Source organism: Oncorhynchus nerka, linkage group LG22 (genome assembly GCF_034236695.1).
Source record: "Oncorhynchus nerka isolate Pitt River linkage group LG22, Oner_Uvic_2.0, whole genome shotgun sequence".
Lineage (NCBI taxonomy): Eukaryota > Metazoa > Chordata > Actinopteri > Salmoniformes > Salmonidae > Oncorhynchus > Oncorhynchus nerka.
In genome coordinates this window covers 1,075,029-1,135,976 of record NC_088417.1, presented here as the reverse complement: position 1 = coordinate 1,135,976, position 60,948 = coordinate 1,075,029, and the positions used below count along the sequence as shown (strand labels likewise).

The 60,948-nt window shown below is 48.1% G+C and overlaps 1 protein-coding gene across 1 annotated transcript; it reads left to right on the top strand.

Annotated features, from left to right (window-relative positions):
• The first annotated feature begins 11,410 nt into the window (after positions 1 to 11,410).
• Positions 11,411 to 45,065, top strand: gars1 (glycyl-tRNA synthetase 1). The gene is made up of 16 exons (XM_065006862.1): positions 11,411 to 11,707; positions 18,639 to 18,740; positions 18,967 to 19,069; positions 22,916 to 23,057; positions 24,301 to 24,389; positions 33,869 to 33,945; positions 34,088 to 34,233; positions 34,408 to 34,557; positions 36,728 to 36,890; positions 36,968 to 37,132; positions 38,656 to 38,909; positions 39,036 to 39,121; positions 39,407 to 39,516; positions 39,601 to 39,694; positions 44,216 to 44,406; positions 44,516 to 45,065. The coding sequence occupies exons 1-16, from the start codon at positions 11,459 to 11,461 to the stop codon at positions 44,639 to 44,641; spliced, it is 2,247 nt and encodes a 748-aa protein (XP_064862934.1). The 5' UTR covers positions 11,411 to 11,458; the 3' UTR covers positions 44,642 to 45,065.
• Positions 45,066 to 60,948: the final 15,883 nt, after the last annotated feature.

The following is a 60,948-nucleotide window of genomic DNA, read 5'->3' as shown; positions in this document are numbered from 1 at the left end:
TTCTGAATCACAGAGGGGAAGTGAGGGGTGTTCTGAATCACACAGAGGGGAAGTGAGAGGTGTTCTGAATCACACACAGGGGAAGTGAGGGGTGTTCTGAATCACACAGAGGGGAAGAATGGGTGTTCTGAATCACACAGAGGGGAAGGGTGTTCTGAATCACACAGAGGGGAAGTGAGAGGTGTTCTGAATCACACAGAGGGGAAGTGAGGGGTGTTCTGAATCACACAGAGGGGAAGTGAGAGGTGTTCTGAATCACACAGAGGGGAAGTGAGGGGTGTTCTGAATCACACAGAGGGGAAGTGAGGGGTGTTCTGAATCACACAGGGAAGTGAGGGGTGTTCTGAATCACACAGAGAGGGGAAGTGAGGGTGTTCTGAATCACACAGAGGGGAAGTGGAATCACACAGAGGGGAAGTGAGGGGTGTTCTGAATCACACAGAGGGGAAGTGAGGGTGTTCTGAATCACACAGAGGGGAAGTGAGGGTGTTCTGAATCACACAGAGGGGAAGGGGAATCACACAGAGGGGAAGAGGGGTGTTCTGAATCACACAGAGGGGAAGTGAGGGGTGTTCTGAATCACACAGAGGGGAAGAATCACACAGAGGGGAAGTGGGTGTTCTGAATCACACAGAGGGGAAGTGAGAATCACACAGAGGGGAAGTGAGGGGTGTTCTGAATCACACAGAGGGGAAGTGAGGGGTGTTCTGAATCACACAGAGGGGAAGTGAGGGGTGTTCTGAATCACACAGAGGGGAAGTGAGGGGTGTTCTGAATCACACAGAGGGAAGTGAGGGTGTTCTGAATCACACAGAGGGGAAGTGAGGGGTGTTCTGAATCACACAGAGGGGAATCACAAGGGGAGGGGTGTTCTGAATCACACAGAGGGGAAGTGAGGGGTGTTCTGAATCACACAGAGGGGAAGTGAGGGGTGTTCTGAATCACACAGAGGGGGGAGGTGTTCTGAATCACACAGAGGGGAAGTGAGAGGTGTGAATCACACAGAGGGGAGAATCACACAGAGGAAGTGGGTGTTCTGAATCACACAGAGGGGAAGTGAGGGGTGTTCTGAATCACACAGGGGAAGTGAGAGGTGTTCTGAATCACACAGAGGGGAAGTGAGAGGTGTTCTGAATCACACAGAGGGGAAGTGAGGGGTGTTCTGAATCACACAGAGGGAAGTGAGGGGTGTTCTGAATCACACAGAGGGAAGTGAGGGTGTTCTGAATCACACAGAGGGGAAGTGAGGGGTGTTCTGAATCACACAGAGGGGAAGTGAGGGTGTTCTGAATCACACAGAGGGTGAAGAATCACACAGAGGGGAAGTGAGGGTGTTCTGAATCACACAGAGGGGAAGTGAGAGGTGTTCTGAATCACACAGAGGGGAAGTGAGGGTGTTCTGAATCACACAGAGGGGAAGTGAGGGTGTTCTGAATCACACAGAGGGGAAGTGAGGGGTGTTCTGAATCACACAGAGGGGAAGTGAGGGGTGTTCTGAATCACACAGAGGGGGAAGTGAGAGGTGTTCTGAATCACACAGAGGGGAAGTGAGGGGTGTTCTGAATCACACAGAGGGGAAGTGAGGGTGTTCTGAATCACACAGAGGGGAAGTGAGGGGTGTTCTGAATCACACAGAGGGGAAGTGAGGGTGTTCTGAATCACACAGAGGGGAAGTGAGGGGTGTTCTGAATCACACAGAGGGGAAGTGAGGGGTGTTCTGAATCACACAGAGGGGAAGTGAGGGGTGTTCTGAATCACACAGAGGGGAAGTGAGGGGTGTTCTGAATCACACAGAGGGAAGTGAGGGTGTTCTGAATCACACAGAGGGGAAGTGTTCTGAATCACACAGAGGGGAAGTGAGGGGTGTTCTGAATCACACAGAGGGGAAGTGAGGGGTGTTCTGAATCACACAGAGGGGAAGTGAGGGGTGTTCTGAATCACACAGAGGGGAAGTGAGGGGTGTTCTGAATCACACAGAGGGGAAGTGAGGGGTGTTCTGAATCACACAGAGGGGAAGTGAGGGGTGTCATTGTGTCACCAGAGGGGAAGTGAGGGGTGTTTTGAATCACACAGAGGGGAAGTGAGAGGTGTTCTGAATCACACAGAGGGGAAGTGAGGGGTGTTCTGAATCACACAGAGGGGAAGTGAGGGGTGTTCTGAATCACACAGAGGGGAAGTGAGGGGTGTTCTGAATCACACAGAGGGGAAGTGAGGGGTGTTTTGAATCTGGGTTGTATTGTGTCACACCAGAGGGGAAGTGAGGGGTGTTTTGAATCTGGGTTGTAATTGTGTCACACCAGAGGGGAAGTGAGGGGTGTTTTGAATCACACAGAGGGGAAGTGAGGGGTGTTCTGAATCACACAGAGGGGAAGTGAGAGGTGTTTTGAATCTGGGTTGTAATTGTGTCACACCAGAGGGGAAGTGAGAGGTGTTTTGAATCTGGGTTGTAATTGTGTCACACCAGAGGGGAAGTGAGGGGTGTTTTGAATCTGGGTTGTAATTGTGTCACACCAGAGGGGAAGTGAGAGGTGTTTTGAATCTGGGTTGTAATTGTGTCACACCAGAGGGGAAGTGAGGGGTGTTTTGAATCTGGGTTGTATTGTGTCACACCAGAGGGGAAGTGAGAGGTGTTTTGAATCTGGGTTGTATTGTGTCACACCAGAGGGGAAGTGAGGGGTGTTTTGAATCTGGGTTGTAATTGTGTCACACCAGAGGGGAAGTGAGAGGTGTTTTGAATCTGGGTTGTAATTGTGTCACACCAGAGGGGAAGTGAGAGGTGTTTTGAATCTGGGTTGTAATTGTGTCACACCAGAGGGGAAGTGAGGGGTGTTTTGAATCTGGGTTGTAATTGTGTCACACCAGAGGGGAAGTGAGGGGTGTTTTGAATCTGGGTTGTAATTGTGTCACACCAGAGGGGAAGTGAGGGGTGTTTTGAATCTGGGTTGTATTGTGTCACACCAGAGGGGAAGTGAGGGGTGTTTTGATTCTGGGTTGTAATTGTGTCACACCAGAGGGGAAGTGAGGGGTGTTTTGAATCTGGGTTGTAATTGTGTCACACCAGAGGGGAAGTGAGGGGTGTTTTGAATCTGGGTTGTATTGTGTCACACCAGAGGGGAAGTGAGAGGTGTTTTGAATCTGGGTTGTATTGTGTCACACCAGAGGGGAAGTGAGGGGTGTTTTGAATCTGGGTTGTAATTGTGTCACACCAGAGGGGAAGTGAGGGGTGTTTTGAATCTGGGTTGTAATTGTGTCACACCAGAGGGGAAGTGAGGGGTGTTTTGAATCTGGGTTGTAATTGTGTCACACCAGAGGGGAAGTGAGGGGTGTTTTGAATCTGGGTTGTAATTGTGTCACACCAGAGGGGAAGTGAGGGGTGTTTTGAATCTGGGTTGTATTGTGTCACACCAGAGGGGAAGTGAGAGGTGTTTTGAATCTGGGTTGTATTGTGTCACACCAGAGGGGAAGTGAGGGGTGTTTTGAATCTGGGTTGTATTGTGTCACACCAGAGGGGAAGTGAGGGGTGTTTTGAATCTGGGTTATATTGTGTCACACCAGAGGGGAAGTGAGGGGTGTTTTGAATCTGGGTTGTAATTGTGTCACACCAGAGGGGAAGTGAGGGGTGTTTTGAATCTGGGTTGTAATTGTGTCACACCAGAGGGGAAGTGAGGGGTGTTTTGAATCTGGGTTGTAATTGTGTCACACCAGAGGGGAAGTGAGGGGTGTTTTGAATCTGGGTTGTAATTGTGTCACACCAGAGGGGAAGTGAGGGGTGTTTTGAATCTGGGTTGTATTGTGTCACACCAGAGGGGAAGTGAGGGGTGTTTTGAATCTGGGTTATATTGTGTCACACCAGAGGGGAAGTGAGGGGTGTTTTGAATCTGGGGTTTACCAGGCAATATGAAACTAGAGGCAAATAACTAGTGGAAAAGTTTAAATAACATAAGAATCACCATTGTTATCGCAACAGCAGAGGACAGGATCCAGGATTTACATGTTATTTTTCATTAATTTCAAGTCATAACCCTCTGATAGCTAGCCAAGGGGAAGGGGTAGGGAGTGCATTGGGACCTGGTGAGGGAATCCAATAGCCAAGGGAAGGGGTAGGGAGTGCATTGGGACCTGGTGAGGGAATCCAATAGCCAAGGGGAAGGGGTAGGGAGTGCATTGGGACCTGGTGAGGGAATCCAATAGCCAAGGGGAAGGGGTAGGGAGTGCATTGGGACCTGGTGAGGGAATCCAATAGCCAAGGGGAAGGGGTAGGGAGGGCATTGGGACCTGGTGAGGGAATCCAATAGCCAAGGGGAAGGGGTAGGGAGTGCATTGGGACCAGGTGAGGGAATCCAATAGCCAATGGGAAGGGGTAGGGAGTGCACTGGGACCTAGTGAGGGAATCCAATAGCCCGACAACAATGAATGAATGAATACTTCACTGAAATACAACATAAATATCACAGGATATACTCCACAAGACAAGGTCAGACAGACAAATAGATAGAGGTACTGTATACTGTAGGTGGTGAGTTACAGTTTAGTCTAGGATTTAGGAACCTGATGCTGGTTGATATGAATGACTTGTGTGCCCTGTTTGTTCTACAGAGTGTGGATTTGAACCTTTGACCTGACAGCAGCAGTTGGTACTGGTCGTATAATGGGTGTGTCTTCGTACAATTGTCTGGATTCATGGATGGTTCTTGATTTGTAGAGTGATGGGATGCTTTGAGACTTGGCCCTGCCGAACCATACCACCCAGGAAAGCAGAAGGTTAGGATGTTTTGAGACTTGGCCCTGCCGAACCATACCACCCAGGAAAGCAGAAGTAGTCCAAAGCCACATTTTTGCCGAGAACCCAGGGAGACATTACAAAAAGACAAAACCCTTTACGTTCACAGAATACAAAACATGAATGACCCTCACCTCCACCACACTCTCTGACAGCCCAGTTCTGGTGGCTGCCTCAGCCAGAAGAGGCCGACCCTCTCCTGGTCATTCCCTTTTCAAATAAGGCTTTCAAAACCTCTCTTTGATCAGATCGTTTATTACAATCTTCTTTCTCTTAAGAACAGAATGACACTTGTTGAGACATCCTAACCCAGCATTATATATGGATCAGTACAGTTATCCCAGACTTCATATGAGAAGTGGGCCATAATCAGCTAAGAAATCACTAAGGCATAATACAAGATTATACATACAAGGCAAGCCCCATGGCTGATGATATTGACTTCAAATAAAATAAAACGTTACTGGTCACGTACACATATTTAGCAGATGTTATTGCTGGTGTAGCAAAATGCTTGTGTTCCTAGCTCCAACAGTACAGTAGTATCTAACTAAATGCTTGTGTTCCTAGCTCCAACAGTGCAGTAGCATCTAACTAAATGCTTGTGTTCCTATCTCCAACAGTGCAGTAGTATCTAACTAAATGCTTGTGTTCCTAGCTCCAACAGTAGTATCTAACTAAATGCTTGTGTTTCTAGCTCCAACAGTGCAGTAGTATCTAACTAAATGCTTGTGTTCCTAGCTCCAACAGTGCAGTAGTATCTAACTAAATGCTTGTGTTTCTAGCTCCAACAGTGCAGTAGTATCTAACTAAATGCTTGTGTTCCTAGCTCCAACAGTGCAGTAGTATCTAACTAAATGCTTGTGTTCCTAGCTCCAACAGTGCAGTAGTATCTAACTAAATGCTTGTGTTCCTAGCTCCAACAGTGCAGTAGTATCTAACTAAATGCTTGTCTTCCTAGCTCCAACAGTGCAGTAGCATCTAACGAAATGCTTGTGTTCCTGGCTCCAACAGTGCAGTAGTATCTAACAATTCACAACAATACACACAAATCTAAAAGTAAAAGAATGGAATTAAGAAATATTTAAATATTAGGTTGAGCAATGTCGGAGTGGCATTGACTATAATACAGTATATACATATGAAATGAGTAAAACAGTATGTAAACATTATTAAAGTGACCAGTGATTCCATGTCTATGTATACAGGGAAGCAGCCTCTAAGGTACAGGGTTGAGTAACCAGTGATTCCATGTCTATGTATATAGGGCAGCAGCCTCTAAGGTGCAGGGTTGAGTAACCAGTGATTCCATGTCTATGTATATAGGGAAGCAGCCTCTAAGGTGCAGGGTTGAGTAACCAGTGATTCCATGTCTATGTATATATGAACCAGTAAGTTCAGGCATGGTACTGGGTGTAATGCTGGCTAGTGAAAGTGACTAAGTTCAGGCATGGTACTGGGTGTAATGCTGGCTAGTGAAAGTGACTAAGTTCAGGCATGGTACTGGGTGTATGCTGGCTAGTGATGGCTAATTAACAGTTCGGTGGTCTTGAGATAGAAGCTGTTATCCAGTCTCTCAGGTCCCAGCTTTGATGCACCTGTACCGACCTCGCCTTCTGGATGATAGCGGGGTGAACAGGCCGTAGCTCGAGTGGTTGATGTGCTTGACAATCTTTTTGGTCTTCCTGTGTCATCCGGTGCCTTAGGTGTCCTGGAGGGCAGGTAGTTTGCCCCCGGTGATGCGTTTGGCAAACCACGCCACCCTCTGGAGAGCTCTGCGTCTGAGGGCAGTGCAGTTGCCGTGGTGATACAGCCTGACAGGATGCTCTCAATGGTGCATCTGTAGAAGTTTGTGAGGGTCTTAAGAGGCCAAGCCAAATTTCTTGAGCCTCCTGAGGTTGAAGAGGCGCTGTTGCGCATTCTTCACCACACTCTGTGAGGGTGGACCATTTCAGATTGTCAGTGATGTGTGTTGTCGTGGAAATTTCCTCTATTTACCAAATCATGAGAGCAAACCACACACACAAGTCAGAGTTACTTATCACAAAGTCCATCTTTAATTATATGAGCTCCATCACAACCCTGTGACTCTCAGATCAATTCAGTGTCTATAAATGAATTCTCTGAGAGTTCCTTACACATTTCAACTGAGATCCTTTATAGCAAAGACACACATAGTGAGACAGCATTGGCATAATTTATCGTTCAGCTTTGTCTCCTAAACTATGTACTTTTCTCAAACTCAGAACCATAAACCAATCCTCCATATATCAAATCCATCCTATCTTGACAAGATCACAGAGACACACTGACTGGCACACAGACATTGTGGAGCCAAGAGATACACGCTTTCACCTCTCCCCTCTCTCCGGCCCAAGCAACTTAGTCTTGACATAGAACAGATACTGCAACCCCGGCCACAGTATTATACAAAAATAAACATTCTGATGAGAAGTAATTTACAAACATATGATGAATATAAAACATCTTACCTATGTTACCAACTAATTCTGATTGTTCCCCAACAGTACGCTGAGGAACTTGAAGCTTTTCACCTTCTCTACTGCTGTCCCGTCGATGTGCTCCTTGCTGTTTCCTGAAGTCCACGATCAGCTCATTGGTTTTGTTGACGTTGAGGGAGAGTTCATTTATATTAATCTATATTGTTTTGTCTCTTGCAATTCGGGAGTCAATGCAATTCACACTGTGCCTTAAAATGTTCTACTTGTCTACTAATAAATTCAAACTAAAACCTTGTGAGAGTTTTTGCCTATCCTACTGTACCAAAAGCAATTTCCACCAACTCTGATTGTGTGGCAAAAAAAAGTCTTGCTGCGACCATTCTAACAGACCAATCTAAAGACACTACACATAGATGAGATGGGAGATTACGACCAGATGGGAGACCACGACCAGATGGGAGATTACACCACGACCAGATGGGAGACCACGACCAGATGGGAGACCACGACCAGATGGGAGATCACGACCAGATGGGAGACCACGACCAGATGGGAGATCACGACCAGATGGGAGATCACGACCAGTCCATCACATCATTCCATTTCATCTTTCCCGTGAGCAGTGGCAGTCTTTCTGAATTCATAAAGTAGAATTTGGGTCGGCCATCACTCAACGACCAATGTGTGAGACTGCTCTCTGCACAAAAACAAAACTGAAACTATAGATCTGCAAATGAGCCGTCGTGGGGCAGTACAGGGTCGTATTAAATGCCCACAAAAGCCTGGGACTTGGTTGGAGGCAGCACAGGGTCGTATTAAATAGGAACCAAACAGAATGAAACTGGACTAAAACTGCAAGGAACTACCTGAACTTGTCCAATAAGAAAGGCTTGTTTTTAGTTTTCCATTCAAAAGGGGAATTCTGCTAAGATCTGCACCAATAAATATAACCTAGTACTCACATAGGTTACAACAGATCTACCTAACTCTCTTCCTGGAGATCTACCATCATGTGGGTATTCAGTCCAACCCTAACATAACATACCTGATTCAGCTAGTTGAGGATCATGTTCCAGACCCTGACCACATGGCAGATAATGTATTGCATCAACCAATAGTTGTATGGCATGTTATCTGCATGCCATGTCATCGACTGCGCAGTCGAGCATTTGATTGCTATACCGCTACATCATATGGGTTGCATTCCTGCCTGACAACATTGCAGACCCCTGCCAGATCTCGCTTGGATAGATGTTTAACATATCAGCTAACCACATACGATACAGCCATATAATGCCCGACAGTCTATGACGTGGCGCACAAACATTGGATGATGCAATGCAACGTCTTCAAGGTCATCAGGCAGGAACACCACAACAATGTGGTTAGGTGATATGTTCAGCGCTAGCCTTGTGTAGCCATCATTCCCAATATGTTTAACACTAGCATCACGTGGCCATCCATCCAATATGTTCAACACTAGTCTCCCGTGGCCATCCTTCTAATATGTTCAACACTAGTCTCCCGTGGCCATCCTTCTAATATGTTCAACACTAGCCTCCTGTGGCCATCCTTCCAATATGTTCACCACTAGCCTCGCGTGGCCATCCTTCCAATATGTTCACCACTAGCCTCCTGTGGCCATCCTTCCAATATGTTCAGCACTAGCCTCGTGTGGCCATCCTTCCAATATGTTCAACACTAGCCTCCTGTGGCCATCCTTCCAATATGTTCAGCACTAGCCTCGCGTGGCCATCCTTCCAATATGTTCAGCACTAGCCTCGCGTGGCCATCCATCCAATATGTTCAGCACTAGCCTCGCGTGGCCATCCATCCAATATGTTCAGCACTAGCCTCGCCATCCTTCCAATATGTTCACCACTAGCCTCGCGTGGCCATCCTTCCAATATGTTCAGCACTAGCCTCGCGTGGCCATCCATCCAATATGTTCAGCACTAGCCTCGCGTGGCCATCCATCCAATATGTTCACCACTAGCCTCGCGTGGCCATCCATCCAATATGTTCACCACTAGCCTCGCGTGGCCATCCATCCAATATGTTCACCACTAGCCTCGCGTGGCCATCCATCCAATATGTTCAGCACTAGCCTCGCCATCCTTCCAATATGTTCACCACTAGCCTCGCGTGGCCATCCATCCAATATGTTCACCACTAGCCTCGCGTGGCCATCCATCCAATATGTTCACCACTAGCCTCAATATGTTCACCACTAGTGGCCATCCATCCAATATGTTCAGCACTAGCCTCGTGGCCATCCTTCCCAATATGTTGTTCATCCATCCAATATGTTCAGCACTAGCCTCGCGTGGCCATCCATCCAATATGTTCAATATGTTCAGCACTAGCCTCGCGTGGCCATCCTTCCCAATATGTTCAGCACTAGCCTAGCCTCCTGTGGCCATCCTTCCAATATGTTCACCACTAGCCTCGCGTGGCCATCCTTCCAATATGTTCAGCACTAGCCTCGCGTGGCCATCCTTCCAATATGTTCACCACTAGCCTCGCGTGGCCATCCATCCAATATGTTCAGCACTAGCCTCGCGTGGCCATCCTTCCCAATATGTTCAGCACTAGCCTCGCGTGGCCATCCATCCAATATGTTCAGCACTAGCCTCGCGTGGCCATCCATCCAATATGTTCAGCACTAGCCTCGCGTGGCCATCCTTCCCAATATGTTCAGCACTAGCCTCGCGTGGCCATCCATCCAATATGTTCAACACTAGCCTCCTGTGGCCATCCTTCCAATATGTTCACCACTAGCCTCGCGTGGCCATCCTTCCAAAATGTTCAACACTAGCCTCGCGTGGCCATCCTTCCAAAATGTTCAACACTAGCCTCGCGTGGCCATCCTTCCAGCATAAGATTCTGGGTTTTAATGGCAGTGTAGGTTTTTGTTCCAACCCTTATGTAGTGCACCTAACTAACTGGTTGATAAATTGAATCATGTTCGTCACTACTGGGTTTGAAGCGAAAACCTACAGGATGGTAGCTCTCCAGGAACAGAGTTGGTCAGCCCTGCAATAGTGATTTGGGAGAGGCAAATAAATCATCTGAACCAATTATGCTAATCTGTGATGTTAACTTTCCGTTGTAATACCCCCTTTAAATTAAGAAGCAATGAAGTCCACCTGGAACGCACCCGTGTCGACCTGTGACACGCCCGCGGGTTAGCAACGCAACCACAGCCTTGCAACGAACTCACCCGTGTCAACCTGCATCCTGGAACTCGCCTGCAGGTTCTCAGTAAAGCTAGTCAGCTGCGTCACGAGTTTCCGGAGTTCATTCAGTGGTGACGTTTAAAACTGCGTTTTAAATGTTTTATTCATTTAGGAGCTGCAAATGCAATGCTCACTTATTATTTATTAATGACCAGTTTGCTTCTTATGGCGGACAAGGGAGGTCTGGTTTGGCGGCCATGCTGGAAATGTGATCTTGCGTTATTGTCAATACAGTACATCTACAACACGATATGAAATATTGATTTAAACCTTCTGGCCAACTAGTGTCTGATTCATATCGCTTGATTTCTGATGATAGTTCTCGATTATATCGACTGATTGCATTTGTATTGGATGAGTAAATAGACAGAGTGAATTTACTAACGCACCCTTAGTCAGTTAATCAGACCTTCACCATGGTAACCAGATACTCATTCTGCCATACATGCCTTTTTTTTTTTTCTACTGTGTTATTGACTTGTTAATTGTTTACTCCATGTGTAACTCTGTGTTGTTGTCTGTTCACACTGCTATGCTTTATCTTGGCCAGGTCGCAGTTGCAAATGAGAACTTGTTCTCTACTAGCCTACCTGGTTAAATAAAGGTGACATAAAAAACTACCTTAAAGCCCCTTAAGTATCCCCTACCTAAGGAAATATTTGACGGGCTCTATGCAACGCCATTAAACAATTCATTTAGGTAAGAGAGAATAATGTAAACACTTAAGATGTTTATGCAACCGGGCCATGCATGAGTTTATGAAAGCTTCAATTAACCATTATGCTCTTCCTCAGAGCAACAGCGCCATATGCTGGTGAAAAGCTGGAATACTTTGTCGAATCTGCACCAAGTGTATTTATCCATTTTCTAGGGAATAACATGTTGAAACTGCCACTTGATAACTGAAGCATTCATTTACTTGGTTTCTGAGATTTCATCATTCTGATCCATCCACATTGTCGCTCCGCCCGCGGTCCATGCTTCGTAGCGCAACATCAGCACTGCTGAGGACCAGCATTGAGATTCGCACTCTTCGCTCGGTGCCGAGGGTCTGCCGGTTTCTACAGTCGCTGCTGCGCTGTCCGACCCAAAACAGGTCGTTTTCTCTGTCGGTCTGCTTGTGTAAGAAAAATAAAAGTCTTTGGCTGGAGCTTTCCGAAGGACACAAAATGAGTGGCAATATTGAAGAAATCCTCGCCCCACTGAGGCTGGCAGTGAAAGAACAGGTAAATTGACATTTAAAGCCACGGGAATGAAGCTAAACCCTTATTTTATTCACTCCAAAGATCCCCACATCATCATCCATGCATTCATTAGTAATCGCCCAGAAATGACAGCTCAAACAAAGCTGCTGTAGCTGGTTATTTTGCTAGCTAACATTTACATACAACGTTAGCAGAGGTCTTTGAATGTAGCATAGCCATGTAGCTAGCTAACTAACCGGTAGCCAGCATGCTAACTGATTTATATATATTTTTTGCCTGTTAGTTGGAGATCTGTAGAGCAGATTTGTGGAAGCAGTAAATAACTGATTTAATACAGCTATATTCTGTTGACCGTTATACCAGCTAGCTTGGATATGATTTCATAAATAATTGTATTAACATCCATGCCTGCGACTTATTTATTTCCCCCCCATGCCACGTTTCAGCCCAGAGCTGATTCACAGTGATATGTGGGTGGCAGTGTTTCCCCTAGTATTTTTTTTGCGGCTGTCAAAGTTAGCTTTGAGAGGGGCGAGGTAGTGGCTAGCCAATTGTGAGGTCTTCGACCAAAGCTTTTAAAGGCCCTCCTCTTGGCCACAAATATACAATTGTGCTGTTTTAATGCAAATTTCCTGCAATTCTGCACATTTTGTCATGGAACCGAGAGAAAATGTGCCGTTTCAAAGCTATTTCCTGTAATTAGACATTTTGCCTTGGCTGATGCAGAGTTCTTACTCTGAGTGACTTAAACATAACAAAATCAATGGGGTCCCCATGACATTTTCGGAAATAAACTGTCTAGTTTTTATTGGTGATTGTGAGTTTGTTTTTATGCCAAGGCAGCAGCTACTCTTCCTTGTTTTTAAAAACATTACAATACATTCACAACACCCTGTGTGCCCTCCGGCTCCTACTCTACTACTACATATCTACAACACAAAATCCATGTGTACTTGTGTGTATGTTATTGTGTGTTTGTATGCATGTGTCTGCACTTATGTTGTGTTGCTTCCATAGTCCCTGCTGTTTCATAATGTATTTTTATGTAAAAAAAAAAAAAAAATCTGATTCTACTGTTTGCATCAGTTACCTGATGTGGAATACAGTTCCATGTAGTCATGGCTCTACATAGTCTGTTCTGGACTTGGGGACTGTGAAGAGGTTACTCCAAGTAGTTCTTGCTCACTTACCACATTATTGATTACAATGTATAGTGAATGATTTGCCCCCAAAACAATGCTTTTAGCTTTAGAAATATTGAGGACTAACTTATTCCTTGCCACCCATTCTGAAACTAACTGCAGCTCTTTGTTAAGCTCTCTGTTAAGTCTTTGTTAAGTCTTGCAGTCATTTCAGTCGCTGTAGTAGCTGATGTGTCTGTGCACGCCCAAATTTTCAGTTTTTGATTTGTTAAAAAAGTTTGAAATATCCAATAAATGTCGTTCCACTTAATGATTGTGTCCCACTAGTTGTTGATTCTTCACAAAAAAATACAGTTTTATATCTTTATGTTTGAAGCCTGAAATGTGGCAAAAGGTCGCAAAGTTCAAGGGGGCCGAATACTTTCGCAAGGCACTGTATGTTTCCTGGCTGATGTTTTGGTCACTTTAGAGTGAAAGCACCGCCAGCATTCAAGTGGTAGCATGAGACGGAGTCTACAACCCACACAAGTGGCTCAGGTAGTGCAGCTCATCCAGGATGGCACATCAATGCGAGCTGTGGCAAGAAGGTTTGCTGTGTCTGTCAGCGTAGAGTCCAGAGCATGGAGGCGCTACCAGGAAACAGGCCAGTACATCAGGAGACGTGGAAGAGGCCGTAGGAGGGCAACAACCCAGCAGCAGGACCGCTACCTCCGCCTTTGTGCAAGGAGGAGCAGGAGGAGCACTGCCAGAGCCCTGCAAAAATGACCTCCAGCAGGCCACAAATGTGCATGTGTCTGCTCAAACGGTCAGAAACAGACTCCATGAGGGTAGTATGAGGGCCCGACGTCCACAGGTGGGGGTTGTGCTTACAGCCCAACACCGTGCAGGATGTTTGGCATTTGCCAGAGAACACCAAGGTTGGCAAATTCGCCACTGGCACCCTGTGCTCTTCACATAGGAAAGCAGGTTCACACTGAGCACGTGGCACTGAGTCTGGAGACGCCGTGGAGAACGTTCTGCTGCCTGCAACAACCTCCAGCATGACCGGTTTGGCGGTGGGTCAGTCATGGTGTGGGGTGGCATTTCTTTGGGGGGCCACACAGACCTCCATGTGCTCGCCAGAGGTAGCCTGACTGCCATTAGGTACCGATATGAGATCGTCAGACCCCTTGTGAGACCATATGCTGGTGCGGTTGGCCCTGGGTTCCTCCTAATGCAAGACAATGCTAGACCTCATGTGGCTGGAGTGTGTCAGCAGTTCCTGCAAGAGGAAGGCATTGATGCTATGGACTGGCCCGCCCGTTCCCCAAACCTGACTCCAATTGAGCACATCTGGGACATCATGTCTCACTCCATCCACCAACGCCACGTTGCACCACAGACTGTCCAGGAGTTGGCGGATGCTTTAGTCCAGGTCTGGGTGGAGATTCCTCAGGAGACCATCCGCCACCTCATCAGGAGCATGCCCAGGCATTGTAAGGGAGGTCATACAGGCACGTGGAGGCCACACACACTACTGAGCCTCATTTTGACTTGTTTTAAGGACATTACATCAAAGTTGGATCAGCCTGTAGTGTGGTTTTCCACTTTAATTTTGAGTGTGACTCCAAATCCAGACCTCCATGAGTTGATCAATTTGATTTCCATTGATAATTATTGTGTGATTTTTGTTGTCAGCACATTCAACTATGTAAAGAAAACCAGTATTTAATATGAATGTTTCATTCATTCAGATCTAGGATGTGATATTTTAGTGTTCCCTTTATTTTTTTGAGCAGTGTATAATTTCAGTGAAATACGGAACCGTTCTGTATTTTATCTAACTGGTGGCATCCCTAAGTCTAAATATTCTTGTTACATTGCACAACCTTCAATGTTATGTCATAATTACGTAAAATTCTGGCAAATTAGTTTGCAATGAGCCAGGCTGCCCAAACTGTTGCATATACCCTGACTCTGCGTGCAATGAACGCAAGAGAAGTGACACAATTTCACCTGGTTAATATTGCCTCCTAACCTGGATTTCTTTTAGCTAAATATCCAGGTTTAAAAATATATACTTCTGTGTATTGATTTTAAGGCATTGGTGTTTATGGTTAGGTACAGTCGTGCAACGATTGTGCTTTTTTCGCAAATGCGCTTTTGTTATATCATCCCCCAGTGTTGCATCGATTTATATGCAACGCAGGACACGCTTGATAAACTAGTAATATCATCAACCATGAGTAGTTATAACTAGTGATTATGATTGTTTTTTTATAAGATAAGTTTAATGCTAGCTAGCAACTTACCTTGGCTTCTACTGCATTCGCGTGACAGGCACTCTCCTCGTGGAGTGCAATGGTGTTTAGAGCGTTGTACTAGTTAACCGTAGGGTTGCAAATTCAAATCCCCGAGCTGACAAGATACAAAATCTGTTGTTCTGCCCCTGAACAGGCAGTTAACCCACTGTTCCTAGGCCGTCATTGAAAATAAGAATTTGTTCTTAACTGACTTGCCTCGTTAAATAAAGGTGTAAAAAAAAAAGATGGGGGGCAAAATCGGCGTCCAAAAACACCGATTTCCGATTGTTATGAAAACTTGAAATCGGTCCTGATTAATCGGCCGACCTCTAATCATATGTATATACTGTACTCTATACCAGACATGTCTTCCTTCTAGCTCCTCTGAAAGGAACACCCATGTTCTGGAAAAGTCCCAAGAGGTGTAACCATAGCAACAGTACATATTAGGCCATAACACTGTTGGAGGAATAACCAGTCTTGTCCACACCCCAGACAAGTGCATGTCTAATGGTGTCTAATGACCCAGAGCACATATAGAGTACTAGCTCTTCTGCAATTAATAATTAACATGCAAGGTCTAGAAAATTCTCAATATGTCTCACAAGATTTAGGGCAACTTGCTAAGAAAATACAAACTAGCTGTTTTGCAGATGTAAGAAACACAAACTAAGAGTCATTATGGAACGCTAGTGGATTTATATTAAGAAGCAAAGTGAAAACGGCATCGTTGTCATCAGCATTGTTGCATGTGCTGCATTGACCATGCAGACTGAACGCAAGTGTCTCGTGGTTGAGGAACACCAAATGTGTTCCTTGAGTGACAGGGGGTGTGGCTAGGTCTGTGTGGAGAGTGACAGGGGGCGTGGCTAGGTCTGTGTGGAGAGTGACAGGGGGCGTGGCTAGGTCTGTGTGGAAAGTGGCACGGAGAGAAAGAGCAGAGAGAGATGACTCAAGTGGCAAAGTAAACTATAAAAATTTACGTTATAGCGTATCACATTGAACAAACCAAACATTCAAATACCATTTTAGAAGGAAAAGTAAAAACTCAAACTGGTCCCTGCATTAATACCGGTATATCATAAAATACGGTATACCACCCAGCCCTATTTAGTAAAAATCCATATTATGGCAAGAACGGCTCAAATCAGCAAAGAGAAACAACAGTCCATCATTACTTTAAGACATGAAGGTCAGTCAATACGGAACATTTCAATAATTTTCAAAATTTGTTCAAGTGCAGTTGCAAAAACCATCAAGTGTTATGATCAAACTGGCTCTCATGTGGACCACCACAGGAAAGGAAGACCCAGAGTTACCTCTGCTGCAGAGTATAAATTCATTAGAGTTACCAGCCTCAGATTGCAGCCCAAATAAATGCTTCACAGAGTTCAAGTAACAGACACATCTCAACATCAACTGTTCAGAGGAGACTGTGTAAATCAGGCCTTCATGGTCGAATTGCTGCAAAGAAAAAACTAAAGAAAGGACACCAATAAGAAGAAGAGACTTGCTTGGGCCAAGAAACACGAGCAATGGACATAGACCGGTGGAAATCTGTCCCTTGGTCTGATGAGTCCAAATTTTAGATTTTTGTTTCCAACTGCCGTATCTTTGAGATGCAAAGTAGGTGAACTAATGATCTCTGCATGTGTGGTTCCCATCGTGAAGCATGGAGGAGGTGGTGTTATGGTGTGCTTTGATAGTGTCACTGTCTGATTTATTTAGAATTCAAGGCACACTTAACCAGCATGGCTACCACAGCATTCTGCAGCGATACGCCATCCCATCTGGTTTGGGCTTAGTCCCACTATAATTTGTTTTTCAACTGAACAGTGACCCAAAACACACCTCCAGGCTGTGTAAGGACTATTTGACCAAGGACAATGATTGAGTGTTGCATCAGATTACCTGGCCTCCACAATCACCTGACCTCAACCAGATTGAGATGGTTTGGGATGAGTTGGACCGCAGAGTGAAGGAAAAGTAGCCAACAAGTGCTCAGCATATGTGGGAACACCTTCAAAACTGTTGGAAAAGCATTCCAGGTGAAGCTGGATGACAGAAAGCCAAGAGTGTGCAAAGCTGTCATGGCAAAGGTAGGCTACTTTGAAGAATCTCAAATATGAAATATTTTTTATTTGACGCTTTTGGTTACTACATGATTCCATATGTGTTTCATAGTTTTGATGTCTTCACTATTATTCTACAATGTATAATATAGTAACAATAAAGATAAATTATTGAATGACTAGTTGTCCAAACTTTTGACTCTGGTACTGTATATACATTTTTTTTTCGTTTTGTAGAGAGCGAGAGGTTCATTTAAAAAAAAAAAATCTTAACTGACTTGTCTAGTAAAATAAAGGTCACGTTGTACAGCGCCATATTTTCCTACCGGAAACCCTGAGGGTTTTGTTGATCTTGGAATAGAAACACCATAATATTAGTCAAATTAAGCTAAATTTCTTAATCAATCCCATATACTATATTCTTACAAAAATGGTTTTAAATTCTTGCAAAACACAGCTTAGCTTTTTTGTTAATCCAACTGTCTTCTCAGATTTTGAAATGATGCTTTACAGCGAAAACTTACACAAACGCTTGGATTGCTTATTGATCGCACGACAAAACATTAAGTACACTTAGCATCAGGTAGCTTGGTCACAAATCAGAAAAACAATCAAATTAATCGTTTACCTTTGATCTTCAGATGTTTTCACTCACGAGACTCCCAGTTACACAACAAATGTTCCTTTTGTTCCATAAAGATTATTTTTATACCCAAAATATCTATGTTTGTTTGTCGTGTTCAGAAATCCACAGGAAAGAGCGGTCACGACAACGCAGACGGAAATTCCAAATAGTCTCCATAATGTCCACAGAAACATGTCAAACATTTTTTATAATCAATCCTCAGGTAGTTTTTAAAATATATATTCGATAATATATCAACCGGGAGTGTAGGTTTTTCAATAGGACAGGGAGGAACAATGGCGGCTTCACTCTGTAGCGCAAAACTCACTCTGAGAGCCCCACCTATCCACTTACGCAATGTGATCTTTCACGCTAATTTTTCAAAATTAAAGCCTGAAACTATGTCTAAAGACTGTTGACACCTTAGGGAAGCCATAGAAAAAGGAATCTGGTTGATATCCCTTTAAATGGAGGATAGACATGCATAGGAACAGAAGGGTTTCAAAATAAGAGGCAATTCCTGATTGGATTTTCCTCAGGGTTTCGCCTGCAATATCAGTTCTGTTATACTCACAGACAATATTTTGACAGTTTTGGAAACTTTAGAGTTTTTTTTATCATAATCTGTCAATTATATGCATATTCTAGCATCTGGTCCTGAGAAATAGGCCGTTTACTTTGGGAACGTTATTTTTCCAAACATAATAGTGCCCCCTAGCTTCAAGAGGGTAAGAACAAATCCTCATTTACAATTTACCATGAAGGTCTCCTGACTTTCAGTCAAGTGTGGGAAGTATTCTGTCAGCTCTCAGTGTAATTGTCATGTTACAGGGTGAGCTGGTGCGCCAGATGAAACAGGATGGTGCCCCTGATGTCGACGTCCTTAAAGCTGTGGCTGAACTGAAAGCTAGGAAGAGAACTCTGGAAACTAAGGTGAGCTCTGTTAAAGCATATCCTCCTAAAAGTATCTACTACAGTATAGCCTACTACACCACAGTATGCCGGAATCGCACCAAATACTTTTATCTTTCCAGTAACTATACAATCGGCCGTCTTTTAAAAGCTGAAATCAGCTTTGGTAGGTATGCACTACCTTAGATCGGTAGTGTTTTGTGTCTTCTCAAACTGTTAATCACCACACTACTGTTTTGTATTCCAGGAACTGTCTCTGCAACCCAAAGATGACATTGTTGACAGAACCAAGATGGAGGATACGTTGAAGAGGAGATTCTTCTATGACCAGGCCTTCGCTATCTACGGAGGTGAGATCTATGTAACACCTAGTTACACACTATGACCAGGCCTTCGCTATCTACGGAGGTGAGATCTATGTAACACCTAGTTACACACTATGACCAGGCCTTCGCTATCTACGGAGGTGAGATCTATGTAACACCTAGTTACACACTATGACCAGGCCTTCGCTATCTATGGAGGTGAGATCTATGTAACACCTAGTTACACACTATGACCAGGCCTTCGCTATCTACGGAGGTGAGATCTATGTAACACCTAGTTACACACTATGACCAGGCCTTCGCTATCTACGGAGGTGAGATCTATGTAACACCTAGTTACACACTATGACCAGGCCTTCGCTATCTACGGAGGTGAGATCTATGTAACACCTAGTTACACACTATGACCAGGCCTTCGCTATCTACGGAGGTGAGATCTATGTAACACCTAGTTACACACTATGACCAGGCCTTCGCTATCTATGGAGGTGAGATCTATGTAACACCTAGTTACGCACGGAGGCACACACCTAGTTACGCACGGAGGCACACACCTAGTTACGCACGGAGGCACACACCTAGTTACGCACGGAGGCACACACCTAGTTACGCACGGAGGCACACACCTAGTTACGCACGGAGGCACACACCTATTACGCACGGAGGCACACACCTAGTTACGCACGGAGGCACACACCTAGTTACGCACGGAGGCACACACCTAGTTACGCACGGAGGCACACACCTAGTTACGCACGGAGGCACACGCTAGTTACGGAGGCACACACCTAGTTACGCACGGAGGCACACACCTAGTTACGCACGGAGGCACACACCTAGTTACGCACGGAGGCACACACCTAGTTACGCACGGAGGCACACACCTAGTTACGCACGGAGGCACACACCTAGTTACGCACGGAGGCACACACCTAGTTACGCACGGAGGCACACACCTAACGCACGCACAGGCACACACCTAGTTACGCACGGAGGCACACACCTAGTTACGCACGGAGGCACACACCTAGTTACGCACGGAGGCACACACCTAGTTACGCACGGAGGCACACACCTAGTTACGCACGGAGGCACACACCTAGTTACGCACGGAGGCACACACCTAGTTACGCACGGAGGCACACACCTAGTTACGCACGGAGGCACACACCTAGTTACGCACGGAGGCACACACCTAGTTACGCACGGAGGCACACACCTGAAGTTACGCACGGAGGCACACACCTAGTTACGCACGGAGGCACGCACCTAGTTACGCACGGAGGCACACACCTAGTTACGCACGGAGGCACACACCTAGTTACGCACGGAGGCACACACCTAGTTACGCACGGAGGCACACACCTAGTTACGCACGGAGGCACACACCTAGTTACGCACGGAGGCACACACCTAGTTACGCACGGAGGCACACACCTAGTTACGCACGGAGGCACACACCTAGTTACGCACGGAGGCACACACCTAGTTACGCACGGAGGCACACACCTAGTTACGCACGGAGGCACGCACACTAGTTACGCACGGAGGCACACCTAGTTACGCACGGAGGCACACACCTAGTTACGCACGGAGGCACGCACCTAGTTACGCACGGAGGCACGCACCTAGTTACGCACGGAGGCACGCACCTAGTTACGCACGGAGGCACGCACCTAGTTACGCACGGAGGCACGCACCTAGTTACGCACGGAGGCACGCACCTAGTTACGCACGGAGGCACGCACCTGCACGCACGGAGTTACGCACGGAGGCACGCACCAGTTACGCACGGAGGCACGCACCTGAGTTACGCACGGAGGCACGCACCTAGTTACGCACGGAGGCACGCACCTAGTTACGCACGGAGGCACGCACCTAGTTACGCACGGAGGCACGCACCTAGTTACGCACGGAGGCACGCACCTAGTTACGCACGGAGGCACGCACCTCCAGTTACGCACGGAGGCACGCACCTAGTTACGCACGGAGGCACGCACCTCAGTTACGCACGGAGGCACGCACCTAGTTACGCACGGAGGCACGCACCTAGTTACGCACGGAGGCACGCACCTAGTTACGCACGGAGGCACGCACCTAGTTACGCACGGAGGCACGCACCTAGTTACGCACGGAGGCACGCACCTGAAGTTACGCACGGAGGCACGCACCTAGTTACGCACGGAGGCACGCACCTAGTTACGCACGGAGACACGCACCTCAGTTACGCACGGAGGCACGCACCTAGTTACGCACGGAGGCACGCACCTAGTTACGCACGGAGGCACGCACCTAGTTACGCACGGAGGCACGCACCTAGTTACGCACGGAGGCACGCACCTAGTTACGCACGGAGGCACGCACCTAGTTACGCACGGAGGCACGCACCTAGTTACGCACGGAGGCACGCACCTAGTTACGCACGGAGGCACGCACCTAGTTACGCACGGAGGCACGCACCTAGTTACGCACGGAGGCACGCACCTAGTTACGCACGGAGGCACGCACCTAGTTACGCACGGAGGCACGCACCTAGTTACGCACCTAGTTACGCACCTAGTTACACACGGAGGCACACACCTAGTTACGCACCTAGTTACACACCTAGTTACGCACCTAGTTACACACCTAGTTACGCACCTAGTTACACACCTAGTTACGCACCTAGTTACACACCTAGTTACGCACCTAGTTACGCACGGAGGCACGCACCTAGTTACGCACGGAGGCACGCACCTAGTTACGCACCTAGTTACACACCTAGTTACGCACCTAGTTACACACCTAGTTACGCACCTAGTTACACACCTAGTTACGCACCTAGTTACACACCTAGTTACGCACCTAGTTACACACGGAGGCACACACCTAGTTACACACCTAGTTACACACGGAGGCACACACCTAGTTACGCACGGAGGCACACACCTAGTTACACACGGAGGCACACACCTAGTTACGCACCTAGTTACACACCTAGTTACGCACGGAGGCACACACCTAGTTACACACCTAGTTACACACCTAGTTACGCACGCAGGCACACACCTAGTTACACACCTAGTTACACACCTAGTTACGCACGGAGGCACACACCTAGTTACACACCTAGTTACACACGGAGGCACACACGATACAACAATCGGATATTATTTGTGTGAGTGGTCTGTAATGTTCCCTCTACAGGTGTGAGTGGTCTGTAATGTTCCCTCTACAGGTGTGAGTGGTCTGTAATGTTCCCTCTACAGGTGTGAGTGGTCTGTAATGTTCCCTCTACAGGTGTGAGTGGTCTGTAATGTTCCCTCTACAGGTGTGAGTGGTCTGTAATGTTCCCTCTACAGGTGTGAGTGGTCTGTAATGTCCCCTCTACAGGTGTGAGTGGTCTGTAATGTCCCCTCTACAGGTGTGAGTGGTCTGTAATGTCCCCTCTACAGGTGTGAGTGGTCTGTAATGTCCCCTCTACAGGTGTGAGTGGTCTGTAATGTTCCCTCTACAGGTGTGAGTGGTCTGTAATGTCCCCTCTACAGGTGTGAGTGGTCTGTAATGTCCCCTCTACAGGTGTGAGTGGTCTGTAATGTTCCCTCTACAGGTGTGAGTGGTCTGTAATGTTTCCCTCTACAGGTGTGAGTGGTCTGTAATGTTCCCTCTACAGGTGTGAGTGGTCTGTAATGTTCCCTCTACAGGTGTGAGTGGTCTGTAATGTTTCCCTCTACAGGTGTGAGTGGTCTGTAATGTCCCCTCTACAGGTGTGAGTGGTCTGTAATGTCCCCTCTACAGGTGTGAGTGGTCTGTAATGTTCCCTCTACAGGTGTGAGTGGTCTGTAATGTCCCCTCTACAGGTGTGAGTGGTCTGTAATGTTCCCTCTACAGGTGTGAGTGGTCTGTATGACTTTGGCCCTGTGGGCTGTGCCCTGAAGAACAACATCTTGCAGGCCTGGAGGCAGCACTTCATCCAGGAGGAGCAGATCCTGGAGATCGACTGCACCATGCTCACCCCGGAGCCTGTTCTCAAGTGGGTCCTGATGCTGCACTGCAATTAGCCTAACTTTACTGACATGGTGGTTATCAGAGTGCGAATACAAAGGGAGGGACTGGACTGTAGGAGCCAATGTCCATCAGACTTCTGTTATTGCACTATGGACATGTAGAGTTGTAGTTCTGATATAGTGGTTCCTAGAGACAGACAGACAGACAGACAGACAGACAGACAGACAGGGGTTCCTAGAGACAGACAGACAGACAGACAGGGGGTTCCTAGAGACAGACAGACAGACAGACAGGGGGTTCCTAGAGACAGACAGACAGACAGACAGACAGACAGACAGGGGGTTCCTAGAGACAGACAGACAGACAGACAGACAGACAGACAGGGGGTTCCTAGAGACAGACAGACAGACAGACAGACAGACAGACAGACAGACAGGGGTTCCTAGAGACAGACAGACAGACAGACAGGGGGTTCCTAGAGACAGACAGACAGACAGACAGGGGGTTCCTAGAGACAGACAGACAGACAGACAGGGGGTTCCTAGAGACAGACAGACAGACAGGGGGTTCCTAGAGACAGACAGACAGACAGACAGGGGGAGAGACAGACAGACAGACAGACAGACAGACAGGGGTTCCTAGAGACAGACAGACAGACAGACAGGGGTTCCTAGAGACAGACAGACAGACAGACAGACAGGGGTTCCTAGAGACAGACAGACAGACAGACAGGGGTTCCTAGAGACAGACAGACAGACAGGGGGTTCCTAGAGACAGACAGACAGACAGACAGACAGGGGTTCCTAGAGACAGACAGACAGACAGACAGGGGGTTCCTAGAGACAGACAGACAGACAGACAGACAGGGGTTCCTAGAGACAGACAGACAGACAGACAGACAGGGGGTTCCTACAGACAGACAGACAGACAGACAGACAGGGGTTCCTAGAGACAGACAGACAGACAGACAGGGGGTTCCTAGAGACAGACAGACAGACAGGGGGTTCCTAGAGACAGACAGACAGACAGACAGACAGGGGGTTCCTAGAGACAGACAGACAGACAGACAGGGGGTTCCTAGAGACAGACAGGAGGTTCCTAGAGACAGACAGTCAGACGGGGGGTTCCTAGAGACAGACAGACAGACAGGAGGTTCCTAGAGACAGACAGTCAGACGGGGGGTGCCTGGTGGTTCTTAGAGATTTGGTACAGCTGACTGCTCTGTTCCAATCTGAATATTTGGGTATAATGTGCTATAATGTCTACAGGACGTCTGGACACGTGGACAAGTTTGCGGACTACATGGTGAAAGACGTGAAGAACGGAGAGTGTTTCAGGGCAGACCACCTCCTCAAAGGTTAGTCTATACTCTTGAAGTGGTTTGAAAAAGAGAAATGCCTTATTCACTGGTATTTCCCAACCTCGACATCAATATGATAGAATTGAGCCATGACATTCCAGAAGTCAAACCTTTCTTCAGTACTCTGTTGTCCCTCAGCATCAGTTGTCTGAGGCCTGTTATTACTCTGTTGTCCCTGTGCATCAGTTGGCTGAGGCCTGTCAGTACTCTGTTGTCCCTCAGCATCAGTTGTCTGAGGCCTGTTAGTACTCTGTTGTCCCTCAGCATCAGTTGTCTGAGGCCTGTCAGTACTCTGTTGTCCCTGTGCATCAGTTGGCTGAGGCCTGTCAGTACTCTGTTGTCCCTGTGCATCAGTTGGCTGAGGCCTGTCAGTACTCTGTTGTCCCTCAGCATCAGTTGGCTGAGGCCTGTCAGTACTCTGTTGTCCCTCAGCATAAGTTGTCTGAGGCCTGTCAGTACTCTGTTGTCCCTGTGCATCAGTTGGCTGAGGCCTGTCAGTACTCTGTTGTCCCTCAGCATCAGTTGGCTGAGGCCTGTCAGTACTCTGTTGTCCCTCAGCATCAGTTGGCTGAGGCCTGTTAGTACTCTGTTGTCCCTCAGCATCAGTTGGCTGAGGCCTGTCAGTCACTCTGTTGTCCCTCAGCATCAGTTGGCTGAGGCCTGTTGTCTCTGTTGTCCCTCAGCATCAGTTGGCTGAGGCCTGTCAGTACTCTGTTGTCCCTGTGCATCAGTTGGCTGAGGCCTGTTAGTACTCTGTTGTCCCTCAGCATCAGTTGGCTGAGGCCTGTCAGTACTCTGTTGTCCCTGTGCATCAGTTGGCTGAGGCCTGTCAGTACTCTGTTGTCCCTCAGCATCAGTTGGCTGAGGCCTGTCAGTACTCTGTTGTCCCTCAGCATCAGTTGGCTGAGGCCTGTCAGTACTCTGTTGTCCCTCAGCATCAGTTGTCTGAGGCCTGTCAGTACTCTGTTGTCCCTCAGCATCAGTTGGCTGAGGCCTGTCAGTACTCTGTTGTCCCTGTCAGCATCAGTCCCTGGCATCAGTTGAGGCCTGTCAGTACTCTGTTGTCCCTGTCAGCATCAGTTGGCTGAGGCCTGTCAGTACTCTGTTGTCCTCAGCATCAGTTGGCTGAGGCCTGTCAGTGCATCAGTTGGGCCTGAGGCATCAGTTGTCAGTACTCTGTTGTCCCTCAGCATCAGTTGGCTGAGGCCTGTCAGTACTCTGTTGTCCCTCAGCATCAGTTGGCTGAGGCCTGTCAGTACTCTGTTGTCCCTCAGCATCAGTTGGCTGAGGCCTGTCAGTACTCTGTTGTCCCTCAGCATCAGTTGCTGAGGCCTGTCAGTACTCTGTTGTCCCTGTGCATCAGTTGGCTGAGGCCTGTCAGTACTCTGTTGTCCCTCAGCATCAGTTGGCTGAGGCCTGTCAGTACTCTGTTGTCCCTCAGCATCAGTTGGTCTGAGGCCTGTCAGTACTCTGTTGTCCCTGTGCATCAGTTGTCTGAGGCCTGTCAGTACTCTGTTGTCCCTCAGCATCAGTTGTCTGAGGCCTGTCAGTACTCTGTTGTCCCTGTGCATCAGTTGGCTGAGGCCTGTCAGTACTCTGTTGTCCCTCAGCATCAGTTGTCTGAGGCCTGTCAGTACTCTGTTGTCCCTGTGCATCAGTTGTCTGAGGCCTGTCAGTACTCTGTTGTCCCTCAGCATCAGTTGTCTGAGGCCTGTCAGTACTCTGTACTCTTGTCCCTCAGCATCAGTTGGCTGAGGCCTGTTAGTACTCTGTTGTCCCTCAGCATCAGTTGGCTGAGGCCTGTCAGTACTCTGTTGTCCCTCAGCATCAGTTGGCTGAGGCCTGTTCAGTACTCTGTTGTCCCTGTCAGCATCAGTTGTCTGAGGCCTGTCAGTACTCTGTTGTCCCTCAGCATCAGTTGGCTGAGGCCTGTCAGTACTCTGTTGTCTGTGCATCAGTTGGCTGAGGCCTGTTAGTACTCTGTTGTCCCTGTGCATCAGTTGGCTGAGGCCTGTTAGTACTCTGTTGTCCCTGTGCATCAGTTGGCTGAGGCCTGTCAGTACTCTGTTGTCCCTGTGCATCAGTTGGCTGAGGCCTGTTAGTACTCTGTTGTCCCTGTGCATCAGTTGGCTGAGGCCTGTTAGTACTCTGTTGTCCCTCAGCATCAGTTGGCTGAGGCCTGTCAGTACTCTGTTGTCCTCAGCATCAGTTGTCTGAGGCCTGTCAGTACTCTGTTGTCCCTGTGCATCAGTTGGCTGAGGCCTGTCAGTACTCTGTTGTCCCTCAGCATCAGTTGGCTGAGGCCTGTCAGTACTCTGTTGTCCCTGTGCATCAGTTGGCTGAGGCCTGTCAGTACTCTGTTGTCCCTCAGCATCAGTTGGCTGAGGCCTGTCAGTACTCTGTTGTCCCTGTGCATCAGTTGTCTGAGGCCTGTCAGTACTCTGTTGTCCCTGTGCATCAGTTGTCTGAGGCCTGTCAGTACTCTGTTGTCCCTGTGCATCAGTTGTCTGAGGCCTGTCAGTACTCTGTTGTCCCTGTGCATCAGTTGTCTGAGGCCTGTCAGTACTCTGTTGTCCCTGTCCATCAGTTGTCTGAGGCCTGTCAGTACTCTGTTGTCCCTCAGCATCAGTTGTCTGAGGCCTGTTAGTACTCTGTTGTCCCTCAGCATCAGTTGGCTGAGGCCTGTCAGTACTCTGTTGTCCCTGTCCATCAGTTGTCTGAGGCCTGTCAGTACTCTGTTGTCCCTGTCCATCAGTTGTCTGAGGCCTGTCAGTACTCTGTTGTCCCTCAGCATCAGTTGGCTGAGGCCTGTCAGTACTCTGTTGTCCCTCAGCATCAGTTGGCTGAGGCCTGTTAGTACTCTGTTGTCCCTCAGCATCAGTTGGCTGAGGCCTGTCAGTACTCTGTTGTCCCTGTGCATCAGTTGGCTGAGGCCTGTTAGTACTCTGTTGTCTGTCAGCATCAGTTGTCTGAGGCCTGTCAGTACTCTGTTGTCCCTCAGCATCAGTTGGCTGAGGCCTGTTAGTACTCTGTTGTCCCTGTGCATCAGTTGGCTGAGGCCTGTTAGTACTCTGTTGTCCCTGTTCATCAGTTGGCTGAGGCCTGTTAGTACTCTGTTGTCCCTCTGCATCAGTTGTCTGAGGCCTGTTAGTACTCTGTTGTCCCTGTGCATCAGTTGGCTGAGGCCTGTCAGTACTCTGTTGTCCCTCAGCATCAGTTGGCTGAGGCCTGTCAGTACTCTGTTGTCCCTCAGCATCAGTTGGCTGAGGCCTGTTAGTACTCTGTTGTCCCTGTGCATCAGTTGGCTGAGGCCTGTCAGTACTCTGTTGTCCCTCAGCATCAGTTGGCTGAGGCCTGTCAGTACTCTGTTGTCCCTCAGCATCAGTTGGCTGAGGCCTGTCAGTACTCTGTTGTCCCTGTGCATCAGTTGGCTGAGGCCTGTCAGTACTCTGTTGTCCCTCAGCATCAGTTGGCTGAGGCCTGTCAGTACTCTGTTGTCCCTGTGCATCAGTTGGCTGAGGCCTGTCAGTACTCTGTTGTCCCTGTGCATCAGTTGGCTGAGGCCTGTCAGTACTCTGTTGTCCCTGTGCATCAGTTGTCTGAGGCCTGTCAGTACTCTGTTGTCCCTCAGCATCAGTTGGCTGAGGCCTGTCAGTACTCTGTTGTCCCTGTGCATCAGTTGGCTGAGGCCTGTCAGTACTCTGTTGTCCTCAGGCCTGCATCAGTTGGCTGAGGCCTGTCAGTACTCTGTTGTCCCTCAGCATCAGTTGGCTGAGGCCTGTCAGTACTCTGTTGTCCCTGTCAGCATCAGTTGGCTGAGGCCTGTCAGTACTCTGTTGTCCCTGTGCATCAGTTGGCTGAGGCCTGTCAGTACTCTGTTGTCCCTCAGCATCAGTTGGCTGAGGCCTGTCAGTACTCTGTTGTCCCTCAGCATCAGTTGGCTGAGGCCTGTCAGTACTCTGTTGTCTGTCAGCATCAGTTGGCTGAGGCCTGTCAGTAGTCTGTTGTCCCTGTGCATCAGTTGGCTGAGGCCTGCCAGTACTCTGTTGTCCCTCAGCATCAGTTGTCTGAGGCCTGTTAGTACTCTGTTGTCCCTGTGCATCAGTTGGCTGAGGCCTGTCAGTACTCTGTTGTCCCTCAGCATCAGTTGGCTGAGGCCTGTCAGTACTCTGTTGTCCCTGTCAGCATCAGTTGGCTGAGGCCTGTCAGTACTCTGTTGTCCCTCAGCATCAGTTGGCTGAGGCCTGTCAGTACTCTGTTGTCCCTCAGCATCAGTTGGCTGAGGCCTGTCAGTACTCTGTTGTCCCTGTGCATCAGTTGGCTGAGGCCTGTCAGTACTCTGTTGTCCCTCAGCATCAGTTGGCTGAGGCCTGTCAGTACTCTGTTGTCCCTCAGCATCAGTTGGCTGAGGCCTGTCAGTACTCTGTTGTCCCTGTGCATCAGTTGTCTGAGGCCTGTCAGTACTCTGTTGTCCCTCAGCATCAGTTGGCTGAGGCCTGTAGTACTCTGTTGTCCCTGTGCATCAGTTGGCTGAGGCCTGTCAGTACTCTGTTGTCCCTGTGCATCAGTTGGCTGAGGCCTGTTAGTACTCTGTTGTCCCTGTGCATCAGTTGTCTGAGGCCTGTTAGTACTCTGTTGTCCCTGTGCATCAGTTGGCTGTGGCCTGTCAGTACTCTGTTGTCCCTCAGCATCAGTTGGCTGAGGCCTGTCAGTACTCTGTTGTCCCTGTCAGCATCAGTTGGCTGAGGCCTGTTAGTACTCTGTTGTCCCTCAGCATCAGTTGTCTGAGGCCTGTCAGTACTCTGTTGTCCCTCAGCATCAGTTGGCTGAGGCCTGTCAGTACTCTGTTGTCCCTGTGCATCAGTTGTCTGTCAGTACTCTTGTCCCTGAGGCCTGTCAGTACTCTGTTGTCCCTGTGCATCAGTTGGCTGAGGCCTGTCAGTACTCTGTTGTCCCTCAGCATCAGTTGGCTGAGGCCTGTCAGTACTCTGTTGTCTGTCAGCATCAGTTGGCTGAGGCCTGTCAGTAGTCTGTTGTCCCTGTGCATCAGTTGGCTGAGGCCTGCCAGTACTCTGTTGTCCCTCAGCATCAGTTGGCTGAGGCCTGTCAGTACTCTGTTGTCCCTCAGCATCAGTTGGCTGAGGCCTGTCAGTACTCTGTTGTCCCTGTGCATCAGTTGGCTGAGGCCTGTCAGTACTCTGTTGTCCCTGTGCATCAGTTGGCTGAGGCCTGTTAGTACTCTGTTGTCCCTGTGCATCAGTTGTCTGAGGCCTGTTAGTACTCTGTTGTCCCTGTGCATCAGTTGGCTGTGGCCTGTCAGTACTCTGTTGTCCCTCAGCATCAGTTGGCTGAGGCCTGTCAGTACTCTGTTGTCCCTCAGCATCAGTTGGCTGAGGCCTGTCAGTACTCTGTTGTCCCTCAGCATCAGTTGGCTGAGGCCTGTCAGTACTCTGTTGTCTGTCAGCATCAGTTGGCTGAGGCCTGTCAGTACTCTGTTGTCTGTCAGCATCAGTTGGCTGAGGCCTGTCAGTAGTCTGTTGTCCCTGTGCATCAGTTGGCTGAGGCCTGCCAGTACTCTGTTGTCCCTCAGCATCAGTTGGCTGAGGCCTGTTAGTACTCTGCTGTCCCTCAGCATCAGTTGTCTGAGGCCTGTCAGTACTCTGTTGTCCCTGTGCATCAGTTGTCTGAGGCCTGTCAGTACTCTGTTGTCCCTCAGCATCAGTTGGCTGAGGCCTGTCAGTACTCTGTTGTCCCTGTGCATCAGTTGGCTGAGGCCTGTCAGTACTCTGTTGTCCCTCAGCATCAGTTGGCTGAGGCCTGTCAGTACTCTGTTGTCCCTGTGCATCAGTTGTCTGAGGCCTGTCAGTACTCTGTTGTCCCTGTGCATCAGTTGTCCGAGGCCTGTCAGTACTCTGTTGTCCCTGTGCATCAGTTGTCTGAGGCCTGTCAGTACTCTGTTGTCTGTCAGCATCAGTTGGCTGAGGCCTGTCGTCCCTGTGCATCAGTTGGCTGAGGCCTGTCAGTACTCTGTTGTCCCTCAGCATCAGTTGGCTGAGGCCTGTTAGTACTCTGCTGTCCCTCAGCATCAGTTGTCTGAGGCCTGTCAGTACTCTGTTGTCCCTGTGCATCAGTTGTCTGAGGCCTGTCAGTACTCTGTTGTCCCTCAGCATCAGTTGGCTGAGGCCTGTCGTCCCTGTGCATCAGTTGGCTGAGGCCTGTTAGTACTCTGTTGTCCCTGTGCATCAGTTGTCTGATGCCTGTTAGTACTCTGTTGTCCCTGTGCATCAGTTGGCTGAGGCCTGTTAGTACTCTGTTGTCCCTGTGCATCAGTTGGCTGAGGCCTGTTAGTACTCTGTTGTCCCTCAGCATCAGTTGGCTGAGGCCTGTTAGTACTCTGTTGTCCCTGTGCATCAGTTGTCTGAGGCCTGTTAGTACTCTGTTGTCCCTCAGCATCAGTTGTCTGAGGCCTGTCAGTACTCTGTTGTCCCTCAGCATCAGTTGGCTGAGGCCTGGCAGTACTCTGTTGTCCCTGTGCATCAGTTGTCTGAGGCCTGTTAGTACTCTGTTGTCCCTGTGCATCAGTTGTCTGAGGCCTGTTAGTACTCTGTTGTCCCTCAGCATCAGTTGGCTGAGGCCTGTCAGTACTCTGTTGTCTGTCAGCATCAGTTGGCTGAGGCCTGTTAGTACTCTGTTGTCCCTGTGCATCAGTTGGCTGAGGCCTGTTAGTACTCTGTTGTCCCTCAGCATCAGTTGGCTAAGGCCTGTCAGTACTCTGTTGTCCTTCAGCATCAGTTGGCTGAGGCCTGTCAGTACTCTGTTGTCCCTGTGCATCAGTTGGCTGAGGCCTGTCAGTACTCTGTTGTCCCTGTGCATCAGTTGGCTGAGGCCTGTTAGTACTCTGTTGTCCCTGTGCATCAGTTGTCTGAGGCCTGTTAGTACTCTGTTGTCCCTGTGCATCAGTTGGCTGTGGCCTGTCAGTACTCTGTTGTCCCTCAGCATCAGTTGGCTGAGGCCTGTCAGTACTCTGTTGTCCCTCAGCATCAGTTGGCTGAGGCCTGTCAGTACTCTGTTGTCCCTCAGCATCAGTTGGCTGAGGCCTGTCAGTACTCTGTTGTCTGTCAGCATCAGTTGGCTGAGGCCTGTCGTCCCTGTGCATCAGTTGGCTGAGGCCTGTCAGTACTCTGTTGTCCCTCAGCATCAGTTGGCTGAGGCCTGTTAGTACTCTGCTGTCCCTCAGCATCAGTTGGCTGAGGCCTGTTAGTACTCTGCTGTCCCTCAGCATCAGTTGTCTGAGGCCTGTCAGTACTCTGTTGTCCCTGTGCATCAGTTGTCTGAGGCCTGTCAGTACTCTGTTGTCCCTCAGCATCAGTTGGCTGAGGCCTGTCAGTACTCTGTTGTCCCTGTGCATCAGTTGGCTGAGGCCTGTCAGTACTCTGTTGTCCCTCAGCATCAGTTGGCTGAGGCCTGTCAGTACTCTGTTGTCCCTGTGCATCAGTTGTCCGAGGCCTGTCAGTACTCTGTTGTCCCTGTGCATCAGTTGTCTGAGGCCTGTCAGTACTCTGTTGTCCCTCAGCATCAGTTGTCTGAGGCCTGTTAGTACTCTGTTGTCCCTCAGCATCAGTTGGCTGAGGCCTGTCAGTACTCTGTTGTCCCTGTGCATCAGTTGGCTGAAGCCTGTTAGTACTCTGTTGTCCCTCAGCATCAGTTGTCTGAGGCCTGTCAGTACTCTGTTGTCCCTGTCCATCAGTTGGCTGAGGCCTGTTAGTACTCTGTTGTCCCTGTGCATCAGTTGGCTGAGGCCTGTCAGTACTCTGTTGTCCCTCAGCATCAGTTGTCTGAGGCCTGTTAGTACTCTGTTGTCCCTGTGCATCAGTTGTCTGAGGCCTGTCAGTACTCTGTTGTCCCTGTGCATCAGTTGGCTGAGGCCTGTTAGTACTCTGTTGTCCCTCAGCATCAGTTGGCTGAGGCCTGTTAGTACTCTGTTGTCCCTCAGCATCAGTTGGCTGAGGCCTGTCAGTACTCTGTTGTCCCTCAGCATCAGTTGGCTGAGGCCTGTTAGTACTCTGTTGTCCCTGTGCATCAGTTGGCTGAGGCCTGTCAGTACTCTGTTGTCCCTGTCCATCAGTTGGCTGAGGCCTGTCAGTACTCTGTTGTCCCTCAGCATCAGTTGTCTGAGGCCTGTCAGTACTCTGTTGTCCCTGTCCATCAGTTGGCTGAGGCCTGTTAGTACTCTGTTGTCCCTGTGCATCAGTTGGCTGAGGCCTGTTAGTACTCTGTTGTCCCTGTGCATCAGTTGTCTGAGGCCTGTCAGTACTCTGTTGTCCCTGTGCATCAGTTGGCTGAGGCCTGTCAGTACTCTGTTGTCCCTGTGCATCAGTTGTCTGAGGCCTGTCAGTACTCTGTTGTCCCTCAGCATCAGTTGGCTGAGGCCTGTTAGTACTCTGTTGTCCCTCAGCATCAGTTGGCTGAGGCCTGTCAGTACTCTGTTGTCCCTCAGCATCAGTTGTCTGAGGCCTGTTAGTACTCTGTTGTCCCTGTGCATCAGTTGTCTGAGGCCTGTTAGTACTCTGTTGTCCCTGTGCATCAGTTGGCTGAGGCCTGTCAGTACTCTGTTGTCCCTCAGCATCAGTTGGCTGAGGCCTGTCAGTACTCTGTTGTCCCTCAGCATCAGTTGTCTGAGGCTTGTCAGTACTCTGTTGTCCCTGTGCATCAGTTGGCTGAGGCCTGTCAGTACTCTGTTGTCCCTCAGCATCAGTTGTCTGAGGCCTGTCAGTACTCTGTTGTCCCTGTGCATCAGTTGTCTGAGGCCTGTTAGTACTCTGTTGTCCCTGTGCATCAGTTGTCTGAGGCCTGTCAGTACTCTGTTGTCCCTGTGCATCAGTTGGCTGAGGCCTGTCAGTACTCTGTTGTCCCTGTGCATCAGTTGTCTGAGGCCTGTCAGTACTCTGTCACACATCACACCTGCTGCTACCAGACTGTTATTATCCTGTTCAGTTTCTACACTGTCCCCCCTTTCCCAAAATGTGTAAATATTGGAGTATAAATTGACTTCCTGTATTATGCTTAAACATTTATTATATTCTACTGAGCCATTCACTTTGTTGCTATTCTTGTATTTTATGTTGTCTTATTGTTGCTTACCTGCAGTAAGCATTTGGTTGGACGGTGTATCCCACTAACACCTAATGTAATTCATGTGGAGAAGGAACAAGCAGTAAGCATTTGGTTGGACGGTGTATACCACTAACACCTAATGTAATTCATGTGGAGAAGGAACAAGCAGTAAGCATTTGGTTGGACGGTGTATACCACTAACACCTAATGTAATTCATGTGGAGAAGGAACAAGCAGTAAGCATTTGGTTGGACGGTGTATCCATGTGTGTCCCTGTACGTACGACTAATACAACTAGTCTTTGTCTGAAACAACAAACTGTCCCAGTAGATATGACTCTGCCCCTGTGTTTCTCTGTTCAGCTCACCTCCAGAAGCTGATGTCTGATAAGAAGTGTCCTGCAGAGAATAAGGCCGAGATGGAGGAAGTGGTCACTCAGGTTGGTAGTGGTTTAGAGACATGCAGCAGAGATACTAGAATAGATATAGACTATACCTTCAGCAATCCCCGACTGCATAAATGGAGCTCAAAGTTATTGTTTATGTCATCAAGTGACTGACATTGTTTTCACGGGTCTCCAGATGGACAACTACACTCAACAGGAGTTGACTGACCTCTTTGTGAAATACAGTGTCAAGTCCCCCACCACAGGAAATGACGTTTCAGCCCCTCACCTCTTCAACCTGATGTTCCAGACGTCTATTGGACCAGGGGGAAACATGACCGGGTAATGAAGTAATTAGTCACTCTGTACCCAGATGTTGGTTGTCCTGGGTGGGATGTACTGTAGGGTTCCCAATGCTGTCATTGGTAGTTTTGCTCTTTTATCAGAGTTCCATTACCTCATCGGTTGTGGACCAGTACCAGTGTTTTACTGAGTGTGTCCGACTGTGTTCTGCAGCTACTTGAGGCCTGAAACGGCTCAGGGAATCTTCCTCAACTTCAAGCGTCTGTTGGAATTCAACCAGGGAAAGCTTCCCTTCGCTGCGGCTCAGATTGGCAACTCCTTCAGGAACGAGATCTCACCTCGCTCAGGACTCATCCGTGTCAGGTGAGTTCTAGTCTGGAGATGAAGCTGTGTTAGTTTCTACCAGTCAGTCTGTGGTGGTGTTAGTTTCTACCAGTCAGTCTGTGGTGTTAGTGTCTACCAGTCAGTCTGTGGTGGTGTTAGTGTCTACCAGTCAGTCTGTGGTGTTAGTTTCTACCAGTCAGTCTGTGGTGGTGTTAGTTTCTACCAGTCAGTCTGTGGTGGTGTTAGTTTCTACCAGTCTGTCTGTGGTGTTAGTGTCTACCTGTCAGTCTGTGGTGGTGTTAGTTTCTACCAGTCAGTCTGTGGTGGTGGTGTTAGTGTCTACCTGTCAGTCTGTTGTGGTGTTAGTTTCTACCAGTCAGTCTGTGGTGGTGTTAGTTTCTACCAGTCAGTCTGTGGTGGTGTTAGTTTCTACCAGTCAGTCTGTGGTGGTGTTAGTGTCTACCAGTCAGTCTGTGGTGGTGGTGTTAGTGTCTACCAGTCAGTCTGTGGTGGTGGTGTTAGTGTCTACCTGACAGTCAGTCTGTGGTGGTGTTAGTGTCTACCTGACAGTCAGTCTGTGGTGGTGGTGGTGTTAGTTTCTACCAGTCAGTCAGTCTGTTGTGGTGTTAGTGTCTACCAGTCAGTCTGTTGTGGTGGTGGTGGTGTTAGTGTCTACCAGTCAGTCTGTGGTGGTGGTGTTAGTGTCTACCAGACAGTCAGTCTGTGGTGGTGTTAGTGTCTACCTGACAGTCAGTCTGTGGTGGTGTTAGTGTCTACCAGTCAGTCTGTGGTGGTGGTGTTAGTGTCTACCAGTCAGTCTGTGGTGGTGGTGTTAGTGTCTACCAGTCAGTCTGTGGTGGTGGTGTTAGTGTCTACCAGTCAGTCTGTGGTGGTGGTGTTAGTGTCTACCAGTCAGTCTGTGGTGGTGGTGTTAGTGTCTACCAGTCAGTCTGTGGTGGTGGTGTTAGTGTCTACCAGTCAGTCTGTGGTGGTGGTGTTAGTGTCTACCAGTCAGTCTGAGGTGGTGGTGTTAGTGTCTACCAGTCAGTCTGTGGTGGTGGTGTTAGTGTCTACCAGTCAGTCTGTGGTGGTGGTGTTAGTGTCTACCAGTCAGTCTGTGGTGGTGGTGTTAGTGTCTACCAGTCAGTCTGTGGTGGTGGTGTTAGTGTCTACCAGTCAGTCTGTGGTGGTGGTGTTAGTGTCTACCAGTCAGTCTGTGGTGGTGGTGTTAGTGTCTACCAGACAGTCAGTCTGTGGTGGTGTTAGTGTCTACCTGACAGTCAGTCTGTGGTGGTGTTAGTGTCTACCTGACAGTCAGTCTGTGGTGGTGTTAGTGTCTACCTGACAGTCAGTCTGTGGTGGTGTTAGTGTCTACCAGTCAGTCTGTGGTGGTGGTGTTAGTGTCTACCAGTCAGTCTGTGGTGGTGGTGTTAGTGTCTACCAGTCAGTCTGTGGTGGTGGTGTTAGTGTCTACCAGTCAGTCTGTGGTGGTGGTGTTAGTGTCTACCTGACAGTCAGTCTGTGGTGGTGTTAGTTTCTACCTGACAGTCAGTCTGTGGTGGTGTTAGTGTCTACCTGACAGTCAGTCTGTGGTGGTGTTAGTGTCTACCAGACAGTCTGTGGTGGTGTTAGTTTCTACCAGACAGTCTGTGGTGTTAGTTTCTACCAGTCAGTCTGTGGTGGTGTTAGTGTCTACCAGTCAGTCTGTGGTGGTGTTAGTGTCTACCAGTCAGTCTGTGGTGGTGGTGTTAGTGTCTACCAGTCAGTCTGTGGTGGTGTTAGTGTCTACCTGACAGTCAGTCTGTGGTGGTGTTAGTGTCTACCAGACAGTCAGTCTGTGGTGGTGTTAGTGTCTACCTGACAGTCTGTGGTGGTGTTAGTGTCTACCAGTCTGTGGTGGTGTTAGTGTCTCCCAGTCTGTGGTGGTGGTGTTAGTGTCTACCTGACAGTCTGTGGTGGTGTTAGTGTCTACCTACCAGTCAGTCTGTGGTGGTGTTAGTGTCTACCAGACAGTCAGTCTGTGGTGGTGGTGTTAGTGTCTACCAGACAGTCAGTCTGTGGTGGTGGTGTTAGTGTCTACCAGTCAGTCTGTGGTGGTGTTAGTGTCTACCAGACAGTCAGTCTGTGGTGGTGTTAGTGTCTACCTGACAGTCAGTCTGTGATGTTAGAGGGTCTGTTGAGATGGTAATGGTTGTGCTGGTGCTTCCAGAGAGTTCACCATGGCTGAGATTGAGCACTTTGTGGACCCGACTGAGAAGTTCCACCCCAAGTTCCCTACCGTGGCTGACCTGGAGATCATCCTGTACTCCTCCAAGGCCCAGACCAGTGGCCAGTCTGCTCACATCATGAGGCTGGGGGATGCTGTGGAGCAGGTAGGACGCTATAGCAGTAGCTTCAGTAAGGACGTAACCAATACCAGAGTCATATTGATAACTTTGTCTCTCTCAAGGGGGTGATCAATAACTCCGTCCTGGGATATTTCATCGGGAGAATCTACCTCTACCTCACTAAAGTGGGTGTGGCCAAAGACAAGCTTCGCTTCCGTCAGCACATGGACAACGAGATGGCCCACTACGCCTGTGACTGCTGGGACGCAGAGACCAAAACATCCTATGTAGGTCCTCCATGACCCCTAACCTTAACCCACTATGCCTGTGACTGCTGGGACGCAGAGACCAAAACATCCTATGTAGGTCCTCCATGACCCCTAACCCACTATGCCTGTGACTGCTGGGACGCAGAGACCAAAACATCCTATGTAGGTCCTCCATGACCCCTAACCCACTATGCCTGTGACTGCTGGGATGCAGACCAAAACATCCTACGTAGGTCCCACCCTCCACTGCTAGCTGTGTCTACAATTTGAAGTTCTTATCTTGTTTATTTATTTATTTATTTATTTTTAATTTTTTTAAACCTTTATTTAACCAGGCAAGTCAGTTAAGAACAAATTCTTATTTTCAATGACGGCCTAGGAACAGTGGGTTAACTGCCTGTTCAGGGGCAGAACGACAGATTTGTACCTTGTCAGCTAGGTATTATTTAGATAAAGTAGCTAGGTATTATATAGATATAGTAGTCATAGTACCTTGTCAGCTCGGGGATTCGAACTTGCAACCTTTCGGTTACTAGTCCAACGCTCTAACCACTAGGCTACCCTGCCGCCCCTCCATTCTAACCACTAGGCTACCCTGCCACCTCTACACTCTAACCACTAGGCTACCCTGCCACCCCTCCACTCTAACCACTAGGCTACCCTGCCGCCCCTCCACTCTAACCACTAGGCTACCCTGCCGCCTCTACACTCTAACCACTAGGCTACCTGCCACCTCTACACTCTAACCACTAGGCTACCTGCCACCTCTACACTCTAACCACTAGGCTACCTGCCTCCTCTACACTCTAACCACTAGGCTACCTGCCTCCTCTACACTCTAACCACTAGGCTACCCTGCCATCTCTACACTATAACCACTAGGCTACCTGCCGCCTCTACACTCTAACCACTAGGCTACCTGCCTCCTCTACACTCTAACCACTAGGCTACCTGCCTCCTCTACACTCTAACCACTAGGCTACCCTGCCATCTCTACACTATAACCACTAGGCTACCTGCCGCCTCTACACTCTAACCACTAGGCTACCTGCCTCCTCTACACTCTAACCACTAGGCTACCTGCCTCCTCTACACTCTAACCACTAGGCTACCCTGCCGCCTCTACACTCTAACCACTAGGCTACCTGCCACCTCTACACTCTAACCACTAGGCTACCTGCCGCCCCTACACTCTAACCACTAGGCTACCTGCCTCCTCTACACTCTAACCACTAGGCTACCCTGCCATCTCTACACTATAACCACTAGGCTACCTGCCGCCTCTACACTCTAACCACTAGGCTACCTGCCTCCTCTACACTCTAACCACTAGGCTACCTGCCTCCTCTACACTCTAACCACTAGGCTACCTGCCTCCTCTACACTCTAACCACTAGGCTACCCTGCCGCCTCTACACTCTAACCACTAGGCTACCTGCCACCTCTACACTCTAACCACTAGGCTACCTGCCGCCCCTACACTCTAACCACTAGGCTACCCTGCCACCCCATAATAACCCTGTTCCTTCTGTTTCCTGCAGGGCTGGATCGAGATAGTGGGCTGTGCGGACCGCTCCTGTTTCGACCTGCTGTGCCACGCCCGGGCTACCAAGGTCCCTCTAGTGGCCGAGAAGCCTCTTAAAGAGCCCAAAGTAGTCGATATCGTCCAGTTTGAGCCCAATAAGGGAGCCATCGGTAAAGCCTATAAGAAGGACGCCAAACTAGTGATGGAGTACCTAGCTGTCTGTGACGCGTGTTTCATCACTGAACAGGAGATGCTGCTCAACAGCAACGGGTGAGTTGTGAAGGTCGTAGGTCATATGTGACAGAATCAATAGATTGAATACTTTAGCCTCCGTGATGGTACGCAATATTCCAGTCTCGTTGACGATGCTAAACCTAATTGGTAACCTTCCCCCAGGGAGTTCGCCATAGAGACGGAGGGAAAGACTTTTAAACTCACCAAGGACATGGTCAGTGTGAAGCGGTTTCAGAAGACCCTGCATGGTGAGACAACCTCTCTAGGTTTCTTCCTAGGTTTTGGCCTTTCTAGGGAGTTTTTCCTAGCCACCGTGCTTCTACACCTGCATTGCTTGCTGTTTGGGGTTTTAGGCTGGGTTTCTGTACAGCACTTTGTGACATCAGCTGATGTACGAAGGGCTATATAAATACATTTGATTTGATTTGACAACCTAGATGTCTTCTAGAGGAGGTTGTTGAATGACATCCTCTTTCTACTGACTGGAAGCCTGTACTTTGTTAAACTGATTCAGTGTTTCTGCTTCGCCACAGTGGAAGAGGTGGTCCCTAATGTCATCGAACCCTCCTTTGGCATCGGTAGAATCATGTACTCCATCTTCGAGCACACGTTCCAAGTCAGAGAGGGAGACGAACAGAGAACGGTAAGGGAGGCATCGGATGTTACAACTACCGTACGTGACTGGGCTGGTTTTACAGTGTAATAATGGGTTTGTCTCTGTCTCCAGTTCTTCAGCTTCCCTGCCACTGTAGCTCCATATAAATGCTCCGTCCTTCCTTTGAGCCAAAACCAGGAATTCATGCCTTTTGTTAAGGAACTCTGTAAGTACTCCTTCCACGCTCTATTTCTGTTTCAAACAAGTCCATGATTATTTCTGTTTATATATTGTGTTCAGTGTCAGATTGTGTTCAGTGTTCAGTGTCATATTGTGTTCAGTGTCAGATTGTGTTCAGTGTTCAGTGTCATATTGTGTTCAGTGTTCAGTGTCATATTGTGTTCAGTGTCAGATTGTGTTCAGTGTTCAGTGTCAGATTGTGTTCAGTGTTCAGTGTCATATTGTGTTCAGTGTCATATTGTGTTCAGTGTCATATTGTGTTCAGTGTCAGATTGTGTTCAGTGTTCAGTGTCATATTGTGTTCAGTGTTCAGTGTCAGATTGTGTTCAGTGTTCAGTGTCATATTGTGTTCAGTGTCAGATTGTGTTCAGTGTCAGATTGTGTTCAGTGTTCAGTGTCATATTGTGTTCAGTGTCAGATTGTGTTCAGTGTTCAGTGTCATATTGTGTTCAGTGTTCAGTGTCATATTGTGTTCAGTGTCATATTGTGTTCAGTGTCAGATTGTGTTCAGTGTTCAGTGTCAGATTGTGTTCAGTGTTCAGTGTCAGATTGTGTTCAGTGTTCAGTGTCATATTGTGTTCAGTGTTCAGTGTCATATTGTGTTCAGTGTTCAGTGTCAGATTGTGTTCAGTGTCATATTGTGTTCAGTGTCATATTGTGTTCAGTGTTCAGTGTCATATTGTGTTCAGTGTTCAGTGTCATATTGTGTTCAGTGTCATATTGTGTTCAGTGTTCAGTGTCATATTGTGTTCAGTGTTCAGTGTCAGATTGTGTTCAGTGTTCAGTGTCATATTGTGTTCAGTGTCATATTGTGTTCAGTGTTTAGTGTCATATTGTGTTCAGTGTCATATTGTGTTCAGTGTTCAGTGTCAGATTGTGTTCAGTGTTCAGTGTCATATTGTGTTCAGTGTCATATTGTGTTCAGTGTCAGATTGTGTTCAGTGTCATATTGTGTTCAGTGTCATATTGTGTTCAGTGTCATATTGTGTTCAGTGTCATATTGTGTTCAGTGTTCAGTGTCATATTGTGTTCAGTGTCATATTGTGTTCAGTGTCATATTGTGTTCAGTGTCATATTGTGTTCAGTGTTCAGTGTCAGATTGTGTTTAGTGTTCAGTGTTCAGTGTCATATTGTGTTCAGTGTTCAGTGTCAGATTGTGTTCAGTGTTTAGTGTCATATTGTGTTCAGTGTTCAGTGTCATATTGTGTTCAGTGTTCAGTGTCATATTGTGTTCAGTGTTTAGTGTCATATTGTGTTCAGTGTTCAGTGTCATATTGTGTTCAGTGTCATATTGTGTTCAGTGTCATATTGTGTTCAGTGTTCAGTGTCATATTGTGTTCAGTGTCAGATTGTGTTCAGTGTTTAGTGTCATATTGTGTTCAGTGTTTAGTGTCATATTGTGTTCAGTGTTCAGTGTCATATTGTGTTCAGTGTTCAGTGTTCAGTGTCATATTGTGTTCAGTGTCATATTGTGTTCAGTGTTCAGTGTCATATTGTGTTCAGTGTCATATTGTGTTCAGTGTTCAGTGTCATATTGTGTTCAGTGTCATATTGTGTTCAGTGTTCAGTGTTCAGTGTCATATTGTGTTCAGTGTCATATTGTGTTCAGTGTTCAGTGTCATATTGTGTTCAGTGTTCAGTGTCATATTGTGTTCAGTGTCATATTGTGTTCAGTGTTTAGTGTCAGATTGTGTTCAGTGTCATATTGTGTTCAGTGTCATATTGTGTTCAGTGTTTAGTGTCATATTGTGTTCAGTGTTCAGTGTCATATTGTGTTCAGTGTTTAGTGTCAGATTGTGTTCAGTGTTCAGTGTCAGATTGTGTTCAGTGTCAGATTGTGTTCAGTGTTTAGTGTCAGATTGTGTTCAGTGTTCAGTGTCAGATTGTGTTCAGTGTTCAGTGTCAGATTGTGTTCAGTGTTCAGTGTCATATTGTGTTCAGTGTTCAGTGTCAGATTGTGTTCAGTGTTCAGTGTCAGATTGTGTTCAGTGTTCAGTGTCAGATTGTGTTCAGTGTCAGATTGTGTTCAGTGTCAGATTGTGTTTAGTGTCAGATTGTGTTCAGTGTCATATTGTGTTCAGTGTTTAGTGTCAGATTGTGTTCAGTGTCATATTGTGTTCAGTGTTCAGTGTCATATTGTGTTCAGTGTCAGATTGTGTTCAGTGTTCAGTGTCAGATTGTGTTCAGTGTCAGATTGTGTTCAGTGTTCAGTGTCATATTGTGTTCAGTGTTTAGTGTCAGATTGTGTTCAGTGTCATATTGTGTTCAGTGTTCAGTGTCAGATTGTGTTCAGTGTCAGATTGTGTTCAGTGTCAGATTGTGTTCAGTGTTCAGTGTCATATTGTGTTCAGTGTTTAGTGTCAGATTGTGTTCAGTGTTCAGTGTCAGATTGTGTTCAGTGTTCAGTGTCATATTGTGTTCAGTGTCATATTGTGTTCAGTGTTTAGTGTCAGATTGTGTTCAGTGTTTAGTGTCAGATTGTGTTCAGTGTTCAGTGTCAGATTGTGTTCAGTGTTCAGTGTCAGATTGTGTTCAGTGTTTAGTGTCATATTGTGTTCAGTGTCAGATTGTGTTCAGTGTCAGATTGTGTTCAGTGTCAGATTGTGTTCAGTGTTCAGTGTCAGATTGTGTTCAGTGTTTAGTGTCATATTGTGTTCAGTGTTCAGTGTCATATTGTGTTCAGTGTTCAGTGTCATATTGTGTTCAGTGTCATATTGTGTTCAGTGTTCAGTGTCAGATTGTGTTCAGTGTCATATTGTGTTCAGTGTCAGATTGTGTTCAGTGTTTAGTGTCATATTGTGTTCAGTGTTCAGTGTCATATTGTGTTCAGTGTTCAGTGTCATATTGTGTTCAGTGTTCAGTGTCATATTGTGTTCAGTGTTCAGTGTCAGATTGTGTTCAGTGTCATATTGTGTTCAGTGTTCAGTGTCATATTGTGTTCAGTGTTCAGTGTCATATTGTGTTCAGTGTCAGATTGTGTTCAGTGTCATATTGTGTTTAGTGTCATATTGTGTTCAGTGTCATATTGTGTTCAGTGTTCAGTGTCAGATTGTGTTCAGTGTCAGATTGTGTTCAGTGTCATATTGTGTTCAGTGTTCAGTGTCAGATTGTGTTCAGTGTTCAGTGTCAGATTGTGTTCAGTGTCATATTGTGTTCAGTGTCATATTGTGTTCAGTGTTCAGTGTCAGATTGTGTTCAGTGTTCAGTGTCAGATTGTGTTCAGTGTCATATTGTGTTCAGTGTTCAGTGTCAGATTGTGTTCAGTGTCATATTGTGTTCAGTGTCATATTGTGTTCAGTGTTCAGTGTCAGATTGTGTTCAGTGTTCAGTGTCAGATTGTGTTCAGTGTCAGATTGTGTTCAGTGTCATATTGTGTTCAGTGTCATATTGTGTTCAGTGTTCAGTGTCAGATTGTGTTCAGTGTTCAGTGTCAGATTGTGTTCAGTGTCAGATTGTGTTCAGTGTCAGATTGTGTTCAGTGTCATATTGTGTTCAGTGTCAGATTGTGTTCAGTGTTCAGTGTCAGATTGTGTTCAGTGTTCAGTGTCATATTGTGTTCAGTGTTCAGTGTCATATTGTGTTCAGTGTCATATTGTGTTCAGTGTCATATTGTGTTCAGTGTCATATTGTGTTCAGTGTCATATTGTGTTCAGTGTTTAGTGTCATATTGTGTTCAGTGTTCAGTGTCATATTGTGTTCAGTGTTCAGTGTCAGATTGTGTTCAGTGTTCAGTGTCATATTGTGTTCAGTGTTCAGTGTCAGATTGTGTTCAGTGTCAGATTGTGTTCAGTGTCAGATTGTGTTCAGTGTCATATTGTGTTCAGTGTCATATTGTGTTCAGTGTCATATTGTGTTCAGTGTTCAGTGTCATATTGTGTTCAGTGTTCAGTGTCATATTGTGTTCAGTGTCATATTGTGTTCAGTGTCATATTGTGTTCAGTGTCATATTGTGTTCAGTGTTCAGTGTCAGATTGTGTTCAGTGTTTAGTGTCAGATTGTGTTCAGTGTCATATTGTGTTCAGTGTCAGATGCTACATAAGTTATTTAACTAACGTTCTGTCTCCCTCCCCCACCCTTTCTCCTCCCTCACTCCCCCACCCTTTCTCCTCCCTCACTCCCCCCACCCTTTCTCCTCCCTCACTCCCCCACCCTTTCTCCTCCCTCACTCCCCCACCCTTTCTCCTCCCTCCCTCCCCCACCCTTTCTCCTCCCTCCCTCCCCCACCCTTTCTCTCCTCCCTCCCTCCCCCACCCTTTCTCGTCCCTCCCTCCCCCACCCTTTCTCTTCTGCCTCCCTCCCCCCACCCTTTCTCTACTGCCTCCCTCCCCCACCCTTTCTCCTCCCTCCCTACCTCCCCCACCCTTTCTCCTCCCTCCCTCCTCCCCCACCCTTTCTCCTCACTCCCCCACCCTTTCTCCTCCCTCCCCTCCCCCACCTTTTCTCCTCCCTCACTCCCCCACCCTTTCTCCTCCCTCACTCCCCTACCCTTTCTCCTCCCTCCCTGCAGCTGAAGCGATGACCAAACAGGGCGTGTCCCACAAGGTGGACGACTCGTCAGGATCCATCGGGCGGCGCTACGCCAGAACAGACGAGATCGGAGTGGCGTTCGGCATCACCATCGACTTTGACACGGTGAACAAGACGCCCCACACCGCCACTCTGAGGGACCGCGACTCCATGAGGCAGATCAGGGCCGAGGTACGACATCTTTACTTCATACGCGTCAACGTACTGCTCTGTACTAGAAGTGATTCACGGAAAGGTCATGTTGATGAACCGGGTTGCCTGTTTTCTGTTTCCTCTCCAGGTTAGTGAGTTGCCAGGAATCATCCGTGATCTGGCAAACGGTGTCATGACTTGGGCCGAGGTGGAGAGCAAGTACCCCATCTTTGAGGGACAGGAGACCAGCAAGAAGGACACTGCCGAGGAATGAAGTTAATCTCAGTATGTCTGTCCTATGAAACGCCCACAGACGTTTTTACATTTCTCCATCCATAGGGACGATTTTACTGCAACTGTATTTCAGGAAGCAGTCAGTCCTCACGATGTCCTAACACACAACTGCAACCACTGAAATTAAACTTCAAAATAAATGTTATATAATCATTGTACTGAACAATTATAAACAGGGTGGCAGAGTAATGATTTGTCCCTGTTCTGGTAAATATTCACCTGCGTACTGGAATCTGCTCAGTTGGAGAGAGGGGGGGGGGAGAGATCTTCTCAGCCTGGTATAAAAAGAGAAATGTGTTCAGGTTGTCAGTCTTGTGTGGGAAGAGAAGAGAGACTTCCAGTTTCAGGACTGATTCAATGGAAAACATCTCTGGTTCAATAAAGTGAGCCTGCTCTTACTGGAACCAGCCTGTGTCTGTGTCAATGACTGAAAAATAGCCTGATTCCCTTTATGCTGCTCTACTTTAGACCAGGCCCCTATCATCACTATTTTAGACCAGGCCCCTAGCCTGCATTACTTTAGACCAGGTCCCTAGCCTGCACTACTTTAGACCAGGCCCCTATCATCACTACTTTAGACCAGGCCCCTAGCCTGCATCACTTTAGACCAGGCCCCTAGCCTGCATTACTTTAGACCAGGCCCCTAGCCTGCATCACTGCTTTAGACCAGGCCCCTAGCCTGCATCACTGCTTTAGACCAGGCCCCTAGCCTGCATCACTGCTTTAGACCAGGCCCCTAGCCTGCATCACTGCTTTAGACCAGGCCCCTAGCCTGCATTACTACTTTAGACCAGGCCCCTAGCCTGCATTACTACTTTAGACCAGGCCCCTAGCCTGCATTACTACTTTAGACCAGGCCCCTAGCCTGCATCACTACTTTAGACCAGGCCCCTAGCCTGCATCACTACTTTAGACCAGGCCCCTAGCCTGCATCACTACTTTAGACCAGGCCCCTAGCCTGCATTACTTTAGACCCCTAGCCTGCATTACTTTAGACCAGGCCCCTAGTCTGCATTACTTTAGACCAGGCCCCTAGCCTGCATTACTTTAGACCAGGCCCCTAGCCTGCATTACTTTAGACCAGGCCCCTAGCCTGCATTACTTTAGACCAGGCCCCTAGCCTGCATTACTTTAGACCAGGCCCTAGCCTGCATTACTTTAGACCAGGCCCCTAGCCTGCATCACCACTTTAGACCAGGCCCCTAGCCTGCATCACTGCTTTAGACCAGGCCTGCATCACTGCTTTAGACCAGGCCCCTAGCCTGCATTACTTTAGACCAGGCCCTAGCCTGCATTACTTTAGACCAGGCCCCTAGCCTGCATCATTACTTTAGACCAGGCCCCTAGCCTGCATTACTTTAGACCAGGCCCCTAGCCTGCATTACTTTAGACCAGGCCCCTAGCCTGCATTACTTTAGACCAGGCCTCTAGCCTGCATTACTTTAGACCAGGCCCCTAGCCTGTATCACTACTTTAGACCAGGCCCCTAGCCTGTATGACTTTAGACCAGGCCTCTAGCCTGCATTACTTTAGACCAGGCCTCTAGCCTGCATTACTTAAGACCAGGCCCCTAGCCTGTATCACTGCTTTAGACCAGGCCCCTAGCCTGCATTACTTTAGACCAGGCCCCTAGCCTGCATTACTTTAGACCAGGCCCCTAGCCTGCATTACTTTAGACCAGGCCTCTAGCCTGCATTACTTTAGACCAGGCCCCTAGCCTGCATCAGCCTGCATTAGACCAGGCCCCTAGCCTGCATTCAGACCAGGCCCCTAGCCTGCATTACTTTAGACCAGGCCCCTAGCCTGCATTACTTTAGACCAGGCCCCTAGCCTGCATTACTTTAGACCAGGTCCCTAGCCTGCATTACTTTAGACCAGGCCCCTAGCCTGCATCACTGCTTTAGACCAGGCCCCTAGCCTGCATCACTTTAGACCAGGCCCCTAGCCTGCATCACTGCTTTAGACCAGGCCCCTAGCCTGCATCACTGCTTTAGACCAGGCCCCTAGCCTGCATCACTGCTTTAGACCAGGCCCCTAGCCTGCATTACTTTAGACCAGGCCCCTAGCCTGCATTACTTTAGACCAGGTCCCTAGCCTGCATCATTACTTTAGACCAGGCCCCTAGCCTGCATCACTACTTTAGACCAGGCCCCTAGCCTGCATCACTACTTTAGACCAGGCCCCTAGCCTGCATCACTACTTTAGACCAGGCCCCTAGCCTGCATTACTTTAGACCAGGCCCCTAGCCTGCATTACTTTAGACCAGGCCCCTAGCCTGTATTACTTTAGACCAGGCCCCTAGCCTGCATTACTTTAGACCAGGTCCCTATCCTGCATCACTGCTTTAGACCAGGCCCCTAGCCTGCATTGCTTTAGACCAGGCCCCTAGCCTGCATTACTTTAGACCAGGCCCCTAGCCTGCATTACTTTAGACCAGGCCCCTAGCCTGCATTACTTTAGACCAGGCCCCTAGCCTGCATTACTTTAGACCAGGCCCCTAGCCTGTATCACTGCTTTAGACCAGGCCCCTAGCCTGCATCACTGCTTTAGACCAGGCCCCTAGCCTGCATCACTGCTTTAGACCAGGCCCCTAGCCTGCATCACTGCTTTAGACCAGGCCCCTAGCCTGCATCACTACATTAGACCAGGCCCCTTGCCTGCATCACTGCTTTAAATCAAATCAAATCAAATTTATTTATATAGCCCTTCGTACATCAGCTGATATCTCAAAGTGCTGTACAGAAACCCAGCCTAAAACCCCAAACAGCAAACAATGCAGGTGTAAAAGCACGGTGGCTAGGAAAAACTCCCTAGAAAGGCCAAAACCTAGGAAGAAACCTAGAGAGGAACCAGGCTATGTGGGGTGGCCAGTCCTCTTCTGGCTGTGCCGGGTAGAGATTATAACAGAACATGACCAAGATGTTCAAATGTTCATAAATGACCAGCATGGTCGAATAATAATAAGGCAGAACAGTTGAAACTGGAGCAGCAGCACAGTCAGGTGGACTGGGGACAGCAAGGAGTCATCATGTCAGGTAGTCCTGGGGCACGGTCCTAGGGCTCAGGTCCTCCGAGAGAGAGAGAAAGAAAGAGAGAATTAGAGAGAGCATATGTGGGGTGGCCAGTCCTCTTCTGGCTGTGCCGGGTGGAGATTATAACAGAACGTGGCCAAGATGTTCAAATGTTCATAAATGACCAGCATGGTTGAATAATAGTAAGGCAGAACAGTTGAAACTGGAGCAGCAGCATGGCCAGGTGGACTGGGGACAGCAAGGAGTCATCATGTCAGGTAGTCCTGGGACATGGTCCTAGGGCTCAGGTCCTCCGAGAGAGAGAAAGAAAGAGAGAAGGAGAGAATTAGAGAACGCACACTTAGATTCACACAGGACACCGAATAGGACAGGAGAAGTACTCCAGATATAACAAACTGACCCTAGCCCCGACACATAAACTAATGCAGCATAAATACTGGAGGCTGAGACAGGAGGGGTCAGGAGACACTGTGGCCCCATCCGAGGACACCCCGGACAGGGCCAAACAGGAAGGATATAACCCCACCCACTTTGCCAAAGCACAGCCCCCACACCACTAGAGGGATATCTTCAACCACCAACTTACCATCCTGAGACAAGGCCGAGTATAGCCCACAAAGATCTCCGCCACGGCACAACCCAAGGGGGGCGCCAACCCAGACAGGCCGACCACAACAGTGAATCAACCCACCCAGGTGACGCACCCCCCAGGGACGGCATGAGAGAGCCCCAGTAAGCCAGTGACTCAGCCCCGTAACAGGGTAGAGGCAGAGAATCCCAGTGGAAAGAGGGGAATCGGCCAGGCAGAGACAGCAAGGGCGGTTCGTTGCTCCAGAGCCTTTCCGTTCACCTTCCCACTCCTGGGCCAGACTACACTCAATCATATGACCCACTGAAGAGATGAGTCTTCAGTAAAGACTTAAAGGTTGAGACCGAGTTTGCGTCTCTGACATGGGTAGGCAGACCGTTCCATAAAAATGGAGCTCTATAGGAGAAAGCCCTGCCTCCAGCTGTTTGCTTAGAAATTCTAGGGACAATTAGGAGGCCTGCGTCTTGTGACCGTAGCGTACGTGTAGGTATGTACGGCAGGACCAAATCAGAGAGATAGGTAGGAGCAAGCCCATGTAATGCTTTGTAGGTTAGCAGTAAAACCTTGAAATCAGCCCTTGCTTTGACAGGAAGCCAGTGTAGAGAGGCTAGCACTGGAGTAATATGATCAAATTTTTTGGTTCTAGTCAGGATTCTAGCAGCCGTATTCAGCACTAACTGAAGTTTATTTAGTGCTTTATCCGGGTAGCCGGAAAATAGAGCATTGCAGTAGTCTAACCTAGAAGTGACAAAAGCATGGATTAATTTTTCTGCATCATTTTTGGACAGAAAGTTTCTGATTTTTGCAATGTTACGTAGATGGAAAAAAGCTGTCCTCGAAATGGTCTTGATATGTTCTTCAAAAGAGAGATCAGGGTCCAGAGTAACGCCGAGGTCCTTCACAGTTTTATTTGAGACGACTGTACAACCATTAAGATTCATTGTCAGATTCAACAGAAGATCTCTTTGTTTCTTGGGACCTAGAACAAGCATCTCTGTTTTGTCCGAGTTTAATAGTAGAAAGTTTGCAGCCATCCACTTCCTTATGTCTGAAACACATGCTTCTAGCGAGGGCAATTTTGGGGCTTCACCATGTTTCATTGAAATGTACAGCTGTGTGTCATCCGCATAGCAGTGAAAGTTTACATTATGTTTTCGAATAACATCCCCAAGAGGTAAAATATATAGTGAAAACAATAGTGGTCCTAAAACAGAACCTTGAGGAACACCGAAATTTACAGTTGATTTGTCAGAGGACAAACCATTCACAGAGACAAACTGATATCTTTCCGACAGATAAGATCTAAACCAGGCCAGAACATGTCCGTGTAGACCAATTTGGGTTTCCAATCTCTCCAAAAGAATGTGGTGATCGATGGTATCAAAAGCAGCACTAAGGTCTAGGAGCACGAGGACAGATGCAGAGCCTCGGTCCGTTGCCATTAAAATGTCATTTACCACCTTCACAAGTGCCGTCTCAGTGCTATGATGGGGTCTAAAACCAGACTGAAGCATTTCGTATACATTGTTTGTCTTCAGGAAGGCAGTGAGTTGCTGCGCAACAGCCTTCTCTAAAATTTTTGAGAGGAATGGAAGATTCGATATAGGCCGATAGTTTTTTATATTTTCTGGGTCAAGGTTTGGCTTTTTCAAGAGAGGCTTTATTACTGCCACTTTTAGTGAGTTTGGTACACATCCAGTGGATAGAGAGCCGTTTATTATGTTCAACATAGGAGGGCCAAGCACAGGAAGCAGCTCTTTCAGTAGTTTAGTTGGAATAGGGTCCAGTATGCAGCTTGAAGGTTTAGAGGCCATGATTATTTTCATCATTGTGTCAAGAGATATAGTACTAAAAGACTTGAGCGTCTCTCTTGATCCTAGGTCCTGGCAGAGTTGTGCAGACTCAGGACAACTGAGGTTTGGAGGAATACGCAGGTTTAAAGAGGAGTCCGTAATTTGCTTTCTAATAATCATAATCTTTTCCTCAAAGAAGTTCATGAATTTATCACTGCTAAAGTGAAAGTCATCCTCTCTTGGGGAATGCTGCTTTTTAGTTAGCTTTGCGACAGTATCAAAAAGGAATTTCGGATTGTTCTTATTTTCCTCAATTAAGTTAGAAAAATAGGATGATCGAGCAGCAGTAAGGGCTCTTCGGTACTGCACGGTACCGTCCTTCCAAGCTAGTCGGAAAACTTCCAGTTTGGTGTGGCGCCATTTCCGTTCCAATTTTCTGAAGCTTGCTTCAGAGCTCGGGTATTTTCTGTGTACCAGGGAGCTAGTTTCTTATGAGACATTTTTTAGTTTTTAGGGGTGCAACTGCATCTAGGGTATTGCGCAAGGTTAAATTGAGATACTCAGTTAGGTGGTTAACGGATTTTTGTCCTCTGGCGTCCTTGGGTAGGCAGAGGGAGTCTGGAAGGGCATCAAGGAATCTTTGTGTTGTCTGTGAATTTATAGCACGACTTTTGATGTTCCTTGGTTGGGGTCTGAGCAGATTATTTGTTGCAATTGCAAACGTAATAAAATGGTGGTCCGATAGTCCAGGATTATGAGGAAAAACATTAAGATCCACAACATTTATTCCATGGGACAAAATTAGGTCCAGCGTATGACTGTGACAGTGAGTGGGTCCAGAGACATGTTGGACAAAACCCACTGAGTCGATGATGGCTCCGAAAGCCTTTTGGAGTGGGTCTGTGGACTTTTCCATGTGAATATTAAAGTCACCAAAGATTAGAATATTATCTGCAATGACTACAAGGTCCGATAGGAATTCAGGGAACTCAGTGAGAAACGCTGTATATGGCCCAGGAGGCCTGTAAACAGTAGCTATAAAAAGTGATTGAGTAGGCTGCATAGATTTCATGACTAGAAGCTCAAAAGACGAAAACGTCATTTTTTTTTTTTTGTAAATTGAAATTTGCTATCGTAAATGTTAGCAACACCTCCGCCTTTGCGGGATGCACGGGGATATGGTCACTAGTGTAGCCAGGAGGTGAGGCCTCATTTAACACAGTAAATTCATCAGGCTTAAGCCATGTTTCAGTCAGGCCAATCACATCAAGATTATGATCAGTGATTAGTTCATTGACTATAATTGCCTTTGAAGTAAGGGATCTAACATTAAGTAGCCCTATTTTGAGAAGTGAGGTATCATGATCTCTTTCAGTAATGACAGGAATGGAGGTGGTCTTTATCCTAGTGAGATTGCTAAGGCGAACACCGCCATGTTTAGTTTTGCCCAACCTAGGTCGAGGCACAGACACGGTCTCAATGGTGATAGCTGAGCTGACTACACTGACTATGCTAGTGGCAGACTCCACTATGCTGGCAGGCTGGCTAATAGCCTGCTGCCTGGCCTGCACCCTATTTCATTGTGGAGCTAGAGGAGTTAGAGCCCTGTCTATGTTGGTAGATAAGATGAGAGCACCCCTCCAGCTAGGATGGAGTCCGTCACTCCTCAGCAGGTCAGGCTTGGTCCTGTTTGTGGGTGAGTCCCAGAAAGAGGGCCAATTATCTACAAATTCTATCTTTTGGGAGGGGCAGAAAACAGTTTTCAACCAGCGATTGAGTTGTGAGACTCTGCTGTAGAGCTCATCACTCCCCCTAACTGGGAGGGGGCCAGAGACAATTACTCGATGCCGACACATCTTTCTAGCTGATATGCACGCAGAAGCTATGTTGCGCTTGGTGATCTCTGACTGTTTCATCCTAACATCGTTGGTGCCGACGTGGATAACAATATCTCTATACTCTCTACACTCGCCAGTTTTAGCTTTAGCCAGCACCATCTTCAGATTAGCCTTAACGTCGGTAGCCCTGCCCCCGGGTAAACAGTGTATGATCGCTGGATGATTCGCTTTAAGTCTAATACTGCGGGTAATGGAGTCGCCAATGACTAGAGTTTTCAATTTGTCAGAGCTAATGGTGGGAAGCTTCGGCGTCTCAGACCCCGTAACGGGAGGAGTAGTAACGGGAGGAGTAGAGACCAGAGAAGACTCGGCCTCTGACACCGACCCGCTGCTTAATGGGGAAAACCGGTTGAAAGTTTCTGTCGGCTGAATGAGCGACACCGGTTGAGCGTTCCTACAGCATTTCCTTCCAGAAACCGTGAGAAAATTGTCCGGCTGCGGGGACTGTGCCAGGGGATTTATACTACTATCTGTACTTACTGGTGGCACAGACGCTGTTTCATCCTTTCCTACACTAAAATTACCCTTGCCTAACGATTGCGTCTGAAGCTGGGCTTGCAGTACAGCTATCCTCGCCGTAAGGCGAGCACAGCGGCTGCAATTAGAAGGCATCATGTTAATGTTACTACTTAGCTTCGGCTGTTGGAGGTCCTGACGAATCGTGTCCAGATAAAGCGTCCGGAGTGAAAAAGTTGAGGAAAAAATAAATAAATATATGAACGGTAATTAAAAAGTGAAAACCGTAAAGTTGTCAGGTAGCAAAATAGGCAAAATAGGTTGGCAACAAAACTCGAAAACAAGCCTGCTTTAGACCAGGCCCTAGCCTGCATCACTGCTTTAGACCAGGCCCCTAGCCTGCATTACTTTAGACCAGGCCCCTAGCCTGCATCACTGCTTTAGACCAGGTCCCAAGCCTGCATCATTACTTTAGACCAGGCCCCTAGCCTGCATTACTTTAGACCAGGCCCCTAGCATCACTACTTTAGACCAGGCCCCTAGCATCACTACTTTAGACCAGGCCCCTAGCATCACTACTTTAGACCAGGCCCCTAGTATCACTACTTTAGACCAGGCCCCTAGCATCACTACTTTAGACCAGGCCCCTAGCCTGCATCACTACTTTAGACCAGGCCCCTAGCCTGCCTTTAGAGGCCCCTAGCCTGCATTACTTTAGACCAGGCCCCTAGCCTGCATTACTTTAGACCAGGCCCCTAGCCTGCATTACATTAGACCAGGCCCCTAGCCTGCATTACTTTAGACCAGGCCCCTAGCCTGCATTACTTTAGACCAGGCCTCTAGCCTGCATTACTGCTTTAGACCAGGCCCCTAGCCTGCATTACTTTAGACCAGGCCCCTAGCCTGCATTACTTTAGACCAGGCCCCTAGCCTGCATTACTTTAGACCAGGCCCCTAGCCTGTATCACTGCTTTAGACCAGGCCCCTAGCCTGCATCACTGCTTTAGACCAGGCCCCTAGCCTGCATCACTGCTTTAGACCAGGCCCCTAGCCTGCATCACTACTTTAGACCAGGCCCCTAGCCTGCATTACTTTAGACCAGGCCCCTAGCCTGCATTACTTTAGACCAGGACCCTAGCCCGCATCACTACTTTAGACCAGGCCCCTAGCCTGCATTACATTAGACCAGGCCCCTAGCCTGCATTACTTTAGACCAGGCCCCTAGCCTGCATCATTACTTTAGACCAGGCCCCTAGCCTGCATTACTTTAGACCAGGCCCCTAGCCTGCATTACTTTAGACCAGGCCCCTAGCATCACTACTTTAGACCAGGCCCCTAGCATCACTACTTTAGACCAGGCCCCTAGCATCACTACTTTAGACCAGGCCCCTAGCATCACTACTTTAGACCAGGCCCCTAGCCTGCATTACTTTAGACCAGGCCCCTAGCCTGCATTACTTTAGACCAGGCCCCTAGCCTGCATTACATTAGACCAGGCCCCTAGCCTGCATTACTTTAGACCAGGCCCCTAGCCTGCATTACTTTAGACCAGGCCCCTAGCCTGCATTACTTTAGACCAGGCCCCTAGCCTGCATCACTGCTTTAGACCAGGTCCCTAGCCTGCATCATTACTTTAGACCAGGCCCCTAGCCTGCATTACTTTAGACCAGGCCCCTAGCATCACTACTTTAGACCAGGCCCCTAGCATCACTACTTTAGACCAGGCCCCTAGCATCACTACTTTAGACCAGGCCCCTAGCATCACTACTTTAGACCAGGCCCCTAGCCTGCATCACTACTTTAGACCAGGCCCCTAGCCTGCATTACTTTAGACCAGGCCCCTAGCCTGCATTACTTTAGACCAGGCCCCTAGCCTGCATTACTTTAGACCAGGCCCCTAGCCTGCATTACATTAGACCAGGCCCCTAGCCTGCATTACTTTAGACCAGGCCCCTAGCCTGCATTACTTTAGACCAGGCCTCTAGCCTGCATTACTGCTTTAGACCAGGCCCATAGCCTGCATTACTTTAGACCAGGCCCCTAGCCTGCATTACTTTAGACCAGGCCCCTAGCCTGCATTACTTTAGACCAGGCCCCTAGCCTGTATCACTGCTTTAGACCAGGCCCCTAGCCTGCATCACTGCTTTAGACCAGGCCCCTAGCCTGCATCACTGCTTTAGACCAGGCCCCTAGCCTGCATCACTACTTTAGACCAGGCCCCTAGCCTGCATTACTTTAGACCAGGCCCCTAGCCTGCATTACTTTAGACCAGGACCCTAGCCCGCATCACTACTTTAGACCAGGCCCCTAGCCTGCATTACATTAGACCAGGCCCCTAGCCTGCATTACTTTAGACCAGGCCCCTAGCCTGCATCATTACTTTAGACCAGGCCCCTAGCCTGCATTACTTTAGACCAGGCCCCTAGCATCACTACTTTAGACCAGGCCCCTAGCATCACTACTTTAGACCAGGCCCCTAGCATCACTACTTTAGACCAGGCCCCTAGCATCACTACTTTAGACCAGGCCCCTAGCCTGCATTACTTTAGACCAGGCCCCTAGCCTGCATTACTTTAGACCAGGCCCCTAGCCTGCATTACATTAGACCAGGCCCCTAGCCTGCATTACTTTAGACCAGGCCCCTAGCCTGCATTACTTTAGACCAGGCCCCTAGCCTGTATCACTGCTTTAGACCAGGCCCCTAGCCTGCATCACTGCTTTAGACCAGGCCCCTAGCCTGCATCACTGCTTTAGACCAGGCCCCTAGCCTGCATCACTGCTTTAGACCAGGCCCCTAGCCTGCATCACTACTTTAGACCAGGCCCCTAGCCTGCATCACTGCTTTAGACCAGGCCCCTAGCCTGCATTACTTTAGACCAGGCCCCTAGCCTGCATTACTTTAGACCAGGCCCCTAGCCTGCATCACTGCTTTAGACCAGGTCCCTAGCCTGCATCATTGCTTTAGACCAGGCCCCTAGCCTGCATTACTTTAGACCAGGCCCCTAGCATCACTACTTTAGACCAGGCCCCTATCATCACTACTTTAGACCAGGCCCCTAGCATCACTACTTTAGACCAGGCCCCTAGCATCACTACTTTAGACCAGGCCCCTAGCCTGCATCACTACTTTAGACCAGGTCCCTAGCCTGCATCACTACTTTAGACCAGGCCCCTAGCATCACTACTTTAGACCAGGCCCCTAGCCTGCATCACTACTTTAGACCAGGCCCCTAGCCTGCATCACTACTTTAGACCAGGCCCCTAGCCTGCATTACTTTAGACCAGGACCCTAGCCCGCATCACTACTTTAGACCAGGCCCCTAGCCTGCATTACATTAGACCAGGCCCCTAGCCTGCATTACTTTAGACCAGGCCCCTAGCCTGCATTACTTTAGACCAGGCCTCTAGCCTGCATTACTGCTTTAGACCAGGCCCCTAGCCTGCATTACTTTAGACCAGGCCCCTAGCCTGTATTACTTTAGACCAGGCCCATAGCCTGCATTACTTTAGACCAGGCCCCTAGCCTGCATTACTTTAGACCAGGCCCCTAGCCTGCATCACTACTTTAGACCAGGCCCCTAGCCTGCATTACTTTAGACCAGGCCCCTAGCCTGCATCATTACTTTAGACCAGGCCCCTAGCCTGCATCACTACTTTAGACCAGGCCCCTAGCCTGCATCACTACTTTAGACCAGGCCCCTAGCCTGCATTACTTTAGACCAGGCCCCTAGCCTGCATCACTACTTTAGACCAGGCCCCTAGCCTGCATCACTACTTTAGACCAGGCCCCTAGCCTGCATTACTTTAGACCAGGCCCCTAGCCTGCATCACTGCTTTAGACCAGGGGCCTAGCCTGCATCACTGCTTTAGACCAGGCCCCTAGCCTGCATCACTGATTTAGACCAGGGGCCTAGCCTGCATTACTTTAGACCAGGCCCCTAGCTGACTTGCCTTGTTTAAAAAAAAAAAAGCCCTAGACCAGTGGTTCTCCAACCTCTCCTTGGTCAACCCCAGACGTTTCACTATTTTATTGTAGCCCTGAACTAGCTCACCTGATTTACCTAGTCAAAGAATTGATGATTAGTTGACCATGTGTGATCGCCCTGGAATAGATCAAGTACATGGAATGGCTGGGTGTCCCAGAGGAGAGGTTTGGGAACCACTAGACTTGACACTATATGGAACTCATATTGTATTACAACTGTCCACCAGAGGGCATGTTTTCTTTACAACAAATTAATTTGTGCTCGAGACAAAACAGACATGTTCACCCTGTGATTGAGTTATTTTCTATATCCCCTCCAAAGGGAAACTATACTACTATTTTAGTGGTCTGTGTTCCATTAGTATGGGTGGGGAAGGAAACATTACTGAGACTACACATTGGTTATCATAGAAATGCAACAATCTCTGCACTCATTCTCACTTAAATACTCTGATCAAATACTTTATAAGTGACATGATTTTTCTACACCTGCATTGCTTGCTGTTTAGGGTTTTAGGCTGGGTTTCTGTACAGCACTTTGAGATATCAGCTGATGTACGAAGGGCTATATAAATACATTTGATTTGATTTGTCCATGGCAATTTCAACAGTGAACTAACGTACAGTGCATTTGGAAACTATTCAGCCCCCTTCCCTTTCTCCACGTTTTGTTATGTTACAGCCTTATTCTAAAATGGATTAAATGCTTTTTTCTCTAATCAATCTACACACAATACCCCACAATGATGAAGCAAAAACAGGTTTTTAGAAATGTTTGCAAATGTATTAAAAATTAAACTGATATCACATATACTTCACTGTAGGGATGGTGCCAGGTTTCCTCCAGATGTGATGTTTGGCATTCAGGCCAAGGAATTCAATCTTGGTTTCATCAGACCAGATAAACTTGTTTCTCATTGAGAGTCCTTTAGGTGCCTTTTGGCGAACTTGAAGCGGGCTGTCATGTGTCTTTTACTGAGGAGTGGCTTCCGTCTGGCAACAGTACCATAAAGGCCTGATTGGTGGAGGGCTGCAGAGATGGAAGAATCTTCCAAAAGGACAACCATCTCCACAGAGGAACTCTGAACCTCTGTCAGTGTGACCATCGGGTTCTTGGTCCTTCTCCCTCGATTGTTCAGTTTGGGCAGGCGGCCAATGAAGTGTCTTGGTGGTTCCAAACTTCTTCCATTTAAGAATGATGGAGGCCACTGTGTTCTTGGGGACCTTCAATGCTGCAGACATTTTTTAGGTACCCTTCCCCAGACCTATGCCTCAACACAATCATGTCTCGGAGCTTTACGGACAATTCCTTCGAACTCATGACTTGGTTTTTGCTCTGACATGCACTGTCACCTGTGGGACCTTATATATGCAGGTGTGTGTCTTTCCAAATCATGTCCAATCAATTGAATTTACCACAGGTGGACTTTCAAGTTGTAGAAACATCTCAAGGATGATAAATGGAAACAGGATGCACCTGAGCTCAATTTCGAGTCTCATAGCAAAGGGTCTGAATACTTACGTAAATAAGGTATTTCTATTTTTTTATACATTTTAATTCTAAACCTGTTTTCGCTTTGTCATTATGTTTTTTTTTAATAAGGCTGTAACGTAACAAAATGTGGGAAGGGGTTTGAATACTTTCCGAATGCACTGTATCTAGAAGTGAGCGACATAAGACAAGAAGGAAGGAAGGAAGGAAGGAATCAGAAAAGCCTTGACCTTTGACCTTTGCAGCTGTCATTGTTCTTTGAAATTATTATTTGTGTGACTGAAAAATATTGCTGTCCTCAGCCACACAGTCGCAGGGCTTCTAGAAGATCTGATGGTCCTCAGCCACACAGTCGCAGGGCTTCTAGAAGATCTGATGGTCCTCAGCCACACAGTCGCAGGGCTTCTAGAAGATCTGATGGTCCTCAGCCACACAGTCGCAGGGCTTTCTAGAAGATCTGATGGTCCTCAGCCACACAGTCGCAGGGCTTCTAGAAGATCTGATGGTCCTTAGCCACACAGTCGCAGGGCTTCTAGAAGTTCTGATGGTCCTCAGCCACACAGTCGCAGGGCTTCTAGAAGATCTGATGGTCCTCAGCCACACAGTCGCAGGGCTTCTAGAAGATCTGATGGTCCTCAGCCACACAGTCGCAGGGCTTCTAGAAGTTCTGATGGTCCTCAGCCACACAGTTGCAGGGCTTCTAGAAGATCTGATGGTCCTCAGCCACACAGTCGCAGGGCTTCTAGATGTTCTGATGGTCCTCAGCCACACAGTCGCAGGGCTTCTAGAAGATCTGATGGTCCTCAGCCACACAGTCGCAGGGCTTCTAGAAGATCTGATGGTCCTCAGCCACACAGTCGCAGGGCTTCTAGAAGTTCTGATGGTCCTCAGCCACACAGTCGCAGGGCTTCTAGAAGTTCTGATGGTCCTCAGCCACACAGTCGCAGGGCTTCTAGAAGATCTGATGGTCCTCAGCCACACAGTCGCAGGACTTCTAGAAGATCTGATGGTCCTCAGCCACACAGTCGCAGGGCTTCTAGAAGTTCTGATGGTCCTCAGCCACACAGTCGCAGGGCTTCTAGAAGTTCTGATGGTCCTCAGCCACACAGTCGCAGGGCTTCTAGATGTTCTGATGGTCCTCAGCCACACAGTCGCAGGGCTTCTAGAAGTTCTGATGGTCCTCAGCCACACAGTCGCAGGGCTTCTAGAAGTTCTGATGGTCCTCAGCCACACAGTCGCAGGGCTTCTAGAAGTTCTGATGGTCCTCAGCCACACAGTCGCAGGGCTTCTAGAAGATCTGATGGTCCTCAGCCACACAGTCGCAGGGCTTCTAGAAGATCTGATGGTCCTCAGCCACACAGTCGCAGGGCTTCTAGAAGATCTGATGGTCCTCATGGGCAGGGCTTCTAGAAGTTCTGATGGTCCTCAGCCACACAGTCGCAGGGCTTCTAGAAGTTCTGATGGTCCTCAGCCACACAGTCGCAGGGCTTCTAGAAGTTCTGATGGTCCTCATGGGCAGGGATTCTAGATCTTATGATGGTCATCAAACTGGGCAGGGCTTCTAGAAGTTCTGATGGTCCTCATGGGCAGAGCTTCTAGATGTTATGATGGTCATCAAACTGGGCAGGGCTTCTAGAAGATCTGATGGTCCTCATGGGCAGGGCTTCTAGATCTTATGATGGTCATCAAACTGGGCAGGGCTTCTAGAAGTTCTGATGGTCCTCATGGGCAGAGCTTCTAGATGTTATGATGGTCATCAGACTGGGCAGGGCTTCTAGAAGATCTGATGGTCCTCATGGGCAGGGCTTCTAGATCTTATGATGGTCATCAGACTGGGCAGGGCTTCTAGAAGTTCTGATGGTCCTCATGGGCAGAGCTTCTAGATGTTATGATGGTCATCAGACTGGACAGGGCTTCTAAGCTCAGCAAAAAATTAACTGTCCCCCTCTCACTGTCAACTGCGTTGATCTTCAGCAAACTTAACGTGTAACTATTTGTATGAACGTAACAAGATTCAACAACTGAGACATAAACTGAACAAGTTCCACAGACATGTGACTAACAGAAATGGAATAATGTGTCCCTGAACAAAGAGGGGAGTCAAAAACAAAAGTAACAGTCAGTATCTGGTGTGGCTACCAGCTGCGTTAAGTACTGCAGTGCTTCTCCTCCTCATGGACTGCACCAGATTTGCCTGTTCTTGCTGTGAGATGTCACCCCACTCTTCCACCAAGGCACCTGCAAGTTCCCAGACATTTCTGGGGGGAATGGCCCTAGCCCTCACCCTCCGATCCAACAGGTCCCAGATGTACTCAATGGGATTGAGATCCGGTCTCTTCACTGGCCATGGCAGAAGACTGACGTTCCTGTCACACAGAACGAGCAGTATGGCTGGTGGCATTGTCATGCTGGAGGGTCATGTCAGGATGAGCCTGCAGGAAGTGTACCACGTGAGGTAGGTGGATGTCTTCCCTGTAACGTACAATGTTGAGAATGCCTGCAATGACAACAAACTCAGTCCGATGATGCTGTGACACACCGCCCCAGACCATGACGGACCCTCCACCTCCAAATTGATCCCACTCCAGAGTACAGGCCTCGGTGTAAAGCTCATTCCTTTGACGATAAACGCAAATCCGACCATCACCCCTGGTGAGACAAAACTGTGACTCGTCAGTGAAGAGCACTTTTTGCCAGTCCTGTCTGGTCCAGCGACAGTGGGTTTGTGCCCATATGCGACGTTGTTGCCGGTGATATCTGGCAAGGACCTGCCTTACAACAGTCACTCTCAGCCTATTGCGGACAGTCTGAGCACTGATGGAGGGATTGTGTGTTCCTGGTGTAACTCGGGCAGTTGTTGTTGCCATCCTGTACCTGTCCCTCGGGTGTGATGTTAGGATGTACTGATCCTGTGCAGGTGTTGTTATACGTGGTCTGCCACTACGAGGACGATCAGCTGTCCGTCCTGTCTCCCTGTAGCACTGTCTTAGGCGTCTCACAGTACGGACGTGGCAATTTATTGCCCTGGCCACATCTGCAGTC

Excerpts from the sequence above, each read along its gene's own strand:
- gars1 (XM_065006862.1), top strand. The coding sequence starts at position 11,459 with ATGCTTCGTAGCGCAACATCAGCACTGCTGAGGACCAGCATTGAGATT. Across the intron at positions 24,390-33,868 it reads GGCAGACCACCTCCTCAAAG|CTCACCTCCAGAAGCTGATG; the intron begins GTTAGTCTATAC and ends TTCTCTGTTCAG. Across the intron at positions 36,891-36,967 it reads TGGGGGATGCTGTGGAGCAG|GGGGTGATCAATAACTCCGT; the intron begins GTAGGACGCTAT and ends GTCTCTCTCAAG.